The sequence below is a fragment of the Malania oleifera genome, chromosome 12 (genome assembly GCF_029873635.1).
Source record: "Malania oleifera isolate guangnan ecotype guangnan chromosome 12, ASM2987363v1, whole genome shotgun sequence".
Classification (NCBI taxonomy): Eukaryota; Viridiplantae; Streptophyta; class Magnoliopsida; order Santalales; family Ximeniaceae; genus Malania; species Malania oleifera.
This window is the reverse complement of record NC_080428.1, coordinates 75770516-75842604: the sequence shown is the minus strand read 5'-3', so window position 1 is coordinate 75842604 and position 72089 is coordinate 75770516. Positions and strand designations below refer to the sequence as shown.

The 72089-nt window shown below is 38.2% G+C and overlaps 3 protein-coding genes across 6 annotated transcripts; 1 reads left to right on the top strand and 2 right to left on the bottom strand.

Moving 5' to 3' along the window:
• Positions 1–37816: 37816 nt before the first annotated feature.
• Positions 37817–45637, top strand: LOC131144352 (RNA-binding motif protein 25). 4 transcript variants are annotated; one of them, XR_009133789.1, is made up of 8 exons: positions 37817–38507; positions 40616–40869; positions 40968–41120; positions 41207–41627; positions 41847–42539; positions 42654–43237; positions 44620–45008; positions 45134–45637. XR_009133789.1 is itself a non-coding variant. In XM_058092937.1 (8 exons), the coding sequence occupies exons 1-7, from the start codon at positions 37928–37930 to the stop codon at positions 44869–44871; spliced, it is 2937 nt and encodes a 978-aa protein (XP_057948920.1). In that variant the 5' UTR covers positions 37817–37927; the 3' UTR covers positions 44872–44875; positions 45134–45637. The 4 variants fall into 4 exon arrangements, 3 of the variants coding, with proteins under 3 accessions (XP_057948920.1, XP_057948924.1, XP_057948923.1); XM_058092937.1 differs by having other exon boundaries at positions 44620–44875; XM_058092941.1 differs by lacking the exon at positions 37817–38507 and adding an exon at positions 39061–40350 and having other exon boundaries at positions 44620–45637.
• A 915-nt stretch (positions 45638–46552) lies between these two features.
• On the bottom strand, positions 46553–50460 carry LOC131144014 (mediator of RNA polymerase II transcription subunit 11-like). Its single transcript, XM_058092357.1, has 4 exons — positions 50328–50460; positions 47640–47761; positions 47443–47562; positions 46553–46947 (listed from the first exon to the last, which is right to left on the bottom strand). Exons 1-4 carry the CDS (start codon positions 50458–50460, stop codon positions 46771–46773), a joined length of 552 nt encoding a protein of 183 aa, XP_057948340.1. The 3' UTR covers positions 46553–46770.
• Positions 50461–67560: 17100 nt separating this feature from the next.
• Positions 67561–69857, bottom strand: LOC131144351 (equilibrative nucleotide transporter 1). The gene is made up of 2 exons (XM_058092936.1): positions 69058–69857; positions 67561–68411 (listed from the first exon to the last, which is right to left on the bottom strand). The coding sequence occupies exons 1-2, from the start codon at positions 69827–69829 to the stop codon at positions 67681–67683; spliced, it is 1503 nt and encodes a 500-aa protein (XP_057948919.1). The 5' UTR covers positions 69830–69857; the 3' UTR covers positions 67561–67680.
• Positions 69858–72089: the final 2232 nt, after the last annotated feature.

The window sequence follows — 72089 nt, the reverse complement described above, 5'->3', positions numbered from 1 at the left end:
GAAGTGTATGAGCGCCCCTAGTTTACGGACTAGGTCTGGCAGACCCATCAGACTTACAGACTGTACTTTTGACTTAGTAGTGGTCAGCCAACCATTGTCAGGTCCCACTTTCGGGCCACACAACTCAGTCATATGGGGGTAATACATGACAACAGCCAGCTAACCTACCAGGAATGTTTTGTGTTATTACTATTATATGAGATGAAATATGTTTATGAAAATGCAGTATGTTCTGCCTTGTTTTAATGATATATATGTTTTCCCATATTTGATATAATAGTTACCGAATATGTTCTGTATGGTATATGTATAACACGGAATACTCATGTTGCCACACACTAGTATTAGTTTATTTCCCTTACTGAGAGGTATCTCACCCCGAAATTTTATAAACTTTTCAGGAGCTTCAAATAGGAGAGCGGGAAAAGCCCCGCTGATCTAGAGCTGTTGTCTGCCGTTTTAAAGGGTAAGTTTTAGTAGGGAGAGTTGGATTTTTTGTGGGAAATGTCCCTAGATTTTGTTTTGAGATGTATATATATACTGAAATACAGTGGATATAGTGACTCTGGTATTTGTAGTAATGTGATGAATGTTCTGTATTTACAACATTGTGATTATATGTTTCCTGCTGCTTAAGCTTCCGTGCCGTGTTCTGATTTATCCCTGGTACCCACAGGTCCAGGTGGATTATGATCTACTGAGCTGGGATTTGTGATATTGATTTATTATATATATATATAAATGAGGAAATTAAGCAGGTCGTCACAACGCAGGCATTCGCAACTTGCTTGCGTGCTCTGATTGCCCTACCATGTCCCGAAAGTCTGGGCTTCTAGGTAAGGTACACCCTCTACCGAGGCTAATCATCTGAAACCACCAAAACCACTCTCGCAGTACAGTGTGGGTGCACATGGTCACCTACATAATCCCTAGCAACGGTACCATGCTCATAACATAATGGTCCTCAGGGTTCTTAGAGCATATCATGCAATTTAAGAAATAAAAATCATATTTCATAGTCATTACACATAAAGCCTATCATTTGAAAACTCTCTACCCTCGGCCGTTATATACAAACTCGGCTCATAACCATTAAACATAATTCTAGCCCTCGCGGTCATAAACATAGTCTTGGCCCTTGCGGCCGTAAACATATTCCTATACTTTCATAAGCAGTTCCACACAAACATTCATCATTTCGGTTATAAAATAATACATGCATATCATTTACCAGCCACACGATTTCCTATACTTTGAACATAGCTCGTAGGCAACCATGAAAACATAGCATTTACGGTTTAAAAACTTAAAACTAGTCTTACGACCATTCATTTATACTTAAAATAGAATACCATATATCCTAGGTTTGAAAACAGTTCTTTTGAACAGTTGGTATTTGAAACACCAACTGAAAACATAGAACGGTTGGTATTCGAAACATCAACTGAAAACATAAATATACTTACTCCATAAACATTTCGTACGGTTCAAAATCGTTAAAAAACTGACTTAACTTAATCCCCTTACCTATTTTTGAAAGAGAAACTGAAACGGACGGAAAACCGAAAACCATAGCTTTTCGAACCGGTGAAACTACGAGATCTGATGAGCCGGAAGATGAGAGAGTGATCTAAGAGCAAGAGGGAGTCCCTAGGAGCCTTTTGGTGAAATAAAAGTGAAACCCTAGCAGAGCTCCAAAAGAAGGATTTTTAGATTTCTTAAAAAAAAAAATGAGCTCACTTCTATTTATAGGTGAGCATCCCAGGAGAAAACCGGCGCCGGTTTCCTCTGTTCGCACAAAATCGTCGCCGGTTTTGTGGTTGACTGGCCCAGTTGATCCAAAAAAATGGTCGGTTTTCCTTCAGCTTAGAAAATTGTCGCCGGGTTTGGCCTTGACTTCCCCAATTCCTTATTTTTCTTTTATCTTCCTTTATTTCCCACTTTTATATTTATTTTATTTTATTTTTTGGGTTCAGATTTCTACAATCTTCCCTCCTTATATAAATTTCATCCTCGAAATTTGCTAACTGTTACTGCTTACTTCCTAAACTCACGATCTATCTCTACAGAAGAGTTGATAGCCACCCACATAGCGGCTTCATCCCAAGTTTATTACATACCGTCACTTATGGCGGAGGAATACCGTGGTTACACATAATGTCTCGAGAATTTACAATACCATACATAATTTTCCCAGAGACCATTCATACATAAGCTCATTAACAATTGACAAACTAACATACTTACCTTACCTAACCTGCACATAAATCAACATATACCTGTTCAACCATACCATTCTGTTTAACACTAATCATCACCGAAAAGTTGTGGGTACTTCTGGCGTATTTCTGTCTCTAGCTCATAAGAAGCCTCCTCGATCGCATGATTGTGCCACAGTACCTTTACTAACGGTATTTCTTCATACGCAACTTCTATACCTTTTGATCTAGAATCTGAACTGATACCTCCTCGTAAGTCAACACATCCTTGATGTCGAATGGTTCATAGTTGATCACGTGCGTAGGATCTGACATGTACTTCCTTAACACTGATAAATTGAAGACGTTATGAACTCTAGACAATGTTGGGGGCAATGCCACTTGATAGGCCACTGGACCAATCCTCTCTAGGATCTTAAATGACCCAATGTACCGAGGACTCAGCTTGTCTTTCTTTCCAAACCTCATCACTCCCTTCAGTGGAGCAGTCCTCAAGAATACCATATCCCCGATTTTGAACTCTAGCACCCGTCGGCGAGTATCTGCATAACTCTTTTGCCGACTCTATACTACTTTTATCTTCTCCCTAATAAGTTTGACCTTTACAGAGGTCTTCCAAACTAATTCCTGTCCCAACACTCGTCATTCGCCTACCTCATCCCAGTACAACTGTAACGCCCCTACTGCCACGTGGGACCCGGGGTGCTATTTTAGTGACGTCTGTGTACCCAATACCAAACTCATCATATAAAATGTAGTGAAAATAAAATATACAATCTCCAAAATCTATTATCAGAGTTCTATACTACCTTTATATACAAAAAGGTTCCAAAATCCTCATTACAAACCAACGTACTATACTGATACAAAAACCAATTCAGATTACACTCACCACATACAAAAAACTATACTACCGTCTTAGCCCCTCTAGCTTGCTAAGAATGCTTCCCGGAATTTCCTGAAAAGATAGTTTGTAAAGTAGGGGTGAGGCACAGCTTAGTAAGGGAAGAACTAAGTTAATGTCAGTGTGTGGTCAGCATGCATTTAGTGTACAAAAAATAGCCAGTTCACTAACTCGATAAACACATTTATGAAATCATTCTTATTTTACACACATACACACAATTAGCCAAGGAAAGGGAAGATTACTTACCCATACAAGTAGCTTCCCTCTCCTCTAATACCATTACTACTATTAGAGCACTCACCTTTCTCAGTAAGCCCTCGAAATTTTCTTATTAATTATTCATATTCACATAAATTAACATATATGCCTATAAGACACTCCCTATAACAAACACGCCATTTACTTCCCTCATAGCACGAGTTGTGCAACTCGAAGGCTGGATTAAACCTGGGTGATTAGCCCAAACAAAGTCAAAAAACAACATCCTCTGCAAATACGTCTGTGGGCATCCACAGCAAAGCTACAGGTTCGATGCCCTTACTTCAACCTCACGCAGGCAGTCGGCTGGGACCCCCTACACTTTTATTCAGAACAGTGTGGGTGCACATGGTCTAACTAGAAACGGTACCGTGCTCATAATACACTAGTCCCTAGGGTTCCTAAAGCATATCATGCAATTTAAATAATAGAAATCACTATTTAAAATATCAATTCACATGTATTTCCTGTTATTCCAAAAACCTATCCCCCGACCACAAATACAATCCGACATATAGCCGTCAATTAAAACTCGATCCTCGGCCGTCAAATAATAATCCTTGCCCTTGGCCAATCAAACAATACCCGGTCACTGGTCGTTATTTCAAACTCATGTATTTCATAAATAGTTATAGTATTTTCGCAAGCAGTTCTAATATTTCTCAAAAAATTTAGTATTTCACAAATAATTCAATATTTCAAAATCCTAATTCCATATATACAATAACTCATACCAATTAAATCATATACTACGCGATTTTCCACATTTCAACATAACCATATAAATAAACAAGCTTTCCACCGTTCATTTTTCAAAAATACCATACAAAAATATCCTATGTTTGTAAAATCCATTTCGAACGATTAGTTTTGAAAATAACCTTTAATTTCTTAAATAAATAAATAAATATATAAAAATTTAATAAATTCATGTTTAATAAAATCCTGACTTAACTTAATCCCCCTTACCTGATTCCTGAAAAGCCCAATACAACCCCGACCTACGCCTCACAGCGTTCAAAACCCCTAAACCCTGAAATTCAAACTTCACCACATTATTTAACACAATTTCTAGAGTAGTTTTTCCTAAAATCCCCCTAAATTTCGAATACCTTAAAAAGCCTATTAAAAACCTAAATTGTTAAATTTACCCCTGATTTAGGGTTGGTGTCCCGGAGCTCAAACTCGAAAACCCGCTCCAACTAGATTGTAGAGAATCTCTCCATGAATCTCCTGGCAATTTCCATTCGTTAATTGGGCTTAAGATTTAAGAAAAATTGAGGTAAGTGTGAGAATTGACCTTACCCTAGGAGATATGTCTATGCAACTCCCACGACAAATCCGCTCTAGTAGGAATGTCGATGGCGGAGGTAAGATCCCAACAATATCTTCGGATTTCCAATCAGCCTAATATTGAAAAATAAATTGAGGAGAATGGGAAGGGAGATGACGAGGGAGACGGAGTAGGAAAGAGACGCTGAAATGTGAGAGGGGTTGCCTTGCAGGAAATTGAAACGAAGCTTCAGGATACTTTTTATATATAACCATATACAATAATATATTATATTATATTAATTTATTAATATATTATATTATATAACTTAATTAATAATTATTATTTAATTACTAATATGATAAAAATTAACTATTTAATTTAATTAATTATTTAATTATTTTATTTTTTTAAGGGTCACTACACCTAGATATTTTTGGGGTCATTACATTCTCCCCTCCTTATAAAAATTTCGTCCTCAGAATTTATAGAATGCAACCCCAAATAAAATCCGTCATTAACCTAATAAGTTTGGAGTTAATCTTGTGAACAACTCTATTAGAACAGGTAACTAATATAAATTGATGGAATTATACACATTGTCCTAATACACCTTGCTTCAGCACCAACACTCAACAACTTCAATCTCCAGTCTTCCAAAGATCTAACACCAACATTTCTTGTTTAGCATATAACTGATGAGCTCATAATGTTTGTAACATTAATCAAAAATGTTATTCATGCTCCTCTTGTGTCTTTAATTACCCCCCCCCCCCCCCCAAAAAAAAAACATCCATAAAAATTTATAATGAACTGATCAAAGTATGGTTGAATAACTTGAGTTATTATATCCATGAAAATGTAGGGTGCATTAGTAACCCCATTTGATAACACCAGAAACTTATAGTGATCTTACTATGTACTCAATTTTGTCTTTGGGATGTGTAATTCTCAATTCTTAATTAGTGATAATTTAATTGCAAATCAATCTTAAAAAATTTTGAGGTTTTACCAATTAATCAAATAATCCACCAATTCCTGGTAGTTGATATCAATTTTTAATGTAACATGATTCAACTTCCAATAATTAATGCATAACCTCGAGATCCCATTATATTTCTTAGTGAATAACACAAGTGCAACCTATGATGATATACTAGGTTGAACAAATTCTTTGTCGAGAAATCTTCTAGTTGCAGGTTGCCTTAGTTTAGTTAATGCCATTCTATATGAAACAGTTGACATGGGCTCTATTCCTAGCACCAAATCAATATTAACTTCAATTTCCTTTTGGAAGTAACCTTGATAAATCATATGGGAAGAATATCTAAAAATTCATCACCTATGGGTAAAGAAATTTGGGGATTCGTTAACTTGTATATTTCTTCCATTGTTGTTACAAACCCAGACAAGTGCCCACATCTTGTCCTTTCACAAGCACTCAAGATGTCAAATATGAAAGCTTGTTAGTTAGAAAGAAAACCCTTACTCCATTTGGATCTCTGAATACTATTTTCTTTTGATAACAATCAACTAGGTGTATGATCAATGAATAACCACCAATGATTAGCCTCATCTTTAAACAGAGAACTTACAATGATGACTTATACTCATCAACGACCATACCTGCTAGGGCATCTCAAACTAGGATGTGTAATCATTAGTTTGTCAGATCAAATGTATAAAAGGCACTTCACACAATCATCATAACTCGTAGTTTGTTTGAGTAAAAATTATATGAGCTTCTAAACATTCTTCGTAATTCTAATCACCCAATTCTTTTTCAATGCCAAACTAATACACAAACTTACACTTTTAAATCAGGGTAAAGTATTATTTTCCTACCAAATTGGTTTCTAGATTTATTTATTTATTATTTTTTTTCTTGCTTCCAATAGTTTTAAGATTCCACTTCTAGCCTATGTTGGCAAACGTTGAATATCAAAATATAGTTGGAAAATATCCTCAATGAAAAACAAGGATTGCAATTATGGCAAGTCCAAGTCTTGGTATACCAACTCAAGCCAACCCTGATCTTGCTCCAGTGACTGGACAATATACAATAAACACTTGTGTTGATTCTTGGTATAGAATACAATACTAATGAAGTTGTTTAGTCAGCTATGATCAGTGATCGAACATTATTTGGCAGCATAAATCTCATGAGAAATGGATTAGGAAGGAAATAGTGATATTTATTTGTACTAGAGAGTTGCTAATGATAGAAGAATTAGATTCTGGAGATAGCTTCAAAAACTACAATCAACTGCAAATCACCACAGAAGATTTCACATTAAGTTGTATACGAATCAAATCCCAATCAAGCTGATACCCAAGCTGTAACGACCTGCTTATTTTACTTTTTTTTTTTCTTCCATAACAACAAAACCAATATAATAAACCATGAAGATCATAATCAACCTGAACCCGTGGGTACCAAGGATACATCAGAGATACCATACGGAAGCCTAAGTAGCACGAAACATAAAATTATATACATCTCATAATACCATTCAACATAATACCAAAGTTACTACATTCATCATATACAACCCAAAACATTCAAAAACCAGTTCTAGGGTCGTCCCCAAAAATCCATCTGACCTTAGCAAATACTTACCCTTCGGAAAGGGTAGATCAGCTGTAACTATCTTTGCGAAGCTTTATCCGCTCTCCTTTATGGCACTCATGTAACGCTCATATAATTTGGGGTGAGACACCTCTCAGTAAGGGAAATAGACTAATACTAGTGTGTGGCAACATGAGTATTTCCGTGTTATACATAAAACCATGCATACGAGTATTCAGTAAAACTGTCTATATCATTTCTAGGAAAAACATGTGCAATCATAGCATGACAGAACATACTGGATTTCCATAAGCATCATTTATCTCACATATAATAATAATACGAAAACAACCCTGGAAGGTTAGCTGGCTAGTGTCATGTCTTACCCCCATATGACTGGGTTGTGTGGCCCGAAGGCGGGACCTGACAATGGCTGGCCGACCACTGCCAAGTCAAAGTAAATGTTTGTATGTATGATGGGTCTACCAGACCTGGTCTGTACACCAAGGATGCCAATACTTCAATAAACCACATCGACTATCCATCTTCACGCTGCCCCGTACGACAGCGATAACACAATATCATGATGATCATGAACACATAACTACGGTACCGTACAAGTGCAAGCCTAAACCAAGCCAATTAGGTTATGATAACATATAACATATTCCAAATTGTGATACATTACTATTCCATAATAATAATTGTCAATTCAATATCACATTTCATATGAAACGTGAAAATTGTCGGCCCGTACGCCAGTATTTCATATTTTATCAATCATGGCCCATACACCGTATCACATATCAAATAAAAGGCTCGACCCGTACACCGGCTCAATCACTGCCCGTACGCCAATATATCATATAAAAACTCTCGGCCCATATGTCGGTTTATTATTGTAAAACTCTGTATCATTTAACATTTTCCCAAAAACAGTAATTTATAATAAATTCTACTCATGCCACACAGAATGAGTATTATGTATATTTAGAACATATCGTCATTTACAGCAATATTTACCAACATAACGCATATATTGTAACGCCCCAACCTGGGTTTGCCAGGGAGCATTGCATCTCTCCTCCTCCACCTGGACCAGACAACAGGGGGCGGGCCTTATCGGACTAATGATTGGCCCCACAGATCAACATGTGTCCTTTTCAGTGTGTTTTGTCCTCACTCACACACTTCCTGAGAAAACTTCCCAAGAGATCACCCATCCCAATATTGCTCCAAGGCAAGCATGCTTAACCATGGAGTTCTTATAGGAAAACTCCCGAAAAGAAAGGTGCACCTTGTTGATACGGGTAGTAACATCTAATCTTTTTAAGTCTTTTCATTCATGGGGTATCACACACACACACACACACACACACACACACACACACACACACACACACACACACACATATATATATTATATTTCTAAAATCAAATGCTATAAAATTATACATATATTTTCATAAAACAACTAGCTTAGTTTATCCCCTTACTTGATTCTTGAAAAGCCCCTAAGATAAACTGTCCTGCACCCGCAGGGTTCTCTGTTCAACACCTTGAAATCAACATTTCCCAAAGCATAAATTCAGTATTTCTACGCGTACTACGTTTTCTACAACTGTAGGGAAGGCCAAATACTGAATAAAAGCCTTACCCTGAATTTGGGATGAAATCTAAACTAGCCCCACCGATGATACACTCCAGCATATTTGTAGAGAACTTCACCATGAGTGTCATGGTGGCTTCGGATCGTCGATCCGGCGAAGAACGGACTCAGAAATTAAGAGAGAAGGGTAGGGAACCAAAGAGGAGAGAGAGAGGAGGGTTGGTGCATCAAAATTCAGCCAAAAAATGAAGTTTGGGCTATTTATACATTGACTTTTGTCGACAAGGTCATGAAAAAAGTTCTTCAACGAACGCTTGTTCCTAGTCGACGAAATTCAGAGCTGTGAAATAGCCTTTCGATAACTTCTCGTCGATGAAATTCACCCTCGTCGATGAGGCCTGCTATTCCTCATTTTTAAATTTCCTTTTCCTCCCTCTTCATTATTTAAATACCATAATTTTTTGGGTCACTACACAAGCAGTTAAATTAGTGTCCCATTGCCAAGTAGGATTCACACAAGATAGAGCAAAAAGATAAAACTCCAGGTCCAACATGTATGGTTTTCCTTCTGGATAGTAGATTGCTAAAGGTCCAAGTATCATTATGATTTTTCTTCTAGGTAAGTTACTAAAAATGATTTTGTTAGGTGTTATTTGGTTCATAAGACCCTTCGGAATACTTGGCAATGTAATGCCCATAACATCTTATTCTCATGTTTGTTTCCGGATTATGGTGATAACATCACTTCCCAGGAAATAAAGAATTTCCCCAAAACATAGGAGTCCAATTGTTGCCACTTAGTATCTTATATTCTTATGGGCATCTTAATTTTAGGATTAAATTGTCCCCACTATTTTGATCAACTTATGGAAATATGAAAATATGTAGTCGATGCACATTTTCATCGACCCATCTTTCTTTTTCACAAACAATACTGGAACTTCTTAGGGTTACACGCTGGGCCTAATAAACCCTTATCTAATAATTCTTGTAACTGTTCCTTTAACTCTTTAAATTCTGCCGGTGTCATTCCGTATGACATTTTGGAAATCAGCGTTGTCTCCGAAACTATATCAAATAGTAACCTTTACCTCATGATGAGGAGGTGGCCCCAACAAATCCTCGAGGAATATATCAGGAAAATCCCTCACTACCGGGATATCCTTTAATCTCAACTCCCCTTCTGGTGACCCCCCTTGGGGTGCTTGATCACCTCCTCGATACTGATGTTGTGGAGGTGGATAGTTCAATGTCGCACAGCAGTCTTGCGCCATATGTCCAGCCCCACCACACCGATAGCAAACAACTGGTCCTCCTCTGCACTCACCCCAATGCCTTTGATGGCATCTTGAACATATAAGATGCTGTGAACTCCCTTGACGGCTTGAGATCCCGTATCCTGTCGCTGGCCCGAGAAATTACCAGGCCGCCTTCATGAGCCCTGACTAGTGCTGGTTTGAAACCCCTGAGGCAAGAGTATTTTCTTATGATTTGCGGTTCTCTCCTCCTCCTGAATACTGGCCTCAACTGCCATGGCCTTGTCTATCAGTTTAGAGACACTCTGCGTCAACAATCCCACGACCAGTGCTCGTATTCCCTACCTCAGACCTCTCCCGAACATCCGACCTTCCCTCGGCTCTAGGACCATATAAGGTGTGAAACGAAATAGCTCCATGAACCTGGCCACATACTGCGGTACAATCATGGGTCCCTGGGTCAGATACAGGAACTTTTGAGCCTTCGCCTCTCAGGTGGCAGTAGGGAAGTATCTGTTAAAGAATACCTCCATGAAACAGCTCTACGTGATAGATGCATGCCCTGAATGCTGATCCTCAACCATCTTCGCCGATCTCCACCACCTTTTCGCTTCCCCTACCAATTTAAAGGTGGCAAACCGCACATTTTGCTCCTCTGTGCACTCTTGCACACCCATCAGTTCCTTTATTTCCTGAACCCAATCTTCAGCAATGACCGGGTTCGCTTCTCCTACAAAAATCGGCAAATTCGTCCGAGTAAACTGTTAGAAAGTGCAGCCCCAACCAACCGATGGCTAATCCTGCTCTTTAAGGTCCCTTTGGTTCCCCTTCCAAGCCTGTCCTGCTATACTTCGCAGCACCGCCGAAGCATCAACATCATCCTCACTGGAAGTATCCACGTGATTATCCCCTCCAGCTATAATGTCATTTCCCCTAGAATCCATCCCGAAGATAGGATAGAAACCGACTTGAAAACTCCTCATTTATCATAATTGAAGCAAGTATGAAATGAACAAACTACTAATACGTATGAATTCTCGGTTTAAAGATTCATTCCCTTAGTTCTGTCACAAAATTGACAAAATACCAATCTCCAACGTAACACTGACTCCACACACGTATTCGACCGCCCTAACGTCCCAACCTAAATTTTCGAGCTCCAGTCTCTCAACCCATAAACGAAACCATCGATGGATTTATCATGATTTTCCTGAAATCTTCATTCCAGGAAAAGCACAGAAAACCATCATGGATCTTCGCCTCCAAGCTTCCAGACCAAAACCCAACCTAATCTACCCACTCACATCCTTATTCTATCTTAACCTATACTCTGATAATTATCAACCATCAAAGTTTACAGAACCTAGCAAACCTAGGCTCTGATACCACCTGTAATGCCCCGACCCATCACATGGGGGCCGGGGTGCTACTTTAGTGAAGTTTGCATACCTGATACCAAACTCATCATATAAAATGCAGCTGAAATAAAAGATACAATCTCTAAAAATCCATTACCAGAGTTCTATACTACCTTTATACAGAAAAAGGTTCCAAAATCCTTATTACAAACCAACGTATTATACTTATACAAAAACCAATTCAAACTACATTCACCACATACAAAAAACTATACTGTCGTCTCAGCCCCTCTAGCCTACTAAGAACGTTTCTTGGAATTTCCTGAAAAGATAGTTTGTAAAGTATGAGTGCGGCACAACTTAGTAAGGGAAGGACTAAGTTAATGTCAGTGTGTGGCCAGCATGCATTTAGTGTACAGAAAATAGCCAGTTCACTAAGTGGATAAACACATTTATGAAATCATTCTTATTTGACACACATACACACAATTAGTTGAGGATAGTCAAGATTACCTGCCCATACAAGTAGCTTCCCTCTGCTCTAATACCATTACTACTATTAGGATACTCACCTTTCTCAGTAAACCCTCGAAATTATCTTATTAATTATTCGTATTCACATAAATTAACAGATATGCATATAAGACACTCCTAGTGATAAACACGCCATTTACTTCCCCCATGGCACGAGTTATGCGGCCCGAAGGCTGGATTAAGCCCGGGTGATTAGCCCAAACAAAGTCAAAAAAATAACATCCTATGCAAATATATCTGTAGGCATCCACAACAAAGTTGCAGGTCTGACGCCCTTACTTTAACCTCACGTAGGCAGTCGACTAGGACCCCCTACACTTTTATCCAGAACAGTGTGGGTGCACATGGTCTAACTGGAAATGGTACCGTGCTCACAATACACTGGTCTCTAGGGTTCCTAAAGCATATCATGCAATTTAGATAAGAAAAATCACCATTTATAATATCAATTCACATATGTTTCCTGTTATCCCAAAAAGCTGACCCCCGGCCACAAATACAATTCGGCATATAGTCGTTAATTAAAACTCGGTCCTCGATTGTCAAACAATAATCCTTGCCCTTGGCCAATCAAACAATACCCAGCCACTGGCCGTTATTTCAAATTCCTACATTTCATAAACAGTTCCAAGTGTAAGAACCTGAACCATGATATAGGGGTTAATTATGTAAAAGAGGGGTAAAAATGGAATTTGCACAGACTTCGTTGACGAGGCCATAATTCGTCGACAAAGGTAGAAGGCTTCTCGTCGACTAAAGTTAGAGGCTCGTCGACGAGAAAAAGCCGAGAGGTATGGAAATTTGGAAATATCACGATTCGTCGGCGAAATCGTTATCTCGTCGACGAAATTTCTGAAGACCTCGTCGACGAGGATGCCATCTCGTCGACGAAATTGCCTGGGTCAAAGGTCCTATAAAGGGATATTTTGATTACTTTGGGACTAAGTTTCCTAAACACACACTCTCTCTCTAGAACTCTCCCTACACTCTTTCTCTCTAGTTTTGTTTGCCGATCGTTGCCCAGTTCGTAAATCCAACGATACTGCGAGAATCAGGAAAGGATTCTCTACACTTCTAGCGGATTGGAATTCCATTTCGAGCGTTTTTGGGTTTTGGGCTAAAATCAAGGTAAGTCTCAGTTTTCATTTCTGATTCAGTATATGTGCAGTAGTATGGATTGTAAGAATGTATTGTACTATGGTTTGTAGGTTTTGGAGTCTCAGTTCGTAGTTTTGAGGACCGTAGAGTTCGTAGTTGGAATTTGGGTTAAGGTAAATGGATTCTGTTTATATTAGTTCATTTTTGAAATTGAGTTCGATAAGCTTGTAGGCTACGATCATATGTATGTTTTGACTACTTATTTGGGGAAATCTATCGGGTAAAAATACGGGATTTTCGGGTTACAGTTTTTTGAGAAAATTGAGGATTTCGGGTATCATCTCTATTTTGTTTGGAAAACTGATGGTTGTGTTAAAACTGTATTATTGAGGTGACCGTAATCCATATTTGCATAAACTGTATACTTGAAATTGTAAATGATATGATTTTCCGTAAACCAAATAAGTGTGGTATGTATGGTTGTATGTAATTGTTCCAGGTATTTGTAAAACAGTTATGTGGCAGCTTATTACCGTACGCTGAAATGTATAGGAATGTGAGTTCCAAAATGATTTTAGGGATTTGTAAAATAGCCATGTATCGGTTAACTACCGTGGGCGAGAGTGGCCGACTCTATATCTGGGGTGTGAAATATCACCAGTATGTTCCGGCTGGTCACCGAAGGGTGTGTTCTACACCGTATGTAGCAATGTAATCAATATTGGGCCTGAGTCGCCGCAGCGTAGTTGTGCATGCGGCAATGTAATCGTTGTGAGACTGGGTGACCTTGTGTAGTTGTGTATGTGGCAATGTAATCACTGTGGGCCTGAGTCGTCACTTCGTAGTTGTGTGTGTAGTAATGTAATCGCTGTGAGACTAGGTGACCTTGTGTAGTTGCGTATGGAGCAATGTAATCACTATTGGGCCTGAGTTGTCGCATTGTAGTTGCGTATGTAGTAATGTAATTGATGTGAGACTAGGTGACCTTGTGTAGTTGCGTATGGAGCAATGTAATCACTATTGGGCCTTGATCGTCGCAGCGAAATTGCGTATGTAGCAATGTAATTGCTGTGAGACGAGGTGACCTTGTGTAGTTGCAAATTAGTGTGGCGACACTAACCGTATGTATGTATGTTTTGGTATCGTATGAAATGGAATGGTTTTTTAAAAATATTGGAACTGTATGGAATTGTATGAAACTGTACGAATTGTTTCAAATTATATCATATGTATAGTGTTATGAAGTATGTAAAATGACACTGGTATACCACACACTGATATAAACTATTTTCTTCCTTACTGAGAGGTGTCTCACCCCGAATGTACGTACAATGTTTTTCAGGTCCTTCAAGTAGCCGTAAGTAGCATCCTAGCGTCTGGCAGCAAGGGAATCGTAACTACTGCTAGTACCTATTAGGTACGAGTTTTGGTATCCACATTGTCAGGATAGTTTGTAGACACCTGGGGTACATGTTGTAATTATGGGAATGTATGTCCTAGTTTGTATAGACTCTGGTATGATCTTGTTTATGTATAAAAGACCATATTCCACTGCGTATCTGATGAGTATAGATTGGTATGAGTATGTATATAGGGCAACCGTGTACCCCACGGGGTCGGACCCTCTTATTTGTATTGTATCATGTATGTTTAAATTAATACAGAAATAGGTTAGGTTACTCAAATTCACCCTCGGGTCCCATTTCCGGGTTCGGGGCGTGACACCAAGAGTCTATAGGATGCCTTGGGATCACAATTGACATTCAGTACGTCTTTTCACCCGCAGACGGATGGACAATCTGAGAGGACTATTCAAACATTAGAGGATATGTTGCGAGCTTGTGTATTGGACTTTGGGGATAGTTGGATACAGTATCTACCACTTGTTGAGTTTGCATACAACAACAGTTACCAAGCTAGCATAGAGATAGCACCTTACGAGGCATTGTATGGTCATCGATGTCAATCTCTGTTATATTGGGATCAGGAAGCTAAGCGGAAGACACTGGGTTTGAAACTGATTCAGCAGGCCTCTGTAAAGGTCGAATTGATCAGGGAGAGAATTAAGATAGCTCAGAGTTGGCAGAAAAGTTGTAAAAACCCCGACCCGAGATATGTAGATTGAACAAATAACAAATGGGTAAAAAGGTAAATTTTGTAGTCTTCGTCAACGAAACCATTGTTCTCATCGACGAAGGCCCTCGTACTCTTCGTCGCCGAAATTCAGAGTCTCGTTGACGAAAAAATACCGAACGTGTTGTAAAATATCAGAATAGGGTTCGTCAGTGAAGGAGCCGGTTCGTCGATGAAATGTATGGATGATGTCGATGAAGGCATCGTATTGCCGACGAGGTTGGCTGGGTCAAATGGGCTATAAATATCCATTTCTTTTGCTTAGTTGCTAAGAAACCTCAAACTCTCTCTTTCTCTCTCTAGAACCAGTGAGATCTCTCTCTCTCTCTCTCTTCGATTCTTCGTTGTTCGTCGCCTGATTCGTCGATCCGATGTTACCACATAGATCAGAAGGAGAAGCTTTATGTTTTTAGCAGATCAGAAAGTCGTTTCAGGGATTTTCGGGTTTTGACCCAAAAACTGAGGTAAGGGTCCTGACTCACTCGAAATGAGCAGCTCGAAAGCTATCCCAAGTATAGGAGTTCTGTCGTGTAATATTCAGCCCAAGGGATAGATCGTCTCCTCAGGGAATGCGTTTTAATCTCAAAATTCACATTCTTCCAATCGAAAATAAAAAGTTACTGAACTCAGTTTAGATTCGGGATTTTCAAGATTGGTTGAGATTTATTTTAACAATTTAAACAAACACGCAAATAAAACCCTAATCCTAACATGCACTAAATTAGACAACAAGAATGGAAATCCTACGTTAACAACTGAACAAGAATTGAAACACGTGTTAACTAAAAACGGTAACTTTAAAACACGTAATTCAAACACACAAAATACGAACTTTAATGAAAGGGACCCTAAACTAAAGCAGACTTCAACCAAAAATCAAATTTTAAGAAAGAAAGACGACTGATTTAATAAAAACAAATTTTGTTCTCTTTTTGTATATATATATTTAAGAAACTAATTCAAACTCTATAAAAAAAAACAACTTTAATGCTGTTGAAATAAGACATGGGGGAACGCAGTCTAAATTAAATAATAATAACTAAGATAAAGAATTAAAAATTAATGCCTTAATAAAAATTCGCAAAACAAAGATTAACAATTGTTCAATAATAAAAGATTGGAAAGAAAAGAAAACTAAAAAAAAAAAAAAACTACATAAGAAAAAGAAAGAGAGAGAGAGATCTGCTGGCAACACTGCTGCTCATGGAGGCTTCGAGTGACTGCTAAAGAGGGTGATGGAATAGGGGAGTTGCAGAGGGAACATGATAAACTGGGGAAGTGTTAGAGGGAGAGCTGAGAGGGGAAGGCCGAGGGAATTAAAGGAGAGTAAGAGAGGGAGAGATTTGAAAGGGGGAGAAACGAAGGGCAGAGAAGGTAGGAGGCAGGGGAAGAGAGAAAGAGGTTAGGGAAAGGGGAAAGGGAAAGGATAAAAGAAAAAAAAAAGAGAAAAGAAAAAAAGAAGAAGGAAGAAGCTCGGGAGTTGTGTGCGTTGGTGGGCTTTTAAAAGAGAATAGTTGCTGCCCTACCCAGATCCATCTCCACTTGACCGGGCCATGCATGGCCGGGTCACATCAAAGCTTATATTATATTTTTTTTTCTTCATTTTTTGCTCTTAGCGATCACGGCCAGGTTTGGTCTTCCTGGAGCCAGTTTCGCTCGAAACTAAAAACATGGAAGTTGTAGATAATCTTTTCCTCTTTCTCCAAAAAATTGAATCATCTCGATTGGAGTTTGGACGGGAAAGTTATATGCGAATTATGAACTGGTGCTGATTTTGGTTCTTGGAAATTTTTCCACGATAAAAAAATTACCAAAAATTCATAAATTGTTCAATAAAATTAAAAAATGATAAATAGGGCACTTTGTTAAAATATTGGACATAATTAGACATTTAATTAAAAATAGAAGCCATAATGGCCGGATTAAGATGCCTAATTACATAGTTTTAGGGCGTAATCAGGTCCGATTTCAATTTCATTTTGGAATATATGTAGTAGTACGAGTTGTAGTGAAGTATAGTTTTTTGATGTTTAAGTTTTGGTGTCTCAATTCGTAGTTTTGGAGTCGTAGAGTTCGTATTTTGGTATTTGGGAAAGGTAAGGGGATTCTATTTATATCAATTTATTTTTGAAATCAGGATCGATAAACCAGTAGTTTACGATCATATGTATGTTTTGATTACTTATTTGGGAAAATATATCTGGTGAAAATGCGAGGTTTTCTAGTTACAGTTTTTGGGAAAATTTGGGGGTTTCGGGTACCATCTCTATTTTGTTGGAGAAACTGTATGTTGTATTAAAATTGTAGTATTGAGATGACCGTACCCATATTTGTATTAAACTGTATTCTTGAACTGAAAACGATAGGATTTTCTGTTTACCAAATAAGTGTGGAATGAACTGTTGTATGTAAAATGTTTCAGGGTTTTATAAAAACAGTTAGGGGCGGCTAATTATCGTACGCTGATGAGTATAAGGACATGAGTTCCAAAATTGTTCAAAGTTTTGTAAATCAGTTAGGGGCGGCTAATTACAATACGCTGATGCCATGTCTCGGCTAATTACCGTGGGTGAGAGTGTCCGACTCTATATTCGAGGGTGTGAAATATCTCCTGTTCTTTTCGGCTGGTCACCGAAGGGTGCGAGCTACACTGTACTGGCAATGATATCGCTATGAGGTTTCGGTTATTGCAGGGTATCAGGTGCTTAAGTGTGATGACACTGACAGTATGTTTGGTATCGTATGTACTAGAACATATTTGTGAAAAATACTGGAACTGTATGGAACTATATCGTATTGTATTGAATTGTGTTATGTTTTTTGCCGAAATAACACTCGTATGCTACACACTGATATAACCTGCTTTCTTCCTTACTGAGAGGTGTCTCGCCCCGAATATACAAATGTTTTTCAGGTCCTTCGAGTAGCCGAAATTATCATCCTAGCGTCCGGAAGCGATGGTGTCGTTTAACTATGTTTTGTACCTATCTAGGTACAAGTTTTGTAATCGGGTTGTCATTGTTGGATTTTGTAGACACTCGAGGTATGTATTGTAGTTTTGGGAACATATATTCTAGCTCTGTATAGATTCTGGTATGATATGATATATGTATAGAAAGAACATTTTCCGTTGCATACTTGATGTGTATGGATAAGTATGTGAATGTGTATAGGGTTCACGTGTACCCCACAGGGTCAGACCCTCATTCAGTATTGTATCATGTATGTTTAATTTATACAGAGACAGGTTAGGTTACTATATTCACACCTGGGACCCATCTGCGGGTTCGGGGAGTGACTGCTTGGTATCAGAGCTAAACTAGGTTTTTAAGTCTTGTAGACTTGGTTAGGTGTAATTTATGTGTACATACTAGAGTATAGGATGTAGAAAATGGGCAGAGTAGGTTGAGAGTTGTCTTGTTTCTAAATGGGGACTCATTGGCAGTGTTCTGTGTTTTTCCTGGAATGATGATTTCAGTAAAATCATGGCAAACCACTAATGGTTTCGTGTCGGTGTGGTAGGATAGACCTAGACCTATGAGAGTAGTAGTTGACATAATTAGTTCTAATGATTGTGTTTATTGTGTACGATATAGGAATTCTAACTGATTCCTATTCTATTTTCAGAATGGAGCCCAAGGATAACAACTTGGATAGTGGCTCTAAGGGGACTGCGAGTGATGAGTCACCTTCTATGCCTCGAGGGTTGACAAGGTAGGTTATGCGGGAGATCGGGCAAAGTGTTAGGAGACGTGAGCACTCTCCTACTGCTACTGGTGGTACCATAGAGAGGTTCACCCGTATACACCCTACAACGTTTACGGGAGGACCCGATCCAATAGTGGCAGAGAACTGGGTGCAGAAGACTGAGAAGATATTGGAAGTTCTGCACTGTACTGACTAGCAGAAGGTTCTCTATTCTACCTTTCAATTGGCAGGAGAAGCATAGAGATGGTGAATGACAGTGAGTCTGCTTGAGAAGAAGAGAGCTGGTCCATCTGGGGCCATTTCAAGGAAGTATTCTTCGAGAGATACTTTCTGGCTTCCACACGTGATGTAAAGGCTGACGAGTTCTTAAGCCTAATGTAGGGAACCTTGACGATGTAGAGATATGCAACCAGATATATTGAGCTATCTCATTTCATGTCGTAGTTGGTCCTGAATGAGTATGAGAAGGCTTGAGATTTGAGAAGGGTTTGAGGAAGAACATCCGCAGGCTTGTGGGGATGTTGCATATCCGAGAGTTTTCTATTCTGGTGGATAAAGTCACCATAGTTGAGACCAACCTCCAGGGAGATGAGGTGGTGCAAGAACAGAGGAAGAGACCAGTATCTTGTGGTTCTCAAACTAGTCCTCGACATGGACAGTGGAAGAATAAGAAGAACTATAGTTCGGGTTGTCGCCAAAATACCGAGCAACAGAGTTCTCAGGGGGATCCATCCTTTGCACCATCCGCCAAGTGCTGTAAATGGCACGACGGTGAATGCCCACCGTTCTAGGGTAATTGCTACAATTGTGGCAAATCAGGCCATATGTCTCGAAACTGTCAGGCACGGAGGAGCAAAATTTCTGCACAGAGCCAGAACCGTGGGAGTAATAAGGTGCCTCGGGGAAACTATTAGGAAAAAATGGCTCCAGCGAGGGTGTACTATAACGACCTGCTTATCGTAATATATAATAAAACATAATAAATAAAATAGTCAACTCGAACCCATGAGCAGGGACACCTGTCATACACAGAGGAACCTAGGCAGCAGTAAATGTAAATCACATTCATTAATCATAAATTACATAATACCAAAGTCTACTATATTCCCAAAGATACTATGTTTATATACAATCTACAAAACATCAAAATAAACCTAGGATCTTACAATAAAAATCTCCTGATCCTAGATCAAAACTTACCCTTTTAGCATGAAAGCTCAACTCACTCAGCGGCGGCCCTGACCCGTCGGTCTCTCTAGGTTTCCTGAAATAATTTAAACTTTAGGGTGAGACACCTCTTAGTAAGGGTAGATAAATTAAAATCAGCTGTGTGACAACATGAATATTTAATGTTGTAATACATATACCGTATATTTCACATACAATAAAACATAAATCGTAATATGGTTAGATAAACATATAATTTCGTACTTCCAAGTAATCATACTAATCATGTATTATCTGGTATAATCTATAATACTGAAAACTACTCAGGATGTATAGTTAGCTGATGTCATGTATTACCCCCATGACGAGTTGTGCAGCCCAAAGGCGGGACCCGACAATAGCTAACCGATCATTGTCGAGTCAAAAATGTCTGTAAGTACGATGGGCCCGCCACACCCTGGTCCAGACGGCCAGGTGGACGTCTACAACTTTACACTAAAAGCCACATCGACTATCCATCTCCCACCCCATCGTAGGGTGGTTAGCACCAATCTGAACATAGATATTTGATCTATAAGCTACGGTACCGTGCTCCTGAAACTGAACTAAACTAACATCCGAATTCTGATAACATATAGTACATAAACATATACTGTTTATCGTAAATCAGATAATAGCATTTTCTGAATCCTACATTAACATAATAATTACGACCTCGCACCGAAAACATGAATAAATGCGGCCTTGCGCCGAATAACATGAGTAATTGCGTCCTTGCACCGACCATCGATTACGGCCTTGCGCCGAACATATCATATATTCTGAAATCATAATATAATGTGTTTATCATGTTATTCTTGAAAATATTTGCAAACATGCTTTATTTTGTAAATCTAACTTAACATGGTATAATATATATATATAAAAGAATATTCACGCCACATGAATTGAATGAAACCATATATTTCGTTTTGAAATCACATTTCCTATACAATTGCAGTATTTTACCAAACTCACTTTTTCTCAATTATACTCATATATATAATCACATGCTTTTTGAAAATCATTCTACTATTAAGTAATAGTAATTTCAATGAAAAATGACTGCTTTAATTTATCCCCTTACCTGACAACTGAAAAGCCTCTCTATAATACTGGTCTTACACCCGTAGGAAACCCTGAGCAGTACCTTGAAAATGATAATTCCCAGAACTAAACTTCAGTACTTATTCGAGTACATCATTTCCTTTAACTGTGAAAAGACCAAATTTCGAATAAAAAGTCTTACCTCAACTCGGGGATGAATTTCAACTTGCTTCCACTAATGATCTGCTCCGGCAGATTTGGAGAGAACTTTCCCAGGAGCATCATGGTGACCTCAGATCATCGATCCAACGAACGACGGAGCTGAAATCGAAGAGATAGGAGAGAGAAACCGTAGAGGAGAGAGAGAGTGATTTTTCCTAATTTTTTGCGTTTAAACCCGAATTTCACACAATTTATACTAGTAGCTTCTTCGACGAGGTCAATAGGAAATTCATCAACGAGCTCACTCTTTCATTAAAGAAATTCAGAGTCACCCAAAATATCCTCTCGGTATCTTCTCATCGACAAAACATACCCTCGTCGACGAGACCCTATGTTATCCTCGTCGACGAATCCCCTGTATTCGTCGAAGAGTCCTTGATTAAATTCCTCAGTTATTACTCCTAAAATGCAATGTCATCGACAAACGCGAAGCATTCATCGACGAAGTTTGCTGGCTCCTTTTGTTTCTATTTCCTTTCCTTCCCTCTTTATTATTTAAATATCATCATTCTTCGGGTCATTACATGCCCTTACTCTAGCAGATGCGGAACACACTAAGAATGTGGTGATAGGTGCCATGTTATTGCTTTCGAATAGAGCTGTTGTTTTATTTGATTTCGGGAGTAACCCATTCGTTTATATCTGCTAGCTCTATGAAACTGTGTGGGGTTGAAACCCAAGTAATGGATGAGTGGTTATCTGTGGCTACACCGGCGGGAAGTGTAACGATCTGTAGTAAGATGTTGGTAAACTACCCAATAGTTATTCAGGGAAAATAGCTACCAGGGAACCTAGTAGTGTACGACATGTGTGAATTCGACGTCATACTGAGGATGGATTGGCTATTCTCTATTTATGCGTTGATTGATTGTCGTAGGAAGGTAGTAGTGTTTAGACATGCTGGGGAGCTAGAGTATGAGTTCGTGGGATCGTGTGTGCTTTCAACGCCACAAATTTTGTTAGCTATTCAGGCGAGAAGGTTACTCTTGGAGGGTTGTCAGGGGTACCTAGCTTGCATGAAGGAACCACCTCAGGATGATGTGAAACTCGAAGATATCCGAGTGGTTAACGAATTTCTGGATGTATTCCCACAAGACTTACCCGGTTTACCTTCTGATTGTGAGGTAGAGTTCCCTATTGATCTGCTGCCAAGTAAGGTGCCAATTTCTAAAGCTCCATACCAGATGGCTCCAGCTAAACTTAGAGAGTTGAAGGAGTAGTTGCAGGAACTACTAGACAAGGGCTTTATCAGACCTAGTGTTTCGCCCTGGGGAGCTCTAGTATTGTTTGTGAAAAAGAAGGACGGGTCGATGCGAATGTGCATTGATTACCGTGAGATTAATAAGGTAATAGTGAAGAATTAATACTTATTGCCTCGTATAGATGATCTGTTTGACAAGCTGCAGGAAATTTAGGTCTTCTCAAAGATCAATCTACGGTCAGGGTATCACCAGGTGAGGATTATAACTGAGGATGTTGCGAAGACTGCTTTCCGAACCAGATACGATCACTACAAGTTCTTAGTTATGCCTTTCAGGTTGACTAACGCTCCGATAGTATTTATGGACCTAATGAATATGGTTTTCCATGAATACCTGGATCAGTTTGTAGTAGTGTTCATTGATGACATTTTGGTATACTCTAGGAGTTCGGAAGATCATGAAAACCGTCTGAGGTTGGTACTTCAGGTACTATGGGAGAATAAGTTGTATGCTAAGTTAAAGAAATGTGAGTTCTAGCTGAATCAAGTCGCGTTTCTAAGCCATGTCGTGTCGAAGGGTAATATCTCAGCTGATTTTGGTAAGATAGAAGTAGTGGTTGATTGGGTGACACCGAAGAGCGTACAAGATGTTCGGAGTTTCCTAGGACTGGGTTGGTATTACCGGCAGTTCGTGAAGGGATTCTCTAAGTTATCTGGCCCTCTGACACGGTTGATGAGGAAGGGTGTGAAGTTTGATTGGACCAATGAGTGCGAGCAGAGTTTTCAGGAGTTGAAACACCGAGTGGTCACTGCTCCAGTGTTAACCATTCCATCTGGGGATGGTGGATTTGTGATTTATAGCGACGCATTGCTAAAAGGGTTGGGATGTGTGCTGATGTAACAGGGGAAAGTAATTGCTTATGCTTCTCAGCAACTCAAGGAGTATAAGAAGAATTACCCCACACACGATCTGGAGTTGGCAGTAGTAGTATATGCGTTGAAGATCTGGAGACACTACTTGTACAGTGTACAATGTGAGGTCTTCACAGACCACAAGAGCCTCATATACTTTTTCACACAGAAGGAGTTGAACATGAGGCAGAGAAGGTAGTTAGAATTGATCAAGGACTACTATTGCACGATTAACTATCATCTGGGGAAAGCTAACGTGGTAGCTGATGCGTTGAATCCGAAGTCAGAGCACACGTTAGTATCTGTAGTAGTAGGTCAGCATCATATCAGACGAGATCTGGAAAGTCTTGGCATGGAGTTGGTGGATGGTAATCATCAAGCTTTCAGTGCTAGCTTGGTGATCCAACCGACATTATTTGAGAGGATTAAAGCCGCGTAGGCTAATGATGTGGAATTAGTTGAGGTTGTAGAGAAAGTGCAGTACAGGTTGGCTGTAGATTTTAACATCTCTGAAGGAGGTGTGTTGAGATTTAGGACCAGGCTGTGTGTTCCAAATAACGAAGAGATAAAAAGGACAATTTTGGAGGAGGCGCATCGTTCTTTGTATACGATATATCCAGGTAATACAAAGATATATCGGGATTTGTGTGAATCATTCTGGTGAAGTGGCATGAAAGGGAGATTGCTCGATTTATGGAGCAATGTCTGATATGTCAGCAGGTAAAGGTTGAACATTAGAGGCCAGAAGGGCCGTTGCAGCCATTGAGTATTTCAGAGTGGAAATGGGAGCATATTTCCATGGACTTCGTTACTGGGTTACCATCACTACACAGGCAGAATGTCATCTGGGTAATCGTGGACAGGTTGACTAAATCTGCTTACTTTGTATCGATGAAGGTTAGCTACTCTTTAAGTAGGCTAGCATGTAATGTCCCACTTAACTTATCACATAATAAACATAAATAATAATAACATCAACCTGAACCTATGGGTAGCGGGGATAACCTTACATAAACAGCGGAAACCTAGGCAGCAGTAAAAAAATAAATTACATTCATCAAACTATTAATTACATAATACCAAAGTTTACTACATCACCAAAATACTATATTTATATACCAACTCCAAAACATCAAAATAACCCTAAAATCATATAACAAAATCTCCTGATCCTAGATCAAAGCTTACCCTTTTACCAGGGAAACTCAACTCACTCAACGGCGGCCACGACCCGCAGGTCTCTCAGGGTCTCCTGAAAAACCATTTAATATTCGGGGGTGAGACACTTCTCAATAAGAGAAGATAAACTAAATACAATTGTGTGGCAACATGAACATTTAAGGCAATTATACATACATAGTACATTTCATATTTCTGTAAACATTTATCATATCGTACCGAATAATCGTATACTTTCATATTTTCTAATAAATCATATCGTACATAAAACATCTGTTATAACTGATAATACTGAAAACATACCCAGGATGAATAGCTAGTCGATATCATGTATTACCCCCCATGACGGGTTGTGTAGCCCGAAGGCGGGACCTAACAATGGCTAGCCAACCACTGCCGAGTCAAAAATGTCTGTAAGTACGATGGGTCCGTCACACCCTGGTCCGGATTGCCAGGTGGAGGTCCACACTCTACTGAAAGTCACATCGACTATCCATCTCCCACCCCCTCGTGGGGTGGTTAGCACAAATCTGATCATAGATATCCAATCTATAAGCTATGGTAGCATGCTCCTAAAGTGAACTAACTAATATCCGGGTTCTGATAACATATAATGCATGATATAATAACATTTTTCATAATTTCATAAATACGGCCTCGCGCCGAACATTTCATAAATATGGCCTCATGCCGTTCGTTCCATAAATACGGCCTCACGCCGAAATCATACATAAATACAGCCTCGCGCCAAAATCATACATAAATACGGCCTTGCGCCGAAATCATACATCAATACGGCCTTGCGCCGAAATCATTTCATATATGTATATCATTTTGAAAATAATCAATTTATCATGTATTTTCAACATCATAATGTACTGTATTCTTTCATAATTTATCAAAACATATTTCATTCATATCATTGTCATATCATGATATTTTTCCACGTAAAATAATATTCATGCCACACATTTGTTGTATAAAACCATACATTGTATTTTAAAATCATAGTTTTTGACATCTCATACATACATATTCATTTCAAGATACTAGCAGTATTTTTCGCAAATGTACAATTTCCTTCGTAATATACAGATATAATACATGTCTTTCTGAAAGTAAATTTACTCATACATAATAATAATTTGCATGGAAAATAACTGCTTTAGTTTATTCCCTTACCTGGCTACTAAGAAAAGCCCTTATAAACTCTAGTCTCACATCCGTAGGATTTCCTAATCAATACCCTGAAAATGCAAACTCTCAGTATTAAACTTCAGTATTTTCACGTGTATATCATTTCCTATAACTACCGTAAGACCAAATTTGGCTTAAAAAACTTTACCTCAACTCAGGGATGATTTCCAACTTGCTTTCACCAACGATTCACTCTGGCAGATTTGGAGAGAACTTCCCTAGGAGCATCATGGTGGCTTCAGATTGTCGAACTGGTGGAAATTAGGCCCGAAATCGAAGAAAGAAGAGAGAGAAACCGTAGGGAGAGAGAGAGAGTGATATTTTTTCTTAATTTTCACGTTTAATTCCGGATTTCTACTATTTATAGGGTCAGATTCGTCGACGAGACACGTCATCTCGTCGACGAGTCCTTCAATAATTTCATCGACGAAACCCACTCCTCGTCGACAAAATTCAGACTACTCAAAACCTCTCTCGGTATTTCCTTGTCGACGAATCCTATCTTTGTCGATGAGGTCCTCTTATACCCTCGTCGACGAATTCCCTGTGTTCGTTGACGAATCCCCTGTGTTTGTCGATGAGGCCCTGATAAATTCCCTCGGTTATTCCTTCAAAAGTGCAATGTCGTTGATGAACGCGAAACTTTTGTCGACGAAGTCGGCTTCTTCCTTCTGTTACTGTTTCCATTTTCCACCCTCTTAATCATTATTTAAATACTATTATTCTTCGAGTCATCACATAGCAGGTTTGTACGTGCAGGAGATAGTCAGAATGCACGGGATACCGGTAACCATTGTTTCAGATCGAGACCCGAGGTTTACTTCTCAATTTTGGCAAAGATTACATGAAGCACTGGGGATGAAGCTTACTTTTAGTACAACATTCCACCCCCATACTGATGGATAGTCAGTGAGGACGATACAGATCTTGGAGGATATGTTACGGGCTTGTGTATCAGACTTCGGTGGTAGTTGGATTTAGTTTCTACCATTGTTGGAGTTTGCCTATAACAATAACTTCAAGGCTAGTATCAAGATGGCACCGTTCAAGGCATTGTATGGTCAGAGGTGTTAGTCTCCTTTGTATTGGGACGAGGTCGGTGAACGACAGATATTGGGTCTCGAACTCATACAGCAGGCTTCTAAGAATGTCAGGTTGATAAGGGATAGGATTAAATCAGCTCAGAGATGGCAGAAGAGTTATGCGGATGTTTGCCGTTGTGAGTTGGAATTCAAGGTTGGGGGTAAGATATTTTTGAGAATTGCTCCAATGAAAGGGGTGATGAGATTTAGGAAGAAGGGCAAGTTGAGCCCAAGGTATATCGGACCATTCGAGGTACTAGAACGAGTAGGTCCGGTGGCCTACAGGATTGCTCTACCCCCGATGCTCTCGAGGATCCATGATGTGTTTCACGTATCTATGTTTAGAAGGTACGTGTTGGATCCGTCGCAAGTTATTAGTTACGAATATTTAAAGATTGGGGATGCTTTGGCGTGTGAGGAGATACCCGTTCAAATTCTGAACCGTAAAGTTCAGAAGTTGCGTACCAAGGAGATACCGTTAGTGAAGGTATTGTGGCGGAATCATGCAGTTGAGGAAGCTTCTTGGGAGTTAGAGACAGAAATACACTAGAAATATCCACAGTTGTTTTGAGTAGTAGTTTTGATAACAAGGTCGGTATGGGTATGTATGTATGTATGTATGTAATACTATACTATCGTAGTAGTATGGTGTGGTTAGTCTCTGGGAGAGTTTTGTAGTATTGTGATCTCCCGAGACAGTGTATGTATGTAACCACGGTATTCCTCCGCCATAAGTAAGGGTATGTATGTATTTGGGATGGGACTGCTATGTGGGTGGCCGCCGGCTCTTCCTAGAGTCAGGTATGCGTTTGAGTATGTAGTAAGTTGGTAAGTGAAAGATTACAAATTTCGATGATGAAATTTTTGTAAGGAGGGGAGGTTGTAAAAACCCGATCGAGATATGTAGATTGAACAAATAACAAAAGGGTAAAAAGATAAATTTTTCAAGCTTCATCAACGAAGCCATTGTTCTCGTCAACGAAGGCCCTCGTACTCTTCGTCGTCGAAATTCAGAGTCTTATCGACCAAGAAATGCCGAATGTGTTGTAAAATATCAGAATAGGGTTCGTCACCGAAGGAGCCAGTTCGTTGACGAAATGTATGGATAATTCATCGACGAATGCGCTGTCTTGTCGACGAGGTTGGCCTGGTCAAAGGGGCTATAAATATCCATTTCTCTTGCTTAGTTGCTAAGAAACCTCAAACTCTCTCTCTCTCTCTCTCTCTCTCTCTCTCTCTCTCTCTCTCTCTCTCTCTCTCTCTTTGATTCTTCGTTGTTCATCGCCTAATTCGTTGATACGGCATTACCACGTAGATCAGAAGGAGAAGCTCTATGTTTTTAGCCGATCAGAAAGTCATTTAAGGGATTTTCGAGTTTTGACCCAAAAAACGAGGTAAGGGTTCGATTTCAGTTTCGTTTTGGAATATATATAGTAGTAAGAGTTGTAGTGAAGTATAGTTCTTGGATGTTTAGGTTTTGGTGTCTCGGTTCATAGTTTTGGAGCCGTAGAGTTCGTATTTTGGTATTCGGGAAAGGTAAGGGAATTCTGTTTATATCAATTTATTTTTGAAATCGGGATCGGTAAAGCTGTAGTTTACGATCGTATGTATGTTTTGATTACTTATTTGGGAAAATCTATCGAGTAAAAATGCGGGGTTTTTGGGTTACAATTTTTGGGAAAATTTGGGGATTTTGGGTATCATCTTTGTTTTGTTGGAGAAACCGTATGTTGTATTAAAACTATAGTTTTGAGATGACCGTAACCATATTTGTATTAAACTGTATTCTTGAACTAAAAACGATAGGATTTGTTATTTACTAAATAAGTGTGGAATGAACTGTTGTATGTAAAATGTTTCAGGATTTTGTAAAAACGGCTAGGGGCGGCTAATTACCGTACGCTGATGAGTATAGGGACATGAGTTCCAGAATTTTTCCAGGTTTTGTAAATCAGCTAGGGGCGGCTAATTACCATATGCTGACACCATGTCTTAGCTAATTACCTTGGGCAAAAGTATCCGGCTTTATATTTGAGGGTGTGAAATATCGCATGTTCTTTCTGGCTGGTCACCGAAGGGTGTGTGCTACACCGTACTGGCAACGATATCGCTATAAGGCTTCTGTTATTGCAGGGTATCGGGTGCTTAAGTGTGATGACACTAACCGTATGTTTGGTATCATATGTACTAGAATGGATTTGTGAAAAATACTGGAACTTTATTGAACTATATGGAACTGTATCGTATTGTGTTATGTTTTACGCGGAAATAACACTCGTATGTCACACACTGATATAACCTGTTTTCTTCCTTACTGAGAGGTGTTTCACCCCGAATATACAAATGTTTTGCAGGTCTTTCGGGTACTCGAAACTAGCATCTTAGCGTCCAAAAGCGGGGGTGTCGTTTAGTTACGTTTAGTACCTGTGTAGGTACGAGTTTTGTAACTGGGTTGTCATTGTTGGATTTTGTAGACACCCGAAGTATGTATTGTAATTTTGGGAACATATATGCTAGTTTTGTATAGACTATAATATGGTAAGATGTATGTATAGAAAGAACATTTTCCACTGCGTACTTGATAAGTATGGATAAGTATGTGAATGTGTATAGGGTTCAAGTGTACCCCATGGGGTCGGATCCTCATTCAGTATTGTATCATGTATGTTTAATTTATACAGAGACAGGTTAGGTTATTATATTCACACCTGGGACCCATCTGTGGGTTCGGTGCATGACAAGAAGAGTTATACTGATACTCACCGACGAGAGTTAGAGTTTGAGGTAGGAAGTATGGTATTCCTGAGGATCGCTCTGATGAAAGGGGTGATGAGGTTCGGGAAGAAAGGGAAGCTAAGTCCTTGGTATATTGGGCCTTTTGAGATCCTGGAAAGGATAGGTTCGGTTGCTTGTCAAGTGGCTTTACCCACAGCAGTATCCAGAGTCCATGACGTATTCCACGTGTCAGTGCTGAGGAAGTACGTGTCAGATCCATCGCATATGTTGAATTACGAATCTCCAAAGATCAGTGGTGATTTATCATATGAAGAGGTACCAATACAGGTATTAGATTGAAAAGTTCAGCAGTTACGAACTAAAGAGATACCGCTAGTGAAGGTATTATGGTGTAACCATGTAGTGGAGGAAGCTTCATGGGAACTAGAGTCCGAGATACGCCAGAAGTACCCTCACTTATTCAGAGATAATTAGAGTTATATAGGTAAATAAAAAAAAATGTAAGTAAATGTATGTGTGTTTAACAAAGTATGTATGACTTCGGGGGAGTTTGTATGTATATTGTAATCTCCGGAAGTATTATGTTGCAACCACGATATTCCTCCACCATATGAGAGGGTATGTAGTAAATTTGGGCCGGAGCCGCTATGTGGGTGGTTGCCGACTCTTCAATAGAACAAAGTTAAAAGATAAGATTATGCTTAGAAACGGTTAATAAATTTCGAGGACAAAATTTTTATAAGGAGGGGAGATTGTAGAGACTTGAACCCATAAATAAGGAAAATAAACAAGAAAAAGGTAAAAAGGGAATTATAGTGGAGTTCGTAAACGAAGGCAGTATGTTCAGCGACGATGTCCCTTCAGTTCTTCATCGCCGAAATTCAGAGTGTCGTCAACGAAGAAATACTGAGCGAGCCAAAGAAAATATCTGGATGGGGTTCGTTGGCGAAGGTAGGGCTTCGTCCACGAACTGAGTGGCTAGCTCGTCCACGAAGGCCCCGCCTTGTCGACGAATTTGACTCGGTGAAAGGCCCTATAAATATCACTTTTGTTTGCTTAAGGGTTAAGAAAACCCCAAAGCTCTCTCTTTCTCTCTAGAACCAGCTCTCTCTCTCTCTCTACGATTCTTCGTCATTCATCGTCCATTTCGACGATTGAAAGTTTCTGTGTGGATCAGAAGGAGAATCTCTTCAGTTTTAGCGGATCAAATCATAATTTTGAAGATTTTCGGGTTTTTCCCTAAAATCGAGGTAAGGATTTGAATTCGTTTTCATTTCGGTGGATCTATAGTAGATTGAATAATTTTGAAGTATTGTTCTTCATTTTTAGGTTTTGAGGATCATGTGTCGTAGTTTTGGATCAATAAGCTCGTGTTCTAGTTTTCAGGATAAAGGTAAGGGGATTTTTTTACATCAGCATTTTTAGAAAAAGAAACAACAGAATATGTAGTCTATATTTATATGCACTTATTGACTGCTTCTTTGCAAAGTTTTACCGGGTATAAATGTCGATTCTTACGGTTTTTACGATTTTACGATTTTGGCAAAAATGAGATTTTTGACATATGATCTCCAAATTTCTTAAAATTACTTTATTTGCACTAAAACTAAAGTAGGAGATGCTTAAAACTCTTAATAGCAGCATAAATGATATTTTACGAACCAGTTTGTATGAAATGTATATATATGATCAAATAAGTGTGACGTATGATATGAATTGAATCTATACTGATTTGAAATGTATGTATATGAACTATGGGGACTAAGGTTTCAAGTGATTATCAGAAAATACAAAAAACAGGTGCTGATTAGATACTGTGCCAAGTATGAGAAAAAGGTAAAACCGGAGGTTATGAGCCGATTTTTACCACAATATGAATGAAAGTATGCATGAATGAGATTGCGAAAATACTGGAATTGCTTAGATATTATGTTTTAATGTAAATTGTATATATGATATTAAGACCGCAATTTGTCTCAATAGTATATAAAACCTTAAAAAACTTATATTATGTAGGCTCGGTACCATTGCCAAAATAGAGGTACAGTGCAACCAAATGTAGTTATTGTTCAGTGTGGGACTGTGGGTACCTAGTAGTAGGCTTGGTAAGAAGGGTCACTAGTCAAAAGAGATCAAGGTGGCGATGGCCAAGTTAGACTTCAGTATGTTATGATGCCTAACGGTTCCTGTACGTACAAGGCTCGATCAGTATTTCTTTATCGCACAACCCTTGCCATGGGGAGTTACTGGCATAGTTATGATAGTTTTGACCTGGACGGTGTTATAAATATGCATATACATGATTTAAACATTTTACTGGGAAAAGTCATAGGTCTGAGTACTGGGTGGAGGGATTGTATAGTGTATGAGCCTGTACCCTACCCTAACCTCGAGAACTCTCACTTGTAATGATCCTGGGTTATATATATTATCAGGGATTTATATATGTACTATGTATACATTATGGTATTGAGAATGTGAAATTTATGTAACCGTTTCCAAATAAGAATATAACCATATAGTCACACACTGATGTAATATCTTCCTCCTTACTGAGAAGTGTCTCACCCCAATCTTACAACCTTTGTTTCAGGAGTTACAGGAAATCGGACCCAGTCTTCTAGAAAGACTTTGGAGCATAGCGTCTGGTTAGCTCACATAAGTTTTGTATGCGTTATGGGTTGTTTAGCCAGGATGGGTTTCTTTTTGAGAATGAAATACAGTTTATGTTTTACGTATTGATGAATGTATGTAAGGAACAATTAGATGCTCTGGTATGTCTATTCGAATCCATATGAATGTTTATGTTTTCCGCAATATATGTGAGTACAGATCTTTATGAAATACCCGTATGCCCCTGTTTAGGGCGGGTAGTTATGTATGTTATCAGGATTTGTACAGTATGTGTATGTATAGTAGCACTCTGGGACCGTATTAAGGGTTGGGGCGTTACATAGGGGGTGGAAACTATAATAGTTTTGTGCGAGTGTCTTCAAGAACTCAGATGTGAGTAGTTATTGTAGTATGCCGTCGGGCTTATATGGCTGGTCATGTGGACCGAGTATGTGAACTTGTTATTCGAGATGTAACATGTGTATGGAAAGAACCTTGATATATATTGCGATTTAGACTCAGGTAATAGAATGTTGAGAATGTTTCATTTATTCCGCTGCATATCGCATGTGATATGATGGTATCAGGTACTTAGACATCACTAGAGTAGCACCTCGGACCCACGTGTCGGGTTGGGGCGTTACAATTATGGTCTTTTTACAAATTAAAGTTTAAGTCTACGTGACGATACTTTGATACCAATTGTTGGCTTTACTGTAATCCCAATAGGGAGGTGAATTGGTATTTTAAAATTTAATCCCCTAGGTCAATCCACAAGCAGCAATATTACACAAGCCCAAGGTCAATCGCGTATAAAATAAATCAGTATATATATTCAGCGAAAATTAAACTGTACAAGTAATTTAATTAAGCATGCATAATAAAGCAGTAAATAGAGACGACATTAGAAATGTTATCTAAGTTCGACAAACTGCCTACGTCCCTGCTTTGGCTCACTAGCACAAAGATTGTACCATAGGCTCACTTAGTGGGTGGAGCGACACCTAAATACAACCAGGTCGATTAGCACAGGGCTAACCTCAACCTACACAACCAATCTTTTCAGGCTGGATTACCGCCCCCTTAGGCTACACCTGGAATACAACAGTAGTTCAATACAAATCGAGTACAGTGATTGTGCTTTTCAATCAAGCAAATATGTACCAATGACAATCAATCAAATGCACATCAACAATATAGGAATTGTAAGTTCGATGATGTGATTATGTGCAAATAACACTCAGTAATGTATAATCTCAAATATGCACAAGAGTGTTCAAACAAGCTGTTATTTGAAACAAGTTATAATAAATCTCAATATTAGATTAGAGTTTCAAAGATGTTGGTAAGAATATTCAAATAAACTCAAAAGTATTTTCCTTAATGTAATAAGAACAAAAATTGTTTGAAATCGAGCTTGCAAAACGCTTTGCACACAAAAACTATTGCTTAAGGGATCTTGCAATAACAATGCAAAGACCCTCAAGTTAATGAGTTTCCCCACACTAGATTTATCAAGTTAAATCTGTGGGAATATTCTTACTTAACTCTCAAAATCAAATACAATCAACAACAACACAAATGAGAGTTTTTAAGCAATCTAAAATGGAGCACTATCACATTAGGAACTCTCACAATACTTGGACGATTAAAGAAACGAGTGTATGAGAGTATTTGGAAGTAGTATTAGCAAAATAGGCTTTGTAAATTTGAGAGAGTTTTTGCTAATGATCTTACTAATCAACCCCTAATCAAGACAAATGAATGAGTATATATATATACAAGAGGGGAAAATTAGCCGTTTGGGACACGCTGGTAATTTTCAAAATTATTTTAATTATGTTTAAAACATTAACCCCTCATTTAACCTTAATTACCCACGGTAAAATTAAGCTAACCCGAGACTTTCGGTCGACCAAGTCAAAGGTTCAGTCGCCTAAATGGACATAATGGAAAAAGCGAGTTTTCCATTTTCAAGTGCCTGAATTTATATTCGGGTGACTGAACCAGGCGATTTTGCAAATGCTCGAGGTTCGGTCGCCTGTTTTCAAGTTCAGTAAGCCGAACTTGCCAATTCGATTGCCTGAGGGTATTTTTAATGTAAGAGTTTGGGTGCCTGAGTTGTTGAACCAAGTCTTAGTATATGTTCGGTCGACTAAGGGCACTACAGCCAATTCGGTTCGGTCGCCCGAACTCAAGTCAACTTATTGACTTATTCCATTGTTCGGTCGATCGAGGCAAGATACACTGCCAAGTTCGGTCGCCTGAAACCTCATGGTTTTTGGGCTAAGGTCCTATATTCACGTGTATTCAAGTGTGAGGACCTAAGGGCCATTTTAGGGTCATTTGAGCTTACAATTATCTACATGCATGACATGCAGAGATTATTACAGACTCATTTGAAATTAAATTAATACAGTTCCAATAATATTACAACAAATGATATATATATGCCGTGTCTTTATAATTCTTCAAGTTGCTGCATGCTATCAACGTGATCCAGTTAGTATGATCTTACACACAAACTTGAAAGTCATCAAATACAAAGAATATTTGTCATTATCAAAACTGGGAATGACCTATAAGGTCAACAATATAGAATATATCTTTACAAGCTAAATTATTATTTATTTAAGATATTTCACAATAACTATAGAAGACATTATGCGAGTATATAAGTTCTATTTTGAAATACACTTCATTTATTTTAAGACTTTAGAAATTTCATTTTTGTTAACTAAATTAATCCTTTTAGGTTAAAATCTCATGTCCTAGTTGATCTAAAAGACTAAAACAAACTTTCAACTTTGTGTTTAGAGATGTTTTAGATTTAGAGTGGCATTGGATTTTGATAAGATGCATTATAAAATTATATTGAAATTTATTTAAATTCATCAAAATCAAAATCAAATGTTCGAAATTCATGTTCCCAAACACAGCGTAAATATCTTTTTACACAAATTTTGTTGACTTTTAAATAAAAAATGTATCTTATTTTTAAAAAAATATTTTTATCTAAATATTAAAAAAATTAAAATAGAGACTAATAGAAATTATGGAGAATTTATAGAATTTTTTTAAAAACACATTGCTAACAAGTAGGGCAGCAAAAAAAATCGATTTGCCTTGCTCAAACTTGTTTATTAAAACTTTAGTTGGAATGTGTGAAGAGTCAAATGTTTGGTTTGAGTTTGAGTCAAGTTCAAACCAAACTTTAATTTGCTTTACTTAAGTTTGTTTATTATGTAAATGAACGATCTTATGAAATTATCGAGTCAAACTGTTAACATGTTAACTAATAGTGTCACACCCTGAACCCAAAAATGGGGCCTAGGGGTAAATTAGTAACCTAATATGTCACTGTATCATATAACAACGATACAACATAATGAATGAGGGTCCGACCCCATGGGGTTACCAGGCACCCTATACGCATCCATACACAAATCATATACACAGCGGAAAAAGTCATTCTATACATGTACTATACCATACTAGAGTCTATACAAAACAAAACGGAGTCTAGGCTCCATACATACAAAACGTATATCCGGGTGCCAACGTACCCCAAATCCTAGCACTTACCTAAGCGCTACCCGCAGTGCTTTAGCCACTACGCTCCCAACTCTAGGACGCTAGTTTCGGTTACTCGAAGGACCTGTAAAAATGTACGTACAGAAGGGGTGAGACATATCTCAGTAAGGAAGAATGCAGGTTATATCAGTGTGTGACATTTGAGTGTTATCATGACGCAATACATATACAGTTAAATGTAATTTCAGTACTAATTTCACAACAGTGCATACACGCACACACATGATCAGCAATCCCGGTGTCGTCACACCCTTCGGCCTAAAGTCGGCCCGTGCATACGGCGTTGGCCCGTAGCCAACCCGCAAAACACGGCGCCACCGGCACATGGCTAGTCCTAGACTCCCATGACATTGTACCGACGCTAAACTAGTGGATCCACACCCTTCGGTGATTAGCCGATATAGGCTTACGCCCTCAGATATAGAACCGGACACTCTTGCCTACATGGCCAGCGATTTCATATGCCCTCGAATATAGAGCCAGACACTCTCAGTACCTGAAACAAATTCGGAACCTCGTTCCTACTCGCATTTCAACCAAACACAACATAAACATGCATGCTCATATAACCAAACAAACCACACCCATTTGATAATCTAAAATCATGGTTTTCCAAACACTTACAATTTGAATAAGTTAAGGTACGACCATCCCTATAACACTGTATAAATCAACATATACATTTGGTTTTCAAAAAACCAAGGATGCAGCCCGTCGCCCCCTTTTTCCCAAAACTGTAATCATGAAAAACTCATAGTTTTCCCCCATTAGATCCCCCCAAATGAGTAGCCAAAACACACACAGGACCGTGAACCACAGTTCAACCGAGTCCGATTTCAAAAATAACCGACATAAACAGATTCCTCTTACCTTTCCCCCAAAAGACCAATCCCGAATTCTACGACTCCTAAACAGCGAACTGAGTTCTCAAAATCTACAAAACACAGTACAGAAAATACTCACAACTCCGTCCTCAACCAAACTATCAGATTAGAAAAGAAAACCGAGCCTTACCTAGATTTTAAGCCGAAACCTAAAAATCTCCGAAATGGGATTCCGATCCGTAGGTTTTGTAGAGAATCCTTCTCTGACCCTCGTGGTAACGTTAGATCATCGATTCCAACAACGAACGATGAAGAAATCTAGAGAGAGAGAGTAGGATGAGTTATAGAGAGAGAAGGAGAAGATTTTTAGTTAACTTAGCTTGGAAGCAACTAAATTGGATACTTATAGCCCTTTGACTCGGCCGCTCTCATTGACGAATGGCAACTTCGTCGACAAGGCCCTGTAGTCAGTTCGTTGACAAGACAGTAACCTTGTTGATGAGCCTGAGATCCCTGGTTTCCCGATATCTCTTGGCTTCTCCTCGTCGACAAGCCTCTGAACTTTGTTAACGAGCAGAACAAAGTCTTTGTCGACAAAGGCTGCTCAATTTCCGATTTTACCCTTCTCTTTATTATTTAAACCCACATATCACGGTTCAGATTTTTACAAATAGTCTGGTTCTCTTGAAATCTCTCATTTTAAGAGACAAGGGGTTTTTTTAAGTAAAAAAAAAACGTAAAAAGTAACTCCTACTAATACCGTTTTAGGAAATTTTTTTTTTTAATCTGAGGGAGCTAGCATATTGATTTTGAGCATTAGTCTTATTAATAAATTCAGATTATAGAATTTAATTTGAGCGAGACTTTAATAAGATAAACTTTACGGGGACTTGATTCATTTGTAGCCTCAGGGTCAGGGACAAAGGTGGACTGATTCGATGGAGCTGAAGCTGGAATCACCTGCTACCCGAAACACAGCCTAAAACCCCTAAAGTAGGACCGCCCTCGATCCACCGTGTAGACGTGTACGGTCAGAAATTTTACCGCGATGATACAGACAAAACATTCCTCCCCTATTCACCAAAGGGACTAACCTCGCTCTCTCTTCCTCCCCCCCCCCTCTCTCTCTCCCTAGGGCATCTCAAGCCAGACTCCCAACTCCAAAGATCTCTCACCACCCCAAGCTCCTCCTATGGCGGACACTCCGTCTTCTTCAGCAACTCCGGAACCCAATCCTCAGCAGGCAGACCCCGAAACCCCGAATTCAAACCCTCCTCAATCGGATCAACCCGATCCCTCGCCACCTTTGGCACCCCCGGGTCCACCACCAGTACCATCATCGGCAGCATCGTCATCATCGACACCTTCGTTGGCTTCGCCAGCGCCTGTCACAGTAAACCCTAGTTCTACCCCTCCGATGGGGACGCCGCCTCCTCCGTCAATCCCTACTTACGCGCCGCCTGCGATGTCCGGGGGGGGCGTCTTGCCGCCGTCGGCTCCCTCCTTCAGGCCGGCGGCTCCGCCGGTCCCTTTACTGACCCCACAGTTTTCTCCTCTCCCGAACCCCGGCGTTCAAAACCCCAACGTACAGCCTCCTGGAGTGAACCCTGCACCAGTCATGGTTCCCGCCGCAGGACCGGTTTCGGGGTCGGCGCCGATGATGCATTATCAGATTCCACCTGCTCAGCCTCCCAATCCCGCAATGAGACCGTACGCACCAGTGCCCAATGGTTTCCCCGCACCTGCTCCTCAAGGGACTATGCCTCCTCCTGGTGGGTTCTCTTTCTCTCCTCGTCCAATTTTTTTTTTCTTTTCCTTGTAGCTTTTGCACGTCATAAGTAGCTTGTCGAATTATTGGCCATGGCTCGTATTTTTTCTATGAATTGGTGAAAGACTGTTAGCCGTAGCCGTTTATTAGTTAGCGTTTTTGCTGCAAATCTTTTTGAATATGCCATAAGCTTGATATATGAAAACCTCTTTTGTTGTTCTACTTCTATCTATAACTTAAAATTTTAAAAAAAGACAAGGAAAAAAATGAAGAAGAAAGAACATGAGTATATGTTTCAAACTATCATGTGCACCTTGAAACTCAAGATTGTTCAATAGTTTATTGACGGTATATGTATATGTAGCTTATTGATGGTAATTGTGTGTTTTAATTTTTGATCCATTATAGTAGTAATCATATAGCGTTGGCCATTGGGCTAACCACTAATGGAATGATATAGTGGGAAGAGTTTGGCTGAGAAGAGTTCGCAGAGAGTGTGAAATTAGTATTAGTTAAGGGGTATCGATGACAGGATGTTTTCTCCTACAGTGTCTTGAATGATTACGGTGAGAAAGGTTGGAAGGCTTCGTATTGCAGTTCTTTAGAGACACCCCCTCCTACAACTCCTTTTTTGGTATGCACATATTTGCTTAGTTTCCTTGATGAGTAAAAAAGTTGTTATTGTTTCTTTGCTGTAAATGGTCTTGCAGTTTACAACTCACACAATAATTCCACCATTTTTTAAACCATTATACTGTTCATTTGTTATATAATGTATGCTTGTGTCATGTTCAAGGCTACTCCTCCCCTCCTTTTTTCCTTTTAATGGCCTCTTAATGGGTATCAGTTTCTTAATTTTAGACTGATTAAGATACGATCTTTTAAAAGAGGTGTTTGTATCTTCAATGTGTTTAGAGATGGAGGCACATTTTATTTGGTCAGCACTCCATTAAGGGGAATTTGTGGACAAAATTACTCTCTACAAACTAGTAAAACTATGATAAAAAACACTACACGTCATGAATGTCTAGTGTATTGCCCTAAATATTGTGGAAGCTTCATGTTTCTAGTTGTGGAGGGTTTTATGACTAGCCCCTACATCCTTGATGGCCAATCATGGAGGGCTTTTTTCTTTTTTTAGTCAAGAAAAAGTTTTAGATTTTAGAATAATTTTTTTTTGTCTTTAAAAATTATATTCTTTATATTTTAAAATTTTCTTAAATATACTTCAGATACAATATTTTTACTGAAATAATTTTCTTTTAAGTTCAGCAACTGTTTGGTTTTTTACAATTTTTTTTATTTCTGAACAGTTTTTGTTTTTAGCGATTCAGAGGGTTAAATGGACAATATAGACACATTTAGAAGTCACAGATTTAGAATCTGAGATGAGTTCAAGTTTCATTCAGGACCCAGTTCGCTGCATTCAGAAGTTCATTCCATATTCAGCACTTAATGTTTAATTTTATTAAATGATACCTTTGTTGTAGTCATAAGGATACTTTCCCTTTCATGGGTTATTGAGTTTCCAGCAGCAGACAATGTTAGCAATTGAATGCTCGTTTGCTCTTGTATCCCAAGGTATATCAATCCTTTCAATTAATTTTATTCCTCCCTCCCTCTCTTCCCCTCTCTCTCTCTCTCTCTCTCTCTCTCTGTTGTTATTCTGCACATTGGGCTGTTACTATTGAGATACTTAAAGTTGTTGAAATATCAAATGTATTGTTATATTAATTTCCTTCACATGCATGAGATGGCGGAAGTCTCATGTTACTCAATTACAAAATTTCACAATTGGTGCCTGGAATGGTTTTGAGAAGGCTACCGTTTTGCAAGCTACGCATAAGGTAAGCTGACATTGTGCTATACATGATTTGTAAATTCCATGCTATTTTTTATGTTTCCTTCAGGTTATCTGTTCAGCTGGTGATAGTTGCCATGCCTGTGCTGCCATCTCTGATATGATTGTAATGTTTGGTAACAGCATCTAATTGTTCTCGTCATTTTGTTTCTCAACATATGCTAACTGGTGGTGAAAGATTGTTTCTGTTGAGTTCAGTTCATAAACCTGTTCTAAAAGATTTTCGTAGCTATGCCTTTTAATTTATGCAGGGATTCCTCGCTATCCGTCCCCCTACGCACCTATGGTTCGGCCTGGTTTCCCTCCGCGCCCACTTGGTGCTGTTGGGGTGTTGCCTACCCTGCCACGACCTCCTATTCCAGGGATTCGTGGTCCAATAATCCCTGCTGTTGTTAGGCCAGCTGTTGTTCCTATCATTACACCAGCGGAGACGCCACAAACAACAGTTTATGTAGGCAAGATAGCGCCAACAGTTGAAAATGATTTTATGCTTTCTCTCCTTCGTGTAGGTCTCTCTGGCCACTTTGATTTGCTCATGTCATTTCTCAATTCTATCTTTTGAGGACTAGCGTATGAATTCTGATATTTCTACATGTTTTGAAGCTTTGTGGACCTGTCAAGAGTTGGAAGCGTGCTCAAAATCCCACGGATGGAACTCCATTGGGCTTTGCATTCTGTGAATTCGAGTCTGCTGAAGGGGTTCTTCGTGCATTACGCCTGTTGACTAAACTTAATATTGATGGGCAAGAATTGGTGGTATGGTTCGATTTTAATTATGTTTTCATGTGCTAAGTTTAGAACTTTTCCAAGTGTATTTAATATTAAATATGATACATCTACAGCTAAATGTTAATGAAGCAACAAAAGAGTATCTAAAACGTTATGTTGAGAAAAAAACTGAAAACTCAAAGAAACCAAAAGAAACTGAAGCAGAAGGGGATGATAAGATGGAAGAAAGTGGATCAGCTGTTGAGAAGAATGATCCTTCGAAGCCTTCTGCCGAGGACTCAAAGATGGAAGTTGATGATTCAAGAAACAAAGAAAATAATGACAGTGCCAACTTTGGGATTGTTACTGACGAGGACAAGGAAGCTGATCGAGAGGCTTTGGAAAAACTTACTAGCATGATAGAAGAGAGGTTGAAGACTAAACCTCTTTCTATGCCACCAACACAAGGGGCTGTTGATGGTTCTGGGAGCTCAAACCTGGAAACGAACGCCAAATCAAGGGATGGGGACTCTGATGTTGATATAATAAGAAGTGGTGAGCAATTATAACAAGTAAATGAAGTTCTATTGTGCTCTCTCCTTTGATATGTAATCATTACAATGCATATTCATATGTAGTCATATGAGAGTAACTTGTTAATAGTATCACTCTTCTAAATCCATGCACGTGTATGAATGCATACATAGTCTAGTGTTGTATAAGTGTTTATCTGACAGATTGATGTAACTACAGATTTTCGTCATAATCTTGCAGATGCAGCAGAGGATAAGAACGATGATGAAACAACAAGTGAAACCAAACCTACGACTGAGCAAGACAAGCCTGAAGCAAGTTCACCTGACCGGAGTCGGAGGCATGATAGGAGTAGCAGAGATAGGGACAGAGAGCGAGATTTCAAACGGGAAAAGGAGAGGGAACTTGAAAGATATGAGAGAGAAAGGGAGAGAGAGCGAGTTAGGAGGGAGAGAGAGAGAGAATTGAAGATCCGGGAGGCCGAGCAATTATACAAAGAGCGTGTTAAGGATTGGGAAATTAGAGAAAGAGAAAAAGACTATCAACGGCAGCATGAGAAGGAGAGAGAGAAGGAAAGGCAACACCAGCGGAGGAAGGAAATCAGGGATCAAGAGAGGGATAGCGATGATGATGATGACGATTCAAGAAAAAGGAGGCGCAGATTAGAGGAGAAGAGAAGGAAGAGGCTGCGGGAGAAGGGGGAAGACTTGGCTGACAGATTAAAAGAGGAGGAAGAAATTGCTGAGGCCAAGAGGAGGGCTGAAGAGGAACAAAGACTGCAGCAACAGAAAGATGAACTGAAGCATGTGGCTAGTCAGGGAATGAATGGAGAGGAAAAAGATATGCCAGCTGAAGAAACTGTCGTTGAAACCAAGGATGAGGCTGTTGAACATGCCTATAATGAGGGTGATTCTGGTCTTGGAAACCATATTGGTAATTTCTTTCTGTTTCTGTTTTTGTAAACCTTTTTTTGGTTCTTCTCTCATGTTGATTCCTCTTCCCTTGCTATGCCTGTTCTTGAAATGGTTAAAAATTTCCACATGACAGGCGATGGTATTCTACAAAATGGTAATGGTGAGGAATCAACAGTTGCATCAGATATTCGTCAGAGTAGCAATGCTCCTGCTAGGAAGTTGGGTTTTGGTTTGGTAGGATCTGGAAAGCGAACTGCTGTTCCTTCCGTTTTCCATGAAGAGGAGGATGATGACGCACATAAGGAGAAAAAGATGAGGCCTTTAGTTCCTATTGATTATTCTACTGAGGAACTGCAGGCTGTACAACCGAATAATTCTGGGGCAGCACCGCCAAATTTGGCTGCAGCTGCTGAATTTGCAAAGCGTATCTCCAATGTCAATCCCAAAGACGAGAAGCCTGATGGAGAAAGGGAAAGAAGTAAACGTTTTCATGATAGGTCCAGGGATAGAGACCGGAATGATGATGATACTAATCGTGCCAGGGATGAGAACAGAGAGAGAACTCTTGAGCGGGATAGGGATCGGGAACATGGAGTTGATAAACCGAAGTCATCAGATAACAAGAACTACTTGGATAAAAAACAGTTGATTGATATGATCCCCAGGACCAGGGAGGAATTATTCTCATACGAGATAGACTGGTCCATATATGACAAGGTAAGGAACAATATCCAGGCTATGATTTGTAAAATGTTAAAGGTTTTACTATTGAATTGTTTACCTCTTGGGAATATTACAGAATGGTTATTGAGACTTAATTTTTTGATCTCTTGATCAAGACACTTTTTGATAGCTTTGGCTGCAAAAGCAACTCATGTTCCATAGGGAATTTGAGATAAATGTACAAGAAGAAACTTTAGAGGTTTTTTTTTGATGATAGAGATTAGAGTTTTAATTTTGATTTTTTTTACATGTTAATTTTTCTTTCACCTATTTGAGTCCTATATATTATGTAGGAGTAGGCTATTCTGGCAATTCTTTCCTTTTAATGTTACACGATTTCGCGGCAGTTGTTGAGTGCAGGCACATATCTAGGAGTTTAATTTTTCTTATTCCTTGTTATGTGAGTTTTGAGGATCCACTGTAGAACGTCTTGTGCTAGTTCTGTAACTTTGTCAGGTTGATGCATATTCTCCCATAAGCCTTTGCACTTTCCACATGAGCAGTGTAGAACACAGTTCAATTTTACCTTCTGAAAATGTTCTGTGAAACGCAAGAGCGCAGAAGGCTAGAAAGTAGTGATTTGTTTTTGTACTACTTTCTAAACACTATAACTAATATTTATTGGAATTTATTTTTTTAACATTTCTTCAATTATTTTGTATCTTTGAGGTGAACTTTCATTTAAGTAGAAAAATTGGGTGTAAAACACTGAAAAAAAGCAATAGAAATTTTGTAACTTGAGACATTATAAGCTGGGGCCTGGGGTTACGAGAATTGCTACAACTGTAGAATCAGTGTTAGTAGAAAGATCCAATATGAATTTATGCCTGCAGCCATTTTGTGTTTACCCAGATGGAGCTAGGATTTTATTAATCTTGACAGTATAGATTCATCCTATGAATTTGTGGCTGCAATTGACAACTGATCCATTTGATTCCTTGGGCCAAAAAATAACTTTGTCAAGAAATATATCTAGTTCAAAATTCAATCGGAAATGGTTTTACACCCTCTCTTTTTTCCTTTCGCCTCTCAAGATTATTATTTTTATTAATGGTATGTATTGCACCTGTTTCCTGCATGCACATATACAACCAAGTTATGATAGTGTAGTTTAGCTTGGGAACTTTTCGATTCATTTGTACAAATTTTTTTTTTTACCATATCTTTGCATCTAAAGCATAGTGATGAAGCAATATAAAGTAGTTTTTAGTGGAATGGCTCTCTGCTTGTCCATTTAATTTTTGTCATGTCCATGCTCTCCAGAATAATGCAGCTTCTAGTCTTTAGATGATATGCACTAGACAATAGGAAGAGCTTAATTTCTTTTAGTTGATGCTTCCTTTTTGGGTACTAATGGTGTGATGCGCTTTTAACAGCACGGGTTGCATGAAAGAATGAGACCCTGGATTTCAAAGAAGATTACGGAGTTTCTAGGGGAGGAGGAAACCACTCTGGTGGATTACATTGTGACTAGTACTCAAAACCATGTGAAGGCATCCCAAATGCTGGAGCTGCTTCAGTCCATCTTAGATGATGAAGCCGAAATGTTTGTGCTCAAGATGTGGAGGATGCTCATCTTTGAAATCAAGAAAGTAGAGACAGGTCTCTCTTTGAGGCCAAAAACCTGATCAGGCATGTCTGTTCCTTCGATCCTGCTTGGCTGAGGTTGCTTTCATTCTATTTTTCACGGCATTGCTTCCATGTCACTCTCTGTTATGATGTAGAGAACAAGAGAACATTAGAATGCTATAAATGCTCCTCCTTGGTAACCAGAAACAACCGAACCCATTTTTTGTGCCAGTCTTGTGTGCTTTTTATCAATCCCAATTAATACACAAGCTCAACAGGAGGAGCTTGATTTGAAATGGTTGCTTTTATGCGTCTTTACAGGGAAGGAATGGATGGATGGGTGTGCAAGGTTTGTTAGCAGGGTCAAGTCTGCAGTCTCCAGGCACCCTATGGCATCCAAAAGGTCTAACAACGGGCTGGCCCTTTGAAAGCGGGAGGCTCTTTGGAGTGTACTCCCTTGGTGCAATTGCACTCTATGGGATATGCATATTGGTTCTTGAATTGTGGTACCTTTGCTGCATTCCATTAGTCCATGGTGTTTTTTCTTTCTGACCGCGAACATGAACAATGCTATTCTATCCACTCAATCTTGGTCCGGTGGGTGCCTTGGATTGGTTCCTTTGCTGCAGTGCATTCCATTAGTCCATACAGCGTTTCTATTTTTGAAGGTTAACATGAACAATGCTATTGTATACATTCAATCTCCGTTTATCAGTGGTTCTGTACGCAGGCTTAGTGGTGGATGATGTATTATGGCCAGATTGGTTTTTAAGTTTTGATGGTGGAATAATGGTTATAATGAATTTTATGTCATGGATTGTCAAATTGTCATTTTGATTAGGGTTGTGGTGGAGGTGGTTGACAAAAGGAGTTAATAAAATGTCTAGTTGATGGGAATTTACATTGTGTTTTGTGGCAAAATTAAAAAAAAAAATGATAAAGAGTGGATATATATTAGCTGTGGAAAGAAGAAGAAAATTTGTCATCCCAAAAAAAATAATAATAGTTTTTTTCTAGGGAGAAGACCTCTAGCACTACGAAAATGATTATTTACACTCTGCTTTTATATTTTAATGTATTCGAAGACAGTTTTACTATTTGATTCTCACTTCCAACTTGCACATGAAAGATTTAAAAAAAGGGGGGGGGGGGGGAGGGTGTTACAAATTCATTACTTCATTATATGAACATGTACAAGGAAAAAGGGAGTGTCCTATAGCAATTTTTGAAGTGTTATTAATAACTTCCAATTTTTTTATTACTCTATAAAATAGATACAAGAAAAAAAAAAAAAATAAATTTACGATCACAACAATCTTTCATTTATTCGCTATCAAATTCCCATACTTTAACTGAAATATACTTGTCGCAACCCAAAAGTCACCTTAGCCCTCCCAAAAACATAAAAAACAATCTTTTAATTTCAAACTCCAAAGAAAACAAAAATAAGATGATCCTCATTCTCTCTCTCTCTCTCTCTCTCTCTCTCTCTCTCTCTCTCTCTCTCTCTCTCTGTTTTTGGCTGATAAGATGATCTAAGCCAATGTTTGGTCTTTGATACTCTCAACAGAATAGCCAACATGTATATTATAAACACCAACTCCATTCCAACCAACAAATCACAAAGTTTTATGAGCAAAATTCCTAATCCTATGAACAGCACTCCATACCAAAACAACTCCACCCGACCCAAATCATAAATGGATGAAATATCAAACAATTACAACACACTTCTAAGAATTTTGAAGGCATTGGAGTGGATTCCGAATTTACCCATTTTACATCTCTTCTAGTCTTTTAGAATGAACACATTAAATTCAAATGAATGTGAAGAATTTGGCTTCGCACAATCAAGCTTGTAGAACAACAGAACTAAGATCTTCGAACACAAGAGGCAAAGTCAATGCATTAAAACAAATGCATCAAGTTTGGATTACAAATGCCAAAAAGAAGCCTCTTCAAACTACACCATGATAATCATCAATGGTCTGCTTCATCCCATCCAACTGTGCAATGACATGTTCCAGCTTCCGGCAGCAGATCTCATTAGATATTCTTGAACTGTAATCACACTTCTCAAATGGACGATATTCGCATGCACTTTTGATTTCTTCCCGCAGTCTCATTTGGATGTCCTGATTTGCCAAATCCCCAGAAGAAAAAGAAGTAGTGTTCAGTCCACAAAATTTAGCGCCATTAACATACCAACGAAGAAGACAAGTTTCACAACTGATGTATCTAACAAAAAAAGTCACAAGTTCCCAACATCTTGAATCCAAAATGTTGATAAATTGATCTTCACCCGGTAGCATAAGAAGGAAGAAGAAGTGTTCAATCCCCAAAATTTAGCGCCATTAACATACAAGCGAAGGAGATGAGTTGCACAACTGATGTTTCAAACAAAAAAATCACAAATTTTTAACATTTTGGATCCAAAATGTTAATGAATTGATCCTCATCCAGTAGCATGAGACTGGCATACATTAATAAGTTGATCTTTACTTTTTAAAATATAAATTCTGCACACCAATTTTATCACAGAAAATAGGAAAAAAACCAATCTGGAATTGAATTTCAGAATTTTTTTCTCTTCAAAGAGAATAAATTTCTCAAGAAGGGTGTGGACAAACCTTCTTCATAAGTTGCATGAACTCACCACAGTGGCTGTTGACCATTTCCTTTCTAAGGCCGATAGGGTTCAATCGTTCGTCCATTACCTTTCCCGCTAGCTCCAATACCCTAACGATTCTCTGCAACAGTAACCAAAAAAAAAAAAGCATCTTGTTCGATTTTGGATTGGAAAACCCTAATGAAAGAAAGCGATTACCTTCTCGACATCCTGAAGGCACTGGAGTGAGGTGCTTTGGGTCTGCGAATCCACGGAGTTTTGCAGAAAACGGCCGCACAGAGTTGCCTTGGGCGGAAGCACTCGGCGGAGCAAGGGGCGTTCTTATTATTGGCACAGTGAGTAGAAAACGATGCCAGGGTAATTTGACAGCATTTTGTGTTGTGGGCTGGAACGACTTCGTCTTTCCTGGCAAAAGTAAAGGCAATTTTGAAATAACCTGGGTGAAATGTCGAGAGTAGGATGAGCACTCCATTTTCGTTTTGGAGCAAACTCATGAATGAGTAGAAATTTGAACACAGATCAACTGAAAAAAAAAAACTATGAACCAGGATCAAAATTACAATTGAGTGGAAATTTGAACACAAATGAACTAAAAAATGTAGAACTCTGAACTGGGATCCTTCCTGCCAACCACAAAAATCCAATCCAGAAAACGTAGAAAATGAAGAAACAGAGCTAATTGAGTTATCCCACGGCCAGGACAACGATATTCAATAATATAAAAAAAATTATATAATAGTTTACTCATTCATATTATAAATTGATCACCACCCATTGAAAGGACAAATAAAACAAACTTTGCACAATAACTTGGCCTGATTCAGTTACCGTTTACAATCCAAAACTAAACTCATATGGAAATTAAACACAGGAAAAAATTAGAATTGCACACTAGTGGGTTAAGGCAAAAACTTACCTGGGGCAGCACGGATGCCAGTTGCAAATTTGCAAACACCTTAAGACCATCCATCCAGTTTCTGGCTTTAAATGTTTCTCACTGTTATCCCATTTTATACCTTAACCCCGTGAACAATAAAAATAAATATTTTACATTGTTGGGCTTTGTGGAGCCTAATGGTTGGCGTGTGTTTTTCTCTATTTTGTTTCTCAAAGGATTTGGGAATTTCGTGATAATTTCCTTACACACATGTATATCTAGGGTTCCGTGGGATGCAGAGGGACGAAATTTCTAGGCACCTTCTGGTACAAGATTGATCGAAACGGCAAAATTTATGAACACGAGGTTGATAATTTGGCATTCAATTTCCCTCAGCCTTTGAAACCAGCTGCCTACGTGCTGGATTTGGTCGCAGGCTGATCCGCAAACTCAAATGCTCACTCTCTTGTTGTCAATTTACTATAATCTAAGGGAAAAAAAAATGAAAACAAGAAGAACAAACATTTTCGGTACAGAGTTGAGAGAGCGAGATTTCAAGCGACGAAGGAACCTAGTGAAGACTCCATTTAAAATGCTTATAACCAATTAAAAAAAAAAAAATATTTTAATTCAAAATTAATAAAGCAAAATGTGTTTTAATTGTAAAAAAATTATAAAATATTTTCCAAGAAAGGGTTTCAAATGTACTCAATTTTTTCGAAAATTGAATTAATAATTATTTAAAAAAAAAGTTTAAAAAAATAAGTAATTTTAAAAAATAAATATACTAAAAATACTTATAATAGATAAAATTATTTTTAGATAAATATTCTAGATAAGTATTTTTCGTAAAGAAATCTTTTGATTGGAGCATAAATTATTTAAATCTCAAGGAGTTAAAATTTTAAAATAGTCTTATTTAATTTATAAAATTTAAATTTTTAGAATTATTTATTCGTAATGACAAACTATTATCGTAAAATTGGAGTATTAATCAAAAGAACGTGATATTTATAAAAATTTTACAAAAATAAATTAGAAGATATTGATAGATAATTACGAATCTAATTTTACTTACTAAATTGGCCCTAGTTAAATAAAAATGAAAAAAAATTTATTTCGACTTATTTGAGTAGGTAAATTCTTAAAAATCATACTTCACTCAATCTAATATATATATATATATATATATAGCTCATACTCCTATTAGTTTGAAAATAATTTTTTATCTATTATTTGTCATAAACTCATAAAAAGATCACATTATTATTTGTTTTATATTGTCAAGATCAATTAAAACCGAATTTATAATTAATCTACAAACCAATCAACAAGTAGTAATTAAATGATCTAAATACACTTAGCAAAATAATAGTTTGGTACTGATTCTATGAAATCAAAGTGATTATAATGACTCCTAGCAATTTCAGACACTTGTAGATGTTGCGATACCATTCAAACTTAAAATAACAAAAATTTGCTATCCATTGTCATTTTGGGTCAAGGTTTCCGCACTTTACATGTTGCAACATATATATAATTGTTATGTGTCATTTTTTACATTTGACAATATTTAATTCTGTGAAGTAAAGGTCGAATCTTTCACTTTTTAGTTAAATAAAAGTTATTTTATTCATCTCAATTTAATTTGAAAAAATATATAAATAAACTTCAAGAGTATGAAGTGTGCACAAGACACATGACTATATAAATGAAATGAAAATAATCAAATGCTATATGAGTGAAATGAAAATAATCAATGATATATACAAATGAAATAAAAATAATCAATACTATACAAATGACGAAACGCATTTGAGATAAAAATAATCAATACTATGCTCGTGCGTGGCTTGCTATCGTCCGTGCATCTACATCTGCTGGGAGCTGACGAAACACATCCCCTTCAAGGAACTGCATACGGATGCGTGCACCAACCAACTCGCTGTCAGGTGGAGCAAACCCTAACAAACGCTCACACATAGTACGCAAGGTGAGTCATCCCTGACGGTCCGTAGGTCCCTCCACTGGTTCAGTAGTACGATCAGTGACGACTTGCCCATCAATCGGCAGCCCGAACAAAACGGCGATGTCCTGGAGTGTGACGGTCGCCTCCCCATGAGATAGGTGGAACGTGTGCATCTCGGGTCTCCATCGCTCCACCAAAGTTGTGACAAGATACCAATCCAACTGGATATGGGCAATCCAATAAATGCCATAAAACCCCGCATCGCGTATCAGGCGTAAGATGAGGGGGTCTGCCTCCAAGTAGGCTCAGGAAACTGCGTGCCCCCTTGGCAGAACAAGGGGTCGGTGTGCCCATCAGTCCACGCTCGACTGGCCTTGTGATCATCGCCCATCGTCAATACGCTCGGATCAGAAGACCTTGGATCAATCCTGCAAAATGCATTATCGCATTAGAATAAGTATATACAAAAGAAGAAGGGTCTGAATGAGTCCCAAACTGCCTACAAAATCAATGCGACGGTCCAGCTACATTCTCGGGTTGGGTCCTTCTCGGATACCTTGTGCGATTATGTCCTTCTTGATGACATATACTGCACGTGCTCCTCTTCTTACCTTCCCTTGCGTCCATCTCATTGTGTATATGGGAGCTCCTAGGATGACCTTTATGTCGAGCATATGCTAGATTTGCCTATATAGTCCGCAACGAGGATGCTGGCCAGTACGCCTTGTGCATAATTGGATGAAAATCCGCCACATATGTCGCATAGTGTTTGGCAGTGCTCCAACATGACTCAACGTACTGCCTAGCATTCAGTCGTGTCTCCGCACATGCAGCAAGAGGGTGGGAGCATAGAAAGTGTAACGCTTGCCACTTCCCATATGAGCATTCGCGCCTATCCTAAATGCTCAAAGTTTGCACGTTATTTCCTTTATGAGGTCCCAACTGCGCGGTCGTGATGCTAAAAGTACCCCTAGATCGGTTGAACGTAGTCACGCGATATCCGGTTGCCTTCAACTTCCTTCTTTCCATTGCTAGCAATGTATGAGGAGTGAATGCATTTCCTCCCGATATTGCGTTACGAGTAGCCTCCCGTCGGCTGTTGAAATAATGTGCAACGTGATAAAATGTCAGTTGCTCAAGGACCGTGATTGGGAGGCTACAAGCGCCCTTCAAGACGGCGTTGAAACATTCGACAAGGTTAGTTGTCATGTTCCTACACCTTCTGCCATTGTCGTGGTACTGAGTTCACATATGAGGAGGGATATGGTCAAAAAACATCTTCGCGGGTTCCCCGCCCTCATTGAATATCCTCTCCATCAACATGTTAAACTTTCTTACCTGATGCTCCCTTCCTGCTCGCTCAGCCATGCGCTTAAGATTGACACTGTGCACTTTGGTGCTAAAGTTGCTGACCACGTGTCGAAGGCAAAATCGATGGTGGGCACGTGGTGGTTGCCAATTGGGATTGCGATGCACTGCAGCGAGAATCCCTGTATGCTTATCTGATATAAGGCAAATGTCATCCCTGTCGGTAATGAAACAAAGACAACACAGAAACCAATTCCATGTGTCCAAGCTTTCCTCTTGCACAATAGCGAATGCAAGGGGAAATATTTGCCTATTTGCATCCGGGCACGTCGCAATAAGGAGTTTGCCCTTGTACTTACCGTACAAGTTTGTCCCATCTACACATATAACAGGAGGACAGTGGGGAAAACCCTGAATAGATGCTGTGAACGCCCAAAATACTGATACAAATGTTGCGGTGTGATTGCTACCTGGTATAGGAGTCCACCTCCACTTGACAACAGTACCAGGATTATACGCGCACATTGCTTCCATCCACCTAGGTGAAGTCTGATACGAAATCTCCCAATCGCCGAATACTTGGGCAATTGCCTTCTGTTTGCCCCACCAAACCTTCTTATACAAGATGGAATAGCCGAAACGACGATCTATGAACTCTTTCAATGTAGCGATTGATGTCGACGCATCACCCCTTATCATATTCACGATCTCCCTAGCAATGAGGGACGACGTGTTTTGGTTATGGTCCTGTGAGAGAAGTTCGTTCAAACACGTGTGCAGACCACCACATTGAGTGATTTTAAAAAATCGGTGTTTCTGACGATACATTGCACGCACTCTCCAACCGCAATAAGAGTTCTTACACCTAACAACCCATAACAGTGGGGTCGAATGCACGACGTGGAAGTCATGGTGCGTTCGAGCGTGGTATATTCACACAGCTGCTATCAACTGATCTTTCGTCTCGAATAGCATCCCCTTACTCAGCTCTGATGATTCATCCCAATGAGTTACTCGTATAGGAAGCTCCTCATCACGTGAAAAATCTGCAGCATCTACGTCAATTACACCATACGTAGGAGGTTCGTCCATGAACTCAGTGTTGTACGTGGCATCATTCATTTCACCGGGGGGGGGGGGGAGGGGTGGGTCGACATCATCGGGGAAATCTTCCATTTCTTCACCAATTTCCTGCTCATATGTGTCATCTTATAAATGAACATCATTCGTGATGTTCAACCTCTCGTCTAACGCATTGTCGCAATGGCGAACAATGATCTTGGACATTCTGCTGAAACTTCTTCGCAAACACCATGATCATTCGTGCCAAGAATAGGTCTTTCGTACGTGTGCGGCTCGAACGACGATCCTGGACATTCGTTCATATCCACAACAAGCATCCCACCAACATCTGTACTCGTGTATGGATCTGCATCTTCTTCCTCCGCTTCTCATTCATTCATTCATTATTCACTATTCATTGTATCTATCTGTCTGTCTTGAAGGAGTGTTTGAGAGAGTGAATTTTGGATTCCACATTTAAATTTAGAATATATTTCTCTAAATTTAGATATTTCTTTTACAGTTGTTCTCTGATTAATTCATTATTTGGTTGTATGTATTTCTTTTCAACTTTATTTATTTCTCTTGCACTAGTATTAGGATTGTTATTTGTAGATATTCCTCTCAATTCATATTTTAAAGTTAGACTATGCTAATTTGGAAATTAAGGTTTTGAATATTCTTCAAACTAGATTAACCTTATATGTGCATGAGATGAGACCTTCTATATATGTTAGATTGTGACGGTCATTATCTCAGTTGCCTTGGACTATAAGTGTTAAATTTTGACAATGTTAACCTCAATCAAGTTTAGTTCTAATTTTCTTTTTAAGTCAAATTTACTGTTTAAATTATTTTGTACTTACTTGTTAAAAGATAATTTAAAAATTAGTTTTAGAATGTATCTATTACTTTTGGCGATCCTTAGTTTGATCACAATCTCTCAATAATTGCCACAAATTTTCTTAGAAAAAGATACATATGTTGAACAATTTTAAGTGACATAATTTTAAAAGTTATTAGTAATCAATCCTATGGTCAAATTGGTAATATCAACACATTAATATGTGTCATTACTATGATGTTATTGATAACATATATTATTTTAAACATTCAAAGAAATATATTGTAATAAAAATAAATTATTATTTGAGTGATTGTCTATCTCACATTTTCTCTTCAATATTATGTATCTTATTTGGTTTATTTGGAATTGCATGTTATGCCCATATACTGTAATTTTAACTTTGCAAATATTAGATATACATTTATACCTACTAATTATTAGAAAATATTTTCTTAGTATTATGTATGTGAGCAGTAAATTGAACAGGCAGAACATGAAAAAAAATAAATATAAAAAAGCAAATAAATTAAAACTAACCTTCGTCCAGATGCAGCTATGAACCAAAAAAATCCAAACCAAGCTATGAAATAAATCGAACTCAATGCAACAAATTCAAACTCAGTAAGTAAAACCAATGAAACTCAATGATTCACATTTTTGCTAAATAAAAAATATCTACCCCATTTTCTCCTTTAAATAGCTTTCCTTGTCTTCGAACGGTCACCTATGCCTGAACGGTCACCTGCAATCTCCGAACGGTCACCTGTAATCTCCTGCCGTCTCTCCCTTTGCAAACAGTTTTCTGAGGCCTTGGGAGTGAAATGGGCAAACGAAGCAAATCTCACAGGATGGACCTGCGAGATTTTCCATGTGTCACATGCCGTGCCATTTCAGAGACAAATCTCGCAGCACCAAGCTGCGAGATTTTTGCCACGCATCGCCAGACGAAAGGCTGGAACTTTGAATCTCGCAGCTTGGTGCTGCGAGATTTCCTGAGCCCTGTGCCACGCATCACCTTCCCACTCACCGAGCTTTAAATCTCGCAGCATCAGGCTGCGAGATTATATGAGCATTGGGAAATATTTTCCCAAATAGTGTATTATTTAATATTTTATTTTATTTTAATAATAAAATGGGAAAAAACTCAGGAGATGAGGTTAATTTGATGCAAATTTTTTTTTAAGTGTAAAAATTTAAGTGAGATCTCTGAATTTTTTAAAGACATGTTTCTATGTCTAATTGGATAAAAAGATTTTAAATAAAATTAAGAGCTCTTGTCAAACAGTTTAATGTCTGACTAGTTAACTTATTAAGTGAATCTATAATGACCCCAACCCGCTATGTGGACCCGAAATGTTATTTTAGTGACGTCTGTATACCTAATACCTTACATTACCAGAGTTTTAACTATCTTTATACACAAATATATCCATTTTCACATAATTACATCCCATAAAACTAAATAAAAATAAAATCTCTATCTACACACTACCTACATAAAATTTACACCACTAGCCCGAGTCCTCTAGCCTATTAGACCCGATCTCTTGGATTTTTTGAAATGACAGTTTGTAAAGTAGGGGTGAGACACAACTTAGTAAGGGAAATACTAAGTTAATGTCAGTGTGTGACCAGTATGCATTTAGTATATAGAAAATAACCAGTTCATTAAGTAGATAAACATATTTATGAAATCATTCTTATTTTACATTCACACATACAATTAAACGAGGATAGGGAAGATTACCCGCCCATACAAGTAGCTTCCCTATGCTCTAATACCATTACTACTACTAGGGCACTCACTTTTCTCAGTAAGCCTTCGACGTTATCTTATTAATTAAACGTACTCACATAAATTAACAGATATGCATATAAGATACTCCTTGTGACAAGCACACCATTTACTTCCCCCACTGTGCAGCCCGAAAGCTGGACTAATGTCCTGGGAGATCCACCCAGACAATAGTCATCTGTACTCTCCGTTAACATACTTCGCAGGTATAAGCAGCTTTAGTTGCTGATCCGATTGCCCTTACCTAGAGGGTACATTCACCTCACGTAGTCAAATCGGATAAGACCACCCTACACCTCTCAGCACAGGTGTGGGCGCACACGGCCACATAATAAATCACTAGCAACGGTACCGTGCTCACAATACACTAGTCCCCAGGGTTCTTAAAGCATATCATGCAATTTAGTTAATAGAAATCACCATTTAAAACATCAATTCACATATTTTTCCTATTATTCCAAAAAAAACCTAGCCACTGGCCACAAAATGCAACCCAGCGTATTTAAGTTATAATCTTTTTTATACTTGGTCCAAAAAAGGTTTTATGTCCTAAACCCTTAAGAAAATTAAGTATATATTCATAAGGACAAGTTTTAAATCATATGAGTATTATAATCTTTTACAAACTTGATCCTAGTTGGATTTAAAATCTTAGTTATGCACCTATCAAATTAGCTGAACACCCTTCGGTATTTGGGGCATAACTTTTGTTAGAAAAGTCCAAAAAGGATGATCTTGGTATTTATGTGCAAAAAGGACGCGAAAGAGTCCATTTCTTCCCCGCACAACACCGAAAAGTCTAAAAAGGACAATCTTGGTATTTATGGAAAGTTAAGAAAAAATCATGACAAGTGGCATCAGAAAGAGGCGCTTGCATTTTTTTCGGAGTAAAATCTAGAGCGTAAAACATCAAATGGAGTATTCGGTGAATACCTCCTCTTCTCTAGGACGATCCATATATCAACCACCGTTGTTCGAAGGTACCAACTACCTCGCGTGGAAAAATCAAATGGCCATCTTCATTCAAGCATATGACTTGGATTTGTGGGAGATCATCTCAAAAGGAAACTTCTCAATCACAAAGAAAAATGACAAGAATGAGAATATTCCAAAGGTTTTATTGGAGTTATCACCAAGCGAAAAAAGATTAGTTGAACTCAATTTTAAAGCAAGACATATTATTTATTTTCGTTTAAATGATATTGAACATAGTCATATTTGCGGATGTGAAACCGCAAAAGAAATGTGGGATATGCTTCAAAACACTTATGAAGAGCCTAAGAAAGAAATATGTATTACCTTAGATCCATCTAATACTACTCACCAAGACACATTAGGAGAAGCACATTCTTGCTTCATAGCCAATGAACAAGGGGAAATAAGTTCGGACGATGATGATGATTATACTCCCTCATATGATGAATTAGTGAATAACTGTGTTAAATTACTTGATGAATTAATTTTAGTAAAAAGGAAGAACAAAAATTTTGTGAAAGAACTTGCATTGTTTAAACAAGGAGAATCCTCGATGATAGAAGAAAATGATTCTTTTAAAAGGAAAAATGAGGAGCTTTATATAAATACTCAAAAAGAGCATGAAACTTTAGAAGTAAAAATAAAAAGCTTGGAGGTAAAATTTTAAAATGCAAACAAAAGAAACCTTGTCTTTGTTCCTCATTAAAAGATAAAAATGCCTCCCTTAAAAAAGAAAATGAGGAGCTTTTTTGAAAAATTTTGATTATATTAATTGCACACCTATTAAAACTCCTTATGATGCTAGTTTGAAATTAAAGAAAAATAAAGGTGATCCTGTTGCTAAGGTTAAGTATGCTCGAATAGTGGGTTATTTAATATATTTAATGAATTATACATGCCAAATATTGCATTTGTAGTATGTAGATTTAGTAGATACAATCATAATATTGGGCATAATCATTGGATATCACTAAAAAGGGTGTTGAAATATCTTTAGGGTACTATAAATTAGGAACTATTTTATCGTAGATTCCCTACAGTTGTAAAAGCATTTTCTGATGCTAATTGGATATCAAACACAATTGATATCAAGTCTACAAGTGGCTATGTTTTGACTTTAGCTGGTGCTGCTATTTATTAGAAATTCCAGAAACAAATATGCATAGAAAAGTCCACCATGGAGGCAAAGTTTGTACCTCTGGAGAAAACAACTATTGAGGCTGATTGGTTAAGGAATATGTTGGCAAACATTCCTTTGTGGGTTAAATCGATACCACCTCTGTTCATACGTTGTGATTGCCTAGTAGCAATAACTTGAGCAAATAATAAGACCTATATTAGCAAGAGTAGGCATATATGCCTAAGACATAAGATGGTAAAAGAATTAATCTCACTTTGAGTGATCACATTGAGTTATGTGAGATCATAGAGAAAATTTAGCAGATGCTCTAACAAAAAGGACTAGCTAGAAAGCTAGTAGAAGAAACATCAAGGGGGATAGATCTTAAACACTTAACACAAACTATTAATGATGACAACACAACCGATATGGTTGGAGATCCCATGAATTAGGTTCAATAGGTAATAACAAGTCATTAAGTAGTTTGTTGAGCACTTAATTTTTTTTTTGCTCATCCTTATAGTGTTGGAATAGTGCAACTACAACATCTACGAGGATGAGTTTATCTCTTGTTAAATTTGGAGAACAGCATTTTTCTATTATTCATTATTCAACATTACTAGGGTGTATTTATATACATGAGTTAGGGAACAAGATCCCAAATTACTCCTAAATATCTGCTCTATAATAATTACACAATAATTGAAAAATAGAAAGTGTAGATATTTATCTAATACTCCCCCTCAAGTTGGAGCATGGTGATCCGTAATACCCAACTTATGCGATAAGTCTTGGAAATGTTCACAACCCAAAGTTTTGGTGAGGATATCAGCAAGCTGAATGTGGGTAGGAATATGTTTAGTGAAGAAGAGGCCGGCCCGTAACTTTTCACGAACAATATGACAATCGATTTCTATATGTTTTTGAGCAAGCATGGCTTTGAAAGTGCTAATATTGGAGAGATAATTGCCTACCATGAGAATGCCATCAACATAAACAAGTATGAAGGTAAAATACTAACCCTGAGAGCGGGTGATGAGAGAGTGATCGACTTGAGATTGGGTGAAACCCTCAGCAAGTAAAACAGAAGATAATTTAGAGAACCAATTGTGAGAGGTTTTCTTAAGACCATAAAAGGATTTCTAAAGACGACAAACACGAGTCTCCCCTTGTTTGCAATAACCCGGTGGAGGGGTCATATAAACCTCCTCATCGAGATCACCATGGAGAAAAGTGTTGTTGATGTTCAATTGAAGGAGATGCCAATTCCGAACTGCAGCCACAACAAGAACACACCTAACAGTAACTAGTTTAGCAACATGAGCAAAAATGTCATGATAATCCAAACCTTCTACCTGAGTGTAGCTCTTGGCCACCAAGTGAGTTTTGTGTTGCTCTATGGATCCATTGACTCGAATTTTTGTTTTGAACACCCATTTACAACCATTTTTTTTTCCAGGTGGAAGGTGTTGAAGAACCCATGTATGATTGGATTCTAAGGCTTGGATTTCCGAAGCCATGACATCACGCCAATGCAGGTATAACACAGCTTGAGAATATGAGGTGGGTTTGGGATGTTGGGACATAACAGAAAGAAAAGCCAAATGTTGATTAGAAAAATGATGATAAGATAAAAAAGAGGAGAGACAATGAATCGTACCTGAGAAAGATCTTGAAACTTGTGAAGTTGTGAAGGAATTTGGTAAAATAGGGCAAATATAATCATCCAAGTAAGAGGGATGTGTGACAGCTCGTTTGGGCCATGAAGAGGTGGGTGGATGGGGTGGTGGGGAAGGGGGTGAGGGTGAGGGTGAGGGTGAGGGTGAGGGTGTTAGTGAGGATACCAAAGGAGAAGAAGGGAGAGGTGAGGGGCTAGGGGTAGGTGTGGTTGATTGGGTAGGTAAAGTATATAGGAAGGGTGTATATTAGGAATATGAAGGGGAAGGATTGGAGAAGATGTAGGAGTTGGAGGTATGAGATGATAGGGAAAAACATTTTCTTCAAAAGTGACATCACGGGAGATGAAAATTTTTTTGTTTTCAAGATCGTATACATGATAAGCCTTATGATAAGCAGGATTACCCAAGAAAACACATCGAAGAGCACGGGGAGAGAATTTATCGCGATGTTAGCGAGCGGTTTAGGCATAGCATAAGCAACCAAATACTCGCAAGTGTGTATACGATGTTGGTTTATGAAAAAAAAGTTCATAAGGGGACTTATGATTGGGGCTGGGTGAAGGAGTGCAGTTAATTAAATAGGTGGCTGTAAGAATGCATTCACCCCAAAAAGAGATGGGAAGATTAGCTTGAAAATGTAAACACCGAACCTCATTAAGAAGATGATGATGTTTACGCTTGGCAACACCATTCTGTTAAGATGTATCCACATATGTGCGCCTGTGAAAAATGCCTTGATCATGGAAAAAAGTTTGAAGCAAAGTGGATAGAAATTCTCTACCATTATCAGTGCGCACGTGTTTAATAGTGCAATTGAAGTGATTTTGAATCATGGTGTAAAAATTTTTAAGGCAAGTGAAAGTATCAGATTTCATGCGCATAAGATAGACCCATGTAGCACGCGAGTAGTCATCCACGATTGTTAAAAAATAATGTGCACTAGAAAGTGAAGTTGTAGGATAACGACCCCATATATAATAATAAATTCGATTAAAACAAAATGTGCTCTTATTTGTAGTCATCAAAAAGGTAAATGAGTGTGTTTTGCTCTAACACAAACACCACAAGGCAAATGAGAACAAGAAATCTTTAAAGTTTTTGAAATAAATGAAATAGAAGGGTGACCAAGGCGTTGATGCCAAAGAGTAGTGTCAGAAACACATTGAGAGTGGAAAACTGAGGCGGAGGGAGGTTTATAGTGGTAAAGTCCATCTTGTACTTCACCCATTCCAATCAGCCTCCTTGTTGATAAGTCCTGAAAAACACAAAAGGTAGGAAAAAAATATAGCAACACAATTGAGATCAGTGGTAAGTTTGCTGATGGATAATAAATTAAATTTAAATGAAGTTAAAGAACATCAGAAAGTGAGAAATTAGGAGTAAAACACATAGTGTCGGTATGAGTTATAGGAACAATGTCACCATTTGGAAGCTTAATGTGGCATGACTGATTAAAAATTTGAATATTATCAAGAGAAGACAAATTAGAAGTCATATGATCGGAGGCACCTGAATCAACAATCCATTCAGTATTAGAAAAAGAAGCAGAATGACAAGAAGCAAGGTTACTAGCAAAATTGGCAAAGTTGGTATTTGAGGGCGATAAAAGATTCAAGAGTTGACGGTATTGTTCGCTGGTGAGACTAGGGACAACAATTTTAGAAGAAGTTGAAGAACTCGTGACAGTATTTGTAGTCATTGAAGAACCAGATGTGATGTTAGACATAATGTCAAATCAGTTCAGGTGAATCAAACTGCCGAATTGGGCCAAATTCGATTTGTGCGATGACCAAAAAAAAAATATAAACCTTCGAGATGATAACCTCGTCGTAAGAATTGAAAGGAAAATTCAGCAATTGCTTAATCTGAGAATGTCGAAGAATAGATACGACGCCGGAGAAAGAACGGTGCACTGAGATGAGGCCGGAGAAGGCAAGTCTGGCCAAAGACTACCCAAAAGTCATTGGAGACTGAGATGAACTGAGACGCCTGGAGGATATGATTGAAGCGACGACATTGGTGAGTGCTATGTGAGAGATCCGAGAGAAAACTGTGGAAAGATGCTGGAAAGCAAAGATGCAGCCGAGAGAGAACCACGTGCATGCAAGTCTGAAACACGCCAGAAAGGATAACAGAGCTCTGCAGAAACTTCTGCGAGCACCGAAAATACTGGAGAAAACTAGCCAAGATGACGGGAAAAACTGAGGGAGCGCCGGAGATGCGCTAGCCGGGACTGAGAACTAACACCGAACCGAATGCGAACGCCGGAGATGCACTAGATGAATACTACTACAGGAGAATACGGGAGAACCAAGTAGAGAGACGTGAGGATGAACTGAGATGTTAAGAAACTGCAAGACAGCTGGGAAAAAACAGAGAGCAAACAGATGACCGGAAAAATGGATACATTAGAGAACTGTCGGAGAAAATGGACGACGCACTTCACGATGGTAGGAGAAGATGGAAGACACTGAGAACTGAGAATGAATGAGAGTCTGAGAGAGACGAGCCAACGGTGTAACGCTGCTGTTGCTCTCTTCAGTGATGAAGATGACGATTGAAAGATGAGAGTTGACGAGAGACTACCGGAGAGGTTGAGCGAACGACGAATGAGCCTGAGCGAACGCCGAAGGCTGAGAAACAACGAGAGAGGGGCAGAGTTGCTGCCGAAAAACAGAGAACAAAACGAGCAGAGCGTCAGAGAAGACAACCGAAACTAAGAACCGGTGAGCCAAAACGGAGAGTCGAGAACTCGAGAGCCGCCGGAGAGTGAGGGAGAGACGCCAACGATGAAGAACCGAGAGATAATGAGAGTAGATAGAGGTCGCCGAAAATGGTGAACTCTGAGGGAACACCAGAGAGACAGAGGGAGAGCTGAAACTGAGGAGGCGGCGATGGCTTAGAAAGAGGAAGAGATTAGGGTTGCGTAGCGGCATAGTTATGCTCTGATACCATGTTAAATTATGAGAAAGGAATTTTTCTATTATTCATTATTCAACATTATAAGGGTGTATTTATTTACATGAGTCTAGGACCAAGATCTCAAATTACTCCTAAATATCTACTCTATAATAATTACATAATAATTAAAAAATAAAAAGTATAGATATTTCTCTAATATCTCTTAATAAATCCATAATCTTTATTAAGTGGTATATTTAGTTGTAGTTACACACTTGATGGATTCACCGATATAAGTATGGAAGTGAGGCTGCTTCCTATGAAAGTTTAGTGGGCTAAAACTTTCTAGAACATTCATGAAAATCCAGGTACGATGCATGATCTAGTTGTATCAACCCATAGGAGCCTTGTATTTAAATATGTCATGTGAGTTGTGTGTTTATAGAGTTATACTAAAAGAGGTTGGTTCAAGATTATAAAATTCACCAAGTTCTTATAGCTCATTGCATACATTCTTTATGTGCAATTCAAATTGAAAGGTATTGTCACCTTTTGGATGACTTTTCATGGTTACCCAACCTTTGTGTTGCCTAATATGGCTTTCGAATCTTGTTTTGATAATAACAAATAAAAGTTAATTTAATATGTTTTTTTGTTTAAGTGATGATATTTTAGGAAACCTTGTATGACAAAGTTCAAAAGAATCAAAGAAATGAAAGTTCAAGATCACAAGTACCATAAAGCCATACTCCATAAAAAAAGTGATCAAAAGAAAGCTAAAAAAGATGAAGATGTTCAAAATATGTGGAAGCTTAAAGAATATTGAAGTTTAAGTCTAAGAGGATTCAAAGCAAAGATATGAAAACTTCAAGCTTAGAGAGATTTTATGTCTTTAGGATGACTTATTGAAATGTTTTGAAGCTTATTAGGGGTTGATATGGACTTAGAGATCTTATTTTGAATACCCTGAAAAAAGCTTTTTAAAAGTAACAAAGCAAGATGGCTAAGAATTTTGAAACTAAATTGAAAAAAATAGATTTTATAACTGTTCAAGCAATTGAACTTTAGACCTTAGGCGCCTAAAAATTTTCTTGAACTGATTTTGAATAGGCAGTGTAGGTCCAGGCGACTAACCCCTGAAACCTCAGGCACCTGACCCAATTTCAAGTTGAAAAATTACACTGTATTCAAAAGGATCAAGCGACTGATCTCGAAGCCTTAGGCACCTGACCCTTGTTAACGATTATTATTTTTAAAGTTTTTAAAATTCAAATTTATATTGCTTGTGCCCCAAACTTCGTATAAACTTGAGAAACACTCCAAATAACTTGGGCAATATGAATTAAACACTTTTTGAGCCTATAAATACAAGATTTCTTAAATCAAATATTTTCAAGCCATATTGCTCAAAGCTCTCTTGCTTACACATTTTTACTAAGAATTTCTGAGATATACTGAGTCTTTGATTACTCTTCTCTTAGCTCAAACCTCTGAGTTACTGATTCATATCAAGAGAAGAATTTCGGTGATACATTCTTGAGCTTCAATTCAGTTTCTCTTTGATATTTAAATTGAAATATTAGCTGAACTATATTTGTACTAACCAGCACTTTTTGAGAGCATCTCTTGTACAAAAGAAATCTTTCTTGTTTCCTTGTTTTCTTGACGGTTCAGGTTTATTGGATCGTTGTATCGAGCATGGGGTATTGCTTGGAGAGGGGACTCCACCCTAAAGGAGGGATTATAACGGTTTGCTCCGTCCGCAGAGGAACGTTATAGTGGAATCCTTAAGTGGTCTTACCTAAGGCGAGGACGTAAGTTGGGTATAAGCCAAACCTCGTAAAAAACTCTGTCTCACTCTCTATCTTTACTCTTTAATTTTTCTGCATTTATAAATTGTGTGGTTGTGTATTCAAGTGCAGGAAGCTGAAAGTTTGAGATTGAGAAAACTTTTAATTTAAGAAAGTACGTTGATTAATTTTTTTGCGAAAACTTAAAGGAAGTACATTGATTAATCGTTTACGGAAATCTTGGTTAAAAGAAGTGCACCAATATTCATTCATACAAGGCTTTATTTAAATTCTAAGCTGAGTTTTTGCAAACGCTGAATCAAAGAAGTGCTGCAACTTTTACAATTGGTTAAGTATCTTGTATTTGATTGATTGATTGATTGAATTATTCAAAAGCTGAGAGTATTACATTTTGAATCATTGGTTTGTGTCGATTGAATCAAAATCTTTGGTTGGGTGTTAATTGACATTGCGGCAAGATCAATTTACTCATTCTTAAAGTTTTAAAAGTGAATATTGATTTTTAGTTGATATAGTAATTCAAATCATCCTTCTTTGAATAGTTAACTTACAATAAGTTGTGAATCTATAAAAAAAGTTAAAAGAAAATTTTAAAACCCAATTCACTCCCCTCTTGGGACTACACCTTAGTTTTCACTTTGTTTTATTTTTTGTTTCATAATTTGAAACGTGTGGGGGATTGTTGGAGATGTTTCAAATTCCATTAGTTTTTAGTTCTTTATTTTGTGGGTTAATGACAACAATTTTTTTTTTCTTGGTGTTAATTTTTCATGCTGTTTTTTTTGGTTTAATGTCTTCAAACAATTAGTTATTAATAGTGGTATTTGAAAAGTCGAATACTATTAATCTATTGCAATAACTGGTTAGAAGTTACTCATCTATGCAATCTATAAAAAGGCTATCTCCAGCCATTCTTCAAAACACAACCAAAGAAACATATCTCTTTTCTTTCTTACATATTTTCTCTCTTCATCATTTAGCAGTAATCTCTAGTAGATATCTCGCTTTTTTTTTTCTTCTTTTCTATAATCTTTTTCTTGTTTCTTTTCCTTCCTCTATATTAGGTAACCGTGTACTATAACTCCTAAAACTCTAGAGTTTGTGAGTGCACATAAACCGAGCTTTAGAGTTTGTGAGTGTTCAACTAGATATTAATAGTGGTATTTGAAAAGTCAAATACTATTAATTTGCTGCAATAATCGACTAGAAGTTACTCCTCTATGCAACCTATAAAAAGGCTATCTCCAACTCTTTCCAAAACACATCCAAATAAACATCTCTCTTTTATTTCTTACATACTTTTTCTCTCCATCATCTAGTAGTAGTCTCTAGTAGATATCTTATTGCTTTTTTCTTTTTTATCATCTTATTCTTGTTTCTTTTCCTTCTTTTATATTAGGTAACCGTATACTATAACTCCTAAAGCTTTAGAGTTTGTGAGTGCACACAAACCCGAGCTAAGTTGAATAATCCTAGAAACCGTGCACATTGTGACTATTTGCACTGAGAAATTTTCTTCATAGGTGCGAAATCGATTTTAAGGATAGCAGTCCTACCATGCCTTAACTTCTCTTTTTGTAATTATCTCATTAATTTAATTTAAGTTATTATTTTTATTACATCTTAATTCTTACAAGAATCATAGAAAAAGCCTAATAAGCTTAAGTACTTTCCAAACTTGATTTGACTAGTTAAAGTCTAGTCGCTTAAGATAGCATGTTATGAGTCCATTTATTAGTCCCCATTGATATTTTTTTCATGCAATTGAGTTTTGACTTAAAACAAATTAATTTGGTCATATTAATAAAATTTATTTCAATTGACTAATATCATTATGTGTAAGAATACAAAAAGAACTTCATTGTAATTTGAAATTTTATCATATTAAAATTATATCCATATGAGAGGAAGTCAGAACAAATCAATAAAAATGCCCATAGTCAAGGGCTTGTAACATCATAGACTCATGTGGAGAGAAGAGAAGAGGAGTTGTGAATTCCATGCACCCACCTCATATGTATTACCATACGGGTCTGTAATGGTTACGAGATAGTAATGCTAAGCATTACCCATAAAATAAGGGGAAGAAAATAGAATGCTAATTAACATTAAAAGGATAAGTGGACGAGGTAGAACATGAGGCATGGTAATTAGGTTTAATTTTGCATAAAGATTTGGAAGGAATGGATTTTTATTTTATTTTAAAGAAAACCAAGTCCATTTTAGAAAAAGAAATGCTAATCTTATCCTTTTAAAACCCTACTTTTTAAGAAATCTATATACCCTAAAAATATTTTTAAAATGAATAATTAAATTTACAAAATTTATATTTTAAATTATATTTATTTGTCCACATACGCACGTGCAAATTTATTGATTCAAAGTTTCAAATCGCATGCTTGCAAGCAAAGCTGTGAAGCTTTTAAGGATTTGACCTCTAAAGTTATCAGAAAAAAAAAAAAAATTTATCCTAGTGTTTAGAATTTTTACTTTTTAATGTTAAATTTGAAAATGTATGAATTTAGATAAAATAAAGTAAGAAATTGTATTGAATTTTGCCTAAATCTCTACAAATTTGAATTAAGGCTTGAAATTTTATAGCAGTTTTTTTTAACAGTTATGATTCCTTTGGTTTGTAGAATAGTCATTATGTGGAATAAGATAAAATATAATTTAAATTTTAAAAATCAAAGGAATAAATATTCCGTGTAAATTCCTAATTATTTCATTCAACAAGTAATAAGAAAAAAATAGGCTTCTGTGTGATGAAATTTGAAAATGATTATTCTTGATTTATTCCTTGTTATCGACTCATAAAATATTTTATATTGATATTTGTTTTATAATAACATAATTTTTTATGTAACTAATCGTGACTAACCTACTAAAACTAATCTATTCCCGGGAATAGGCATTCCGCACACCAAACATAACCTTAATTGTATACATGCATAGAGTCATGTGCTAAAGAAAATTATATTTAATTAATTATAGAATACGAAATTTTAAATAAAAATTATTAAAATAAAAAGGATGAAGGCAATTTCTTTTAGAAGCAAATCCCTGACTTTTAACATGAAATATAATCTGTGATTGGTTTGAGAGAAAATAACAAAAGTTACAAAATGGAAAATTTTGTAATCCAAAGATTGGTTGGAGAAATATAATCTGTGATTGGTTGTGAATCAAAACAAGTAAATAAAACTTTCCATCCCAGCACCTTACTTCCTTTCCAACCATGGTACATGCACTGATCTGAAATTTCTAGTCATCTTGTTCAGCCTAAATCCCTAGTTTGGATAGACCAACTACAAATGATCTCCCATCAAACACAAAAACCAGTACACCCAGCAGCAAGTGGCAACCATCAATCAAAAACATAAAAGGGGAAGGTCATTACCTCATATTCAAGTTAAGAATGACAGGTTCCAAGCTTTCACCTAAACTTCAACATTCTGTTCCAGTGCAGTTTGAATGGGAGCTGGCCATGCTACTGTGGGATGGTGAACCTGTAAAATGTGTTTTAGGCAAAATATCTTTACCTAGCAATATAAACTCATTTCAGATGATTTTTTAAAAAACTATATATATATTTAAAATGAATACATCTCTTCATTATAACAAAGGAGTAATGATATATCGCATGGACGATTAAAATAATCATTATGAATTGAAGAGTCTTGAAACTGAAACATTATAAACTGCAAGAATACATTTTTCAAATAGATTGTTAACTCCGAACCACCGCATACTTCAATGCTAAATGCCAGGAAAGAAAAAAAAAAAAAAGCAATATTATCAACAGTTGAGTTTACAATGCTTTTCAGAGTGCAGATAATAGCGGGGCAATGGGATCCAAGAAGATGGAGACCCAGAAGGGTTAACTGCTACAATGTCAGATGACCCAAAACCAAGCTACGATGGAACCAGCAGCCAGGCCAATGATCAGGAACAACACAACCACAATTCCTGCAATCTCTGCTTGCTGCAGTTGAACTGCTTTGGGAGCCAAAATCATCAGCACGCTCGTAAAATATCCATTAGTGAGTCCTAAAAGGCAAGTTAGCAGGGTCACAGGAATCTCTGTCCGGAAGAATTTGGGACCATGCAAGCAACCCAAGAAGAGAGGATAAAACAGCAATCTGGCCACAGATGCCCCAATGGCAATCTTTGAATTTTCAAGGAGATAGACTGCGGTGAGCGACTTGCCAAACAGATCAAACACATTGTAGGCAGTGATAAGTAGGATGGAATACCAATCCTTCAGAATCGCAGAGTGCACATCCTCTGTAACATAACCCGGAAATATAGACAACGTCACAACATATATCAAGGCAATCCCAAACCCGTACCACTTGACCCTCCCTACTATGCTCCACAAGGTTGATCTCCATAGACACCCTGTCATTTCACCTCTCTCTTCTCTCTCCTCATTTACAGCTTGCATTTTCAGATCATTGTAATACTTGATAACTGGCAGTCTATGCACCGCATTGTAGAAAACAATGCATATGCCCATAATCACAATGCTAACAGAAAAATAGAGATTTGCACTCTTTCTCAGCCCGTGAGGATTTTGGGGATAGACAGCTTTGGTTAAAATTCTTAAAAACGAAACAAGGACACCTGCAATCAGGGTTTAAAAATTATGATCCATCTCTAATTCAAAGTAAACTTGCTCATGCATGCAATAATCAATAAACAGAGCTATCAAACTGAGTGAAGAAACCAGAGTACATCATTATAGGGACTCAAAAAAATGCTAATGGAGCTCGTAATGAAACAAACAGATCTTCACCAAGCTACTCACTGTTGATTCAAATCATTCTCAACATGATAAGCTTTCTGCTACAAAAAGTACTAGATCTAGACCACCTCTCTTGCTTCAATCTTTTTTCTACTGCAGCAAAACCAATTCACACTACAACTATGGTTTTTGATGTCATTTTTTCCCCTTAAATTCAAATGAAGCATAATTATCAGTCTCTCCTTAAATGCCATATCAAGTGTATTTTAAAACCCATCATCGAATCTTAAATCGGCCATTCCCACCACTGACCTTCATAAAGTCAATTAGGTCTAAATGGGTCAATCCACTAGCAAGCAAAACCCCAATTTTGAGAATTTTAAGTTGTGAAAAAGCCCTAATTCCATTTCATCAGAGAGAAGCAAGCAACAGAGCAGCTCAGATCAAGCACCCACAAGAATTTTAAAAAACACCTAAACTGAAAATCTGATGACAGAGTGTTCGGAATTTAGATTCAATCAGTACCCGAAGCGGCAGTGCCGGAGACCACGGCCTGCATATACCTCTCCGGGAGTTCGCCGGCCGAGCCAATGATGCCGCCCTGGACGAGCGCGTCGGCCATGCCGGAAAGCCCGACGGCGGCGACGGTGACGTAGAAGCCGGAGTATATGCCGGTACGGCCCTTGATGTAGACGGCATCGAGGACGGGGACGACGAGAAGGGCGAGGACGAAGAGGGCGAGGCCAGCGTTAATGCGTACGACGACGTCGGACTTGTAGGCGTAGGCGATGATGAGGAGGAGAAAGAGGAGGCCCACCAGCATGTAGACGACGGCGAAGACGCGGTCGACGCTGGCATCAGGGTAGAGGTAGCTGAAGTAGTCGACGGCGGTGATGAAGGCGTTCCAGGGGAGGAGGAAACCGGCGCCGAGCGTGAAGTAGACGATGTACGCCAAGTGGTAGGAGTCTTCTGGGATCTTCTTGTTGGGCAGGACTGGCGCCGGGAGGAGCGTTGACGATTCAGAGTCTCCATTCCTAGTGCCTCCGGCGAAGCCCATCGGAGATGGTGGTGGTAGTTCAGTCGCCGTCACCGACGGGCCGTCGATCGGCGAATCTGAGAGCGCGGTTTTGGTTTCGGCTTGCGTGGGCGTAGTTGTTGGGATATCCGAATGGGCGATCACATTGGCTAGGGAATGTCGGCACAGTAAAACGGTGTCGTTTGGGTCTTGAGAGGGGCATAATGGGCAATTCGCGGGTGCTTCAGCGGAGAAAGCATGATTTAAATTTATATTCTTCATGGCATCATGTTTGGTGCCTAGGGCGCAAAATTACAAATGGAATGTTTTGCTTGAATGTCCTTTAAAGGGTTCTCGGATCATGATCACTTGAAAAAAAAAAAAGAAAAAGAAAAAAGATAGTATGAACGACTTGTAGGACTCGGGATGTACTTTGTGGAATCAATCTGATGCCTAAGTAAAGGATTTGCTCGAACAGTTTTATGCAACAATAAAATAATAGCTTGAAATGAGATGTCTTACCTCTTCATGGTGTCCTCTTTTATATTTGAGAGGTTTGACCCTATGGTGATATGCCATTTATGAGTGTATTAAGGCGCTGATGTGAATTACTCTAATTTTTATGGTCATTATAGTGTTGGCGTGAATCGCTTCGGCTAAACAATTGACTTGGGAGGTTTCGTAACTGCCCTTGTCAATGTAGTGCTTTAGTCTTTTCTTGATTTATGGTAGGTGTTGACTTGACAATTGATTTTCTTAATGGTGATATATTTGGGGTATATCAGTTGCCCCCCCTTCAAGTTTCGAATATTTGAAACTTGCTTCCAAAGTTCGAAAGTACTCTCTCTCTCTCTCTCTCTCTCTCTCTCTCTCTCTCTCTCTCTCTCTCTCTCTCTCTCTCTCTCTCTCTCTCTTTCTGTGTTAAACAACTTGTCGGTCTATCGAAGCTGTCCTCATAGTTTCAAAGCTGCCCATTTGGCGTGCCGAGCCGATGTCTGCAATGAGCCGCTTATCTAAAGTAAGAGTCTGTCGAGTCGACTGCAGGGCTTGCCAAGCTGAGACCGTTTCGAAGTTGGCTCATCAGAGCCAGAGTCATTACATACCTACTTACGCGGCTTGTCCAGCTTTTCCCGTTTCGTTGTTGGCTCATCCGAGCCAATGTTGCTACCGAGTTACTTACGTAGCTTGCTAAGCCGTTTCCGTTTCATTGTCGGCTCATCTAATCCAATCTCGCTACCGAGCTGCCTACACAGCTTGGCCAAGCCATTTTTGTCTCTTTTTCGATTGATCCAAGCCGATGTCGCTACCAAGATGCCTACGCAACTTGTCAAGCCATTTTTGTTTCGTTGTCGGCTTATCTGGGTTGTTCCACGTTCGGCTTGCCGAGCCAATGTTTTCGAACATCCCTTGATCCAACTAGCTAAAGTCCAAGTAGCTATTTATGGTATTTGTATCGACTAGCTACGATCCGACTAGCTCTGATCCGAGTAGCTCTTTATGGTACTATTTGTGCCGACCAACTACGATCCGACTAGCTCTGATTCGAGTAGCTCATTGTGTGGCCACTCGTGCCGACCATCGATGATCTGACCAACAAGCTAAATCAACACACTCATCTGTAAGTCCAATTTGCCTACTTAGCCTGGTCCGGACTCTAGAGGATACATAGCCCTTCTCTAGCCAAATCGACTATCTAATTACCAACATTCTTAGAATAGTGTGGCTGCAATGACATATCTTATTAGCTACGGTACCGAACTTCCTTTACATATCTAGTCTGTCAGGGTTTTCTTAAACCATATAATACAATTTATAAAATATAACAGTAACATGATCTCATTTTCACAATTTGGTATAAAATCGTCATATTCACAAATCAGTATAAAATCGTCATTTTATAACTTGGTATCAAACTATCATTTCATAACTTGGTATCGAACTGTCATTTTAGAACTCGTTATCAAACCGTTATTTCTTAATTCCACATTTCATAAATTTCAAAGCTCAATTCATTCAGAAAATCCAATATAATATTTCTATATTCAAATTGTAGTAACCCCAAAAATGACTATACAAGATTATTGGGGTGATTTCAAAAATAAAATTAAAATTAAAATTAAAATTAAAAAATTAATTAATTTTATAAAAAAAATAATAATAATTAAAATTTATTTTTATTTTTATTAGTAAAATATATTATTATTATTATTATTTCATATTATATATATATATATATATATATATATGTAACCTTCTGAAGCAAGAAGCTTCAGGAAAATTTGATTGAAGAAAAAAAAAATGCAAAGCAGCCCGTTCTGAACTTCTCTCTCTCTCTCCTCTCGTTCTCTCACCCTCTCTCCTTAGTTCCGTGACGGATTCTCGCCTGATTGGAAATCGAAAGAAACTGCTGGATTCCATTCTCCGCTGCCGTCATTTCTACCAAAGCGGATTGGTGGTAGGAGCAGCGTAGACATATTTCCTAGGGTAAACTAATCTCTCCTTTTTCCTCATTTTCTTACAAATTATAAGCACAATTGACAAT

What these genes read in the sequence shown, in the direction of transcription:
- LOC131144351 (XM_058092936.1), bottom strand. Translation starts at nt 69,829, where the DNA reads ATGAAGAATATAAATTTAAATCATGCTTTCTCCGCTGAAGCACCCGCG. An exon ending in CTCCGGCACTGCCGCTTCGG is followed by an intron (nt 68,412 to 69,057) that starts GTACTGATTGAA and finishes CCCTGATTGCAG; the next exon opens with GTGTCCTTGTTTCGTTTTTA.
- LOC131144352 (XM_058092937.1), top strand. Translation starts at nt 37,928, where the DNA reads ATGGCGGACACTCCGTCTTCTTCAGCAACTCCGGAACCCAATCCTCAG. An exon ending in TGGTCTTGGAAACCATATTG is followed by an intron (nt 42,540 to 42,653) that starts GTAATTTCTTTC and finishes TCCACATGACAG; the next exon opens with GCGATGGTATTCTACAAAAT. An exon ending in ACTGGTCCATATATGACAAG is followed by an intron (nt 43,238 to 44,619) that starts GTAAGGAACAAT and finishes CGCTTTTAACAG; the next exon opens with CACGGGTTGCATGAAAGAAT.
- LOC131144014 (XM_058092357.1), bottom strand. Translation starts at nt 50,460, where the DNA reads ATGCACACGTTCCACCTATCTCATGGGGAGGCGACCGTCACACTCCAG. An exon ending in GCCTTCAGGATGTCGAGAAG is followed by an intron (nt 47,563 to 47,639) that starts GTAATCGCTTTC and finishes TTACTGTTGCAG; the next exon opens with AGAATCGTTAGGGTATTGGA. An exon ending in TCATGCAACTTATGAAGAAG is followed by an intron (nt 46,948 to 47,442) that starts GTTTGTCCACAC and finishes TTGGCAAATCAG; the next exon opens with GACATCCAAATGAGACTGCG.